The 70,577-nt window shown below is 48.0% G+C and overlaps 2 protein-coding genes and 2 non-coding genes across 5 annotated transcripts; 1 reads left to right on the forward strand and 3 right to left on the reverse strand.

Annotated features, from left to right (window-relative positions):
- The first annotated feature begins 36,968 nt into the window (after nt 1-36,968).
- Nucleotides 36,969-60,142, forward strand: SERPINH1 (serpin family H member 1). 2 transcript variants are annotated; one of them, XM_035115856.3, is made up of 6 exons: nt 36,969-37,026; nt 40,692-40,735; nt 52,948-53,600; nt 55,568-55,666; nt 56,646-56,878; nt 58,543-60,142. In XM_035115856.3, the coding sequence occupies exons 3-6, from the start codon at nt 52,970-52,972 to the stop codon at nt 58,843-58,845; spliced, it is 1,266 nt and encodes a 421-aa protein (XP_034971747.3). In that variant the 5' UTR covers nt 36,969-37,026; nt 40,692-40,735; nt 52,948-52,969; the 3' UTR covers nt 58,846-60,142. The 2 variants fall into 2 exon arrangements, with proteins under 2 accessions (XP_034971747.3, XP_034971748.3); XM_035115857.3 differs by lacking the exon at nt 40,692-40,735.
- A 3,526-nt stretch (nt 60,143-63,668) lies between these two features.
- Nucleotides 63,669-70,434, reverse strand: RPS3 (ribosomal protein S3). Its single transcript, XM_035116076.3, has 7 exons — nt 70,390-70,434; nt 68,804-68,934; nt 67,607-67,700; nt 66,253-66,347; nt 65,346-65,533; nt 64,069-64,265; nt 63,669-63,741 (listed from the first exon to the last, which is right to left on the reverse strand). The coding sequence occupies exons 1-6, from the start codon at nt 70,417-70,419 to the stop codon at nt 64,072-64,074; spliced, it is 732 nt and encodes a 243-aa protein (XP_034971967.1). The 5' UTR covers nt 70,420-70,434; the 3' UTR covers nt 63,669-63,741; nt 64,069-64,071.
- Nucleotides 65,684-65,833, reverse strand: LOC118085812 (small nucleolar RNA SNORD15). The gene has a single exon (XR_004692688.3). It is a non-coding gene; the product is annotated as a small nucleolar RNA SNORD15 (small nucleolar RNA).
- Nucleotides 67,408-67,555, reverse strand: LOC118085813 (small nucleolar RNA SNORD15). Its single transcript, XR_004692689.3, has one exon. It is a non-coding gene; the product is annotated as a small nucleolar RNA SNORD15 (small nucleolar RNA).
- Nucleotides 70,435-70,577: the final 143 nt, after the last annotated feature.

The following is a 70,577-nucleotide window of genomic DNA, read 5'->3' on the forward strand; positions in this document are numbered from 1 at the left end:
GTGCTTAATCTGAGGTACCACTTTAGCTAATGGGGCCTCCACCGCGTGATTTCTGTTCTCATCCTGGGGCAAAGTTCTTAACCCGAGGTACTATTTCTGGGTTAGCGGAGTCTGTAACCTGAAGCGTTTGTAACCTGAGGTACCACTGTACAGTCAAACCTCCATTTGCGACCGCTTCGGTTTCCGACCACCGCAGACCCGGAAGTCTTTACATCCAGGTTCCGCGGCGCTCAGATGCGCAGAAGCGCTCTATCGGCGCTTTGCGCACGCGCAGAAGCATGCCCTCGGCAAGCGACCGATTCAGGGAGCGACCGGCTCCGCGGAATGGATTGCGGTCGCAAACCGAGGTACCACTGTACTGAGAAAACCCTGGTTTTATTTTATTTCATCCTTTGGTAGATTTACAAAAAGAAAGAAAAAACACACACCAATAAATAAATTTTAGAAGGGGCAAGAATAGACACAGATGCACAAAGCAATTTTTATTTTAAAAAATCCAGACTCCTTACACTCTGCTCCCCTTATTTTCCCCGCCCAAGGCAGCCCTGCCCCTGCCTGCTCTTCAGAGCTGACGCATCAGGTGGAGCTGGGTCTTGGGTGGAAGAGGCCAGCAGCAGTGGCCGTGGAGAGGCAATGGGGCGCTCCTTCGCAGCCGCCACTGTTCAGCACAAGCACCAGCTCATCCTCCTCCCCAAGCTCACCTCAGGGTGGCGGTGGTGGGGAATGGGATATTCCAGGATCAAATCAGGAGCCGGGATGGTTTTTGTAATTCCGGGACTGTCCTTGGAAAAAGGATGGCTAACTCCAGTCAAAGGCGACTATGGGGTTGTGACTCTCATGCGCACCTGAGATAGTGTCTTAGAAATTCCTTCTCCACACACAGAGAGTTGCAAAAATTCAGGATGACCAGCCCTGGCTCAGCAATTTCCAATTACGGATTTCCTCGGTCACATAAACAGCGAGGCTTTCTGTAAACATCTCTCACTTGGAAAAAAATATATAATTTCACTTTGGAATTAAAGAGGGGGTTAAGCTCTTTCCTAGGGAAGTAAACATCCACTTTGATTCGGCCCTGCCAATTAAATCCGTCAAGCCCTCAGCAATTTCAAAGCAAATTCAGAGCAACAAAATATAAACGGCACAGGCTCTGTCTTCTAACTGATCTCAACCCTGTACGGGAGAAGGCGGCCGGGTTGCCTACCTTGGCAGGGCAGGGAGAAACTGCCCCATCTCCTTTCTAAATGTTTAATGGCATTTGCTTTGCCATCGAGTCGGGTTTCACCCCAGCCGCCTCAATCGGCAATTCCGGATCTTTGCAACACAAGCAGGGCTGTCCTGTCCTTGTGCCTATCTTCAGAAATCGGCAGAAGATTGGGTTGCCGGACGTCCTGAATACTGCAGCCGCAAGCAAAATGTCCGGGGAAATCCGTATGTATGGCAACTCATGTCTCCAGTGTTGTTTATGCCGATTTTCCATAAAAGACAACAGCTCTTTCTTCCACTACATGTGCACCGACAGTATCTTGGGCCAGGATTAGGACCCATCCAAATATCCATGTGTGGTTATGATTTGCACTCTTTTTCCAAAAACAAACAAACACAGATTTTATTGGAATTTAGAAATAGGTATGCAGAAATTATTATGAAATACCTTTTTTTAACAAAAGTAAGATGTTAATCTAGATAAAAGCACAGACTAGAAAAAGAGAGTTAGAAAGGAGGAGAGAAAGAGTGACAGGAAAGAGAAGAAAGAAAGCGAAGAACTAGAGTGAGAAAATAAAAGAAGGAAAATAAAGGCCTAATTCAATGTCTATCAGCTATTTATAAACGTTATTCAACTCATCCACTCCAATATTACACCTATCAAAACCACTTTCTATAAACCAGCATCATCTTCAAGCCCAAATGTCCTTAATTCATTTTCTTTTTCATGCAAAAAGTCGATAAGAGGTTTCCAATCTTTAGTAAGTGTTAACAATGACTTTTCTCTGCTTAATCATGTCCATTTCTCCATCTCGGCTAAATCCAATCATTTTAACAGTCATTCCTCCATTGTTGGTAAAGATGAGTCTTTTACACCTTTGTGTATATAAAAGTCTTTTTTATTGTGTGGTTATGATTTGCACTCTTGAGGGCGTTGGAGCGGTTATACACCAAAGATTCCATCAATGGTGTCTCCAAAAAAAAATTGCACATCACTTGGGAAGACAGGCGAACTAATGCCAGTGTACTGGAAGAAGCAAGGATCACCCGTGTTTCCGAGCACAGTTCAAAGTGTTGGTGCTGACCTTTAAAGCCCTAAATGGCCTCGGTCCAGTATACCTGAAGGAGCGTCTCCACCTCCATCATTTTGCCCGGACACTGAGGTCCAGCACCGAGGGCCTTCTGGCGGTTCCTTCGTTGCGAGAAGCCAAGTTGCAGGGAACTAGGCAGAGGGCCTTCTCGGTAGTGGCGCCCACCCTGTGGAACGCCCTCCCATCAGATGTCAAAGAGAAAAACAACTACCAGACTTTTAGAAGACATCTGAAGGCAGCCCTGTTTAGGGAGGCTTTTAATGTTTGATAGATTACTGTGTTTTATTTTTCTGTTGGAAGCCGCCCAGAGTGGCTGGGGAAACCCAGCCAGATGGGCGGGGTATAAATAATAAATTATTATTATTATTTATTATTGAAGCAATGATTCTTCAACATCAACTTCGTTGTACTGGTCATGTTTTGCAGATGCCTGATGATCGTCTTCCAAAGACACTATCCCAAACTTTAAAATGGAAAGCGTAATGCTGGTGGTCAACAAAGGAGGTTTAAAGACTCTCTCAAGGGAAATCTTTAAAAATGTTGTATAAATGCCAACAATTGGGAAACACTGGCCTGCAAGCGCTCCAACTGGAGAACAGACTTTACCAAAGGTTTCATGGGCTTTGAAGATGCTCAAACTCAGGGTGAAAGGGAGAAATGTGCTAAGAGGAAGGTATGCTTGGCAAACCTTCACCGTGATCAACTCCCCCTGCAAACCAATGTCCCCAGTGTGGAAGGACGTGTGGATCCAGAATTGGCCTCCACAGTCACTTGCATAGCTGCCAAGTTATCCCTTTTTTACAGGGATTTTCCCTTATGCTGAATAGGCTTCCTCGCGAGAAAAGCAAAAACTTGGCAGCTATGGTCACTTGCAGAGTCATTTTAAAACCATGTTTATGGAAGACAATCTTACTCGGCTACGAGGGATCGCCAAAGGAGAAGACTATGACTGCCTCGATGGCATGTTGCAGGAGATGCCCACAAAACACCCATCTGGAGGGACCCCACATTCCATCTCATTTGGAAAACAGAATGCAATATCCTGATGTGATCACTGGCTGCCATTATGTATCTAGCAGGCTTCCTGTCCTTTTAAGAAATGTATGACAGGCTGACGTTCAACTGATGAAGCTTTCTCCAGCGCTGAGATTTGGTGCAGGGGGATTCACACCTGTCGAAAATCTGCCGTCCTACCACCATCGAAAGCCACATAACAAATGCAAAGGGGAGGGAAAGTTTCAGCTACTGAAAATCTACTCACGCTAAAGACCCGGGAGAACTGTCAGTGGGGAGGAGTTAACCCAGGCATCCCCAAACTGCGGCCCTCCAGATGTTTTGGCCTACAACTCCCATGATCCCTAGGTAACAGGACCAGTGGTCAGGGATGACAGGAATTGTAGTCCAAAACATCTGGAGGGCCGAAGTTTGGGGATGCCTGAGTTAACCGTTCTTAGTATTTTTCAGTCGAAAAGTGTTTCACATGCAATATCCTCACAACGGCCCTGTAAGGTCAGTCTTCAATTGCTGTTTTCTCCATATTGCATTTTGAGCAGGAGCAGCTTATGTAAAGTCATGCCCTTGAAGGACCAGGTGCACAGCCTGGGAGTCATTTTAGACTCACAGCTGTCCATGGAGGCACAGGTCAATTCTGTGTCCAGGGCGGCTGTCTACCAGCTCCATCTGGTACGCAGGCTGAGACCCTACCTGCCCGCAGACTGTCTCTCCAGAGTGGTGCATGCTCTAGTTATCTCCCGCTTGGACTACTGCAATGCGCTCTACGTGGGGCTACCTTTGAAGGTGACCCGGAAACTGCAATTAATCCAGAATGCGGCAGCTAGACTGGTGACTGGGAGCGGCCACCGGGAGCACATAACACCAGTCCTAAGAGACCTACATTGGCTCCCAGTACGTTTCCGAGCACAATTCAAAGAGTTGGTGCTGACCTTTAAAGCCCTAAACGGCCTCGGTCCTATATACCTGAAGGAGCGTCTCCACCCCCATTGTTCAGCCCGGATACTGAGGTCCAGCGCCGAGGGCCTTCTGGCGGTTCCCTCACTGCGAGAAGCAAAGCTACAGGGAACCAGGCAGAGGGCCTTCTCGGTGGTGGCACCCGCCCTGTGGAACGCCCTTCCATCGCAGGTCAAGGAGATAAATAACTACCTGGCATTTAGAAAACACCTAAAGGCAGCCCTGTTTAGGGAAGTTTTTAATCTCTGATATTTTAATGTATTTTGGTATTTGTTGGAAGCCGCCCAGAGTGGCAGGGAAAACCCAGCCAGATGGGCAGGGTATAAATAATAAATAATAATGTACATGGCACAGTCTTCTGGGGAGCGGGTGTCATGTGATCAAATGCTCCCCCACGCTGAAAACTCCATTACGTCTTCTGGCGGTTCCGTCACTGCGAGAAGCAAAGCTACAGGGAACCAGGCAGAGGGCCTTCTCGGTGGTGGCGCCCGCCCTGTGGAACGCCCTTCCATCGCAGGTCAAGGAGATAAACAACTACCTGGCATTTAGAAAACACCTAGAATCATAGAATCGTAGAGTTGGAAGAGACCACAAGGGCCATCCAGTCCAACCCCCTGCCAAGCAGGAAACACCATCAAAGCATTCTTGACATATACCTGTCAAGCCTCTGCTTAAAGACCTAAAGGCAGCCCTGTTTAGGGAGTTTTTAATCTGTGATATTTTAATGTATTTTGGTATTTGTTGGAAGCTGCCCAGAGTGGCTGGGGAAACCCAGCCAGATGGGCGGGGTATAAATAATAAATATGGAAGTAGTAATAATAATAATAATAATAATAATCCCGTCAGTTGATTTTAGTGCCTCATGGCAGAGACAAGATCTGAAGGGCGGATTTTCTGATTCATCTGCCAATCTCTTGTTTACTCTGCTCCACTCTTGCCTGTGCATCCGATCCAAGCCCTACTTCCATGCTTCCTCTATTTACTTCCTCGTTGTTGTCATGCTTTTGCTCAGCGCAGTTTGCCAGCAGTTACTGGCTTTTGCACAAACAGCAGAAAGCATGTTGCAACTCCTAGGTTTCTGCTAGACATTAGCTCATGTTCAAAAAGCTCTGTCCCTTTTGCAATCCCTACCCTGTGACCAAATACCAGGGAACACCCTCACATGGGTGACATAAATTTGGCCTCAACGGGTGGCATGAACTTTCTTGGATATGCTGGTTTTTAAGGGCTGCAAGCCGTTCCCACAAGGAATCCACTAGCTCATTAATTGCAGGTGTTTTTTGTTTTTTTAAAGGCACATTAACCCGTCAGTGGTGTATTTTGCCCTCTCCAAGAAAATAAAATAGGATGATAATTACAGTAGCAAAACTAGATGGTGCACGGATAAAAGAAATGCGCCGCCGGGTCCGCCCTTCCGGCGTGTCAAATATTAAAATAGTTCTGACTTGCAGTTGTACTTGCGGCGTCTCAGGAAAGCCCGCCACTCAGTTGCAGAACACTTGCTTGGAATGCAGAAGTCTCCGCGTTCGAATCCCGGCATCTCCAGGGACGCAGGACGCTGCCTTGGACCAAGTCAGACCACTGGTCCATCTAACTCAGTACTGCCAACACCAGAGCTGTGGTACCCATGGATCTCCAGGACTACAACTCCCATCGTCCCTTAGCATGGACCCTGCTGGCTGGGAATGATGGGAGTTGTAGTCCAACGACATCAGCCTGGGGAAGACTGCATTACACCAAGACAGTCCATCTTCCCAAAAAGTTTAATTGGCCTGTAAGGTGGCCAAGATTACAAAAGCTGTGATGGAAGGAAACCTAAACAGCATGTTTTGTCTTGCCTGCTTCACAGACCCGTTCTGTTTTTTGCTCTAATGGTCCGGCGGGCAGACAAAAGATGCTATTTGCAAAGCAGGCTTGGAGACGTATCATGTAATATGTGTTCTGAGTGCTCTGTTGCATGAATGAGATTTCCCTGTGCTTTTTTTCTAGCTGGGAACCTTTAATAATAGGGCATTCTCCCATTGTTACCTCCGTATGCTGGGAACGAGTAGACCCTTTGAAGTTATCCTAATTGAACAGGTATTAAAAAGGAGCATGAGAAAGAAAAGGAAAGAAAAAAGGAAAGGAAAGGCAACAATAGTAATAATATGAATAAAACAGCACTTGTGAAGAACAAAGCATCACACACAATCTCTGGAAAAGACAGTTGCATTTGTATGTCGTCTAAATTTTTGTAAGTTTTGGTATTAATAATAATAATGGATATATTTTAATAATAATAATAATAATAATAATAATAATAATTTTGTACCCTGGCCATTTGGCTGAGTCTCCCCAGCCACTCTGGGCGGCTCCCAATCGAATATCAAAACAACACAGCAATAGCACAATTACAAAAGTCACAAACAATACATAAACCACATCAAAAAAATACACAACTGAATGGAAAACAATTTCCACATAAATCAAAATCTAAAACTAAGAATACAGTCTTAATACAATTTAAAATAACATAGGTAAAAAATAACAGGAATTTGAACAAAAAACAAAACAAAACAGAGCCCTCTCTGCCCAGCAGCAGGGGCAGCAACAGCCCTGGGCCAGGTGGTGAGTGGCAGGACTGGGGCCTTCAGGCGCTGAGCAGGTGAGTCCTCCTGGCTGGTAGCAGCAGTCATGCCTCATGTTACGTCCGCTGCGGGTCTTTTCAAGTTACGGACGTGCCGCACCTGGAAGTCCCGGAACGGGTTACTTCCGGGTTCAGCGGGTGCACGTTCTCAGAAGCGCTAGATCGCGCTTTGCGCATGAGCGCCGAATTGTGTCACGCGCGCGTGCAGACTTGGTGCTTCAGGATGCGGCCTTTTCATGTTGCGAATGGGCCTCCGGAACGGATCCCGTTCGCAACCAGAGAGTTTGGATTGGAGGTTCCGGTTTCCGCCTGCAGGAATGGCGGACCTGTTTTCCATCCCTCTGACCTTCGTAAGGAATTTGGCGGTTGCTAGGGGAGTAAATGGCAACCCCCTACCCTCTCCGGGGGTTACGGAGAGGGGCCGCTGGCCCGCGATGCCCCCAGACCCACTCCGACTGTTTATGGAGTGGGGGGAGCTTGGGCTGAAGCACTTACGAGGGCCAGGACTCCCGGACGCTAATCTGCATGGCGGGGATTTCCATGATTAAAGAAGATAATTAGGCTTAAATCTATGGACATACTTCAGAAGGAGGGGCAGAAGCGCTGTTTACTGCCGAGAAATCTATGCTGCTGAGGGTGAGGAGTTAAAGGCTGTATTTCATCTGGAAGAAGGATTGATGGGGACGGAGCGATAAGGGAAGCGAGTCTTTCTTTTTTATTTTTTTTCATATGAGTTACTTCGTACCTTCCCAGACGTGATGTCCTGGCTTGTTTGGAGTGAAAGAGAAGTAAAAGACTGTGTGAGTTGAACTTTATAAACTGTTGTTATTGAGTATATTTTTTGAAGATGAGGAGTTGCTGACGAGAAAAGCCCCCCTCTAGTTGGATGGGAGGAGTGCCTGGACGCGTTCGGAGGATTTATGAGTTGTGACGCACTTTGAATTGGAGCAGCGACCTGAAGCTAAGTTCAGCTATAGGGCAAGGAGATCCATTAATTTACCAAGAGTCTATGCATGTGTGAGGTCTGGTTCTTCTGCCTGGAAAAGCTGTAAATTTTATAAAGATCGTTAATCTATGAGAGAAAACGAAAGTGATTTGAGTTTTTTTAAGATGGCGCTGCTCCGTGTTGAGAGTCGACGCAATAGGGACGCTCCAGACCAAGAAGATTTATGGGGAGGCTCGACTGATTAACTCACACAGGAGAAAGAACATTTGTGAAACTTTGTTTGACATTTATCTCAGCAGCTGGGAAATAATCGGTTGAAAGAGGAAAACATCTATGTGACTGTAAGGGAAAGATCTGGATTATTATGAACTCGGAGAGACGATTTGAACTTTAGAAAAAAGACGGCAGTGGACGGTTGCGAGGAATCCCCAATTTCTTGAAGCATGGGAACCCAAAAAAATTTTCTAGATGATTTGGCATAACATTCGGTTTGATTGATATATATGTGTATAATTTGAAATAATGAATGTGATATAATTGGTTTTAATTGGAAAATTAATAAAAATATATTTTTTTTAAAAAAAAAAGAGAGAGTTTGGATTGGATTTGGATTTGATATCCCGCTTTATCACTACCCGAACGAGTCTCAAAGCAGCTAACATTCTCCTTTCCCTTCCTCCCCCACAACAAACACTCTGTGAGATGAGTGGGGCTGAGAGACTTCAGAGAAAAGTGACTAGCCCAAGGTCACCCAGCAGCTGCATGTGGAGGAGCGGGGAAGCGAACCCGGTTCCCCAGATTATGAGTCTACCGCTCTTAACCACTACACCACATTGGCTCTCCACCAGAGGTACCACTGTGATCATCATCATCATCATCATCATAATAATGTATGCCTGTTTATTAATGAAATTGAACTCAGAAACTCATCCATGCAAAGCACAGCTTTGCCGTTGAGCTGGCGCCTCTTCCCTTCTGGGCTTGAAACTGTTTGATCTTGAACGGACCTGAAGAGTGTCAAGCCACAAGTTCTCTCTCGCATTTGCTAATTGCATTTTCGCAATCTGCCGTGCCAGTTTAATTCTGAAACATCAAAAATGAAGCCGAGAGGTCAGAAGCCTCTGGGAGTCAAAGTGAGGAATTTGCTGGTGTCGCGTGTGTGACTCAACCGTCACCCCAGAGTCCCCACGACTTTAAAAGAAGCCGTCCTCAACCAGGCACCCTCCAGATATTTTTCGACTACAGCTTCCATCAGCCCCAGGAAAGCAGAGCTGGGGGTTGTGAAGAAAGGTTGCGCTGCAGTATTGGGGACTTCGTAGTCTAGAGAAAAGGCAAGGAAGAGGTGACATGATAAAAGGAATGGGCATGTTGCTAGCCTAATGATGTCCCTTTGTCAATGTTGTGACACACATCACTTGGGAAGACAGGCAAACTAATGCCAGTGTACTGGAAGAAGCAAAGATCACCCGTGTTGAAGCGATGATTCTTCAACATCAACTTCGTTGGACTGGTGCGGATGCCTGATGATCATCTACCAAAGCAACTACTCTATTCCGAACTTAAAAATGGAAAGCGTAATGCTGGTGGTCAACAAAAGAAGTTTAAAGACTGTCTCAAGGCAAATCTAAAAAATGTAGTATAAACTCTGACAACTGAGAAACACTGGCCTTCGAGCGCTCCAATTGGAGAACAGCCTTTACCAAAGGTGTCATGGGCTTTGAAGACACTCGAACTCAGGACGAAAGGGAGAAACGTGCTAAGAGGAAGGCATGCTTGGCAAATCCACACCATGATCAGCTCCCCCCGGAAACTAATGTCCCCACTGTGGAAGAACGTGTGGATCCAGAATGGGCCTCCACAGTCACTTACGGACTCCCTGTTAAAACCGTGTTTATGGAAGACAATCTTACTCGGCTATGAGGGATCGCCAAGGAAGAGGAAGACAACTGAATTGCCTCCATCCATCCGTGGTTGCCTTGGCCATCTGTCCTGGATGCTTTAGTTGAGATTCATCTGCAGGTAGTTGGACTAGATGAATCTGGATCCCTCCTTCCAACTCTACAATTCTAGGATTCTGTGAAAGATTTCAATTCCCTTTTCCTTTTTCCGACCTGGACCCCTTTACCAAGCATTTTAAAAAGCAAGCTTGCCTTGGCTTTGCTGGCACGAACATGTCAAATTCATCGGCGATAGCCCTTGCCGGTTCTCTCCTGGCTGTCAGGAGGCGGGCAGCGGATCTGTCAAGCGATGGCCTTGGTGTCGCTGTGCTGCTTGCTCAGAACTGACACCCGCTTCCAGGGCGTCGAAAGCCAGCCATGTGGAATGAAGCGGCAGTCCTCCCCAGGGCAGCTTTCCTGGGCTCAATGCCGGATTTGGGAAAGTGTGGGCGGTTCCCCCCCCCCACACACACACAGAGGGCAGCGAGGCAAGGGAGCACAAAATTGAGAAGATCAATTTGGGGGTGCTGAATTTGGGGCTCATCAGAGCACACAAGATTACCAAAGTCCGCCCTGAGTGCGTTGGCTGGTGGGAGTTGGGATACTGAAGGCTGGCTGGTGGTTGGAGGAGAGAGCAGGGGGGAGGGCAGAGGAAGGGAGAGCGTGCCCCACAGGGGCTCCTGTCGGGTGTTGCAGAATCAGCTCAGCTTCTTGGCTCCCTCAACCTGAAATGTTGCAAAAGGTGTGTGATGAGTTTCACTCCTGGCAAGATGAGTGTTATGTACTGAGCTGAATCATAGAACAATAGGATCCAGAATCAGCAGTCTGATTGGTCCGCAGGAGCCACCCAATCCAACTTCAGGTGGAAGTGAATCCGCAACCTGATTGGCCTGCAGGAGCAGCCAATCAGGCTGCTGGCAGAAGAGCATGAAATTCACTCTCGACTCTGAGCATATTTCACTGGTGATGAAGGTGGGATCCTGTTGACCGCCACCACGCACTGCACCGCAGCACTGCCACCTGCCGCACCGCTGCATCGCACCGTGCATCCAGGCTTCAGCTCCAGGACCCAAGGAACCCAGAATTTAGTGAAATATACTCGGAGTCGAGAGTGAATTTCATGCTCTTTATTCAGCTCATAGTCATCAAGGAGAAGAAGAGAAGAATGCCCTTTCCCCAAAACCATCTGCTTATATACATTATTTACACAATGGGCTTTGCGTGATTGGCTACTTTGCGTGATTGGCTACACCTGTGGGTCAATCAGTTTGTGGATTGACTTCTGCCAGCAGCCTAATTGGCTGCTCCTGCAGGCCAATCAGGTTGCGGATTGACTTCTGCCAGCAGCCTGATTGGTTGCTCCTGCAGGCAAATCAGGTTGCGGATTCACTTCCACCTGGAGTTGGATTGGGTGGCTCCTGCAGACCAATCAGACTGCTGATTGTGGATCCTATTGTTCTATGATTCAGCTCAGTACATAACAATGAGCATGTGTTATGTTGACAGGAGAGAAACAGAAAATGGGCCTTATGATAGAGTTGCCATACAGTGGTACCTCGCTAGATGAATGCCTCACAAGACGAAAAACTCACTAAACGAAAGCGTTTTGCGATTTCAATGGAGACTCGCAAGACGAAGTTTCCTATGGCGCGCTTCGCAAGACGGGTTTTTTCGTCCCATAGGGTGCCTCACAAGACAATTTTTTCCCCTCGTCTTGCGAGGCACCTTATGGGAAACCGCACTTCAATTTTTTCGCTATACGCAGCGACTCAATTAAATTAAATTAAATTCGTCTAGCGAGGCACCACTGTATTTCAAAAAATACAAACCAGGACACCCCAAATTAGTTGAGCTTTTTTCCCCCTACAAAAACGCCCCAAAGTTAGTTTTTCGATTGACTTGCCTAAGATCCAGGACAAAGCACCGTCTTTCGCTCCCAAGACATCAATTCTGCCTTTAAAATCCCGGTAATGCCTGGGGAAATCCAGACATATGGCAGCCCTACCTTATGAGGAACAGTTGAGGGAGTTCGGGAGTATGTTTAGCTGGGAGAAGAGAAGACAGAGAGGTGATTTTAAAGCCACCAACTTGGATGGCTTTAAAAAAGAATAGGACAAATTAAAGGAGGAGAGGTGTCCCTGAATGCCAGTTCAATACATCTCTGAAATAAGTACCTTTATTCGGCCAAGGAAAATGTCACCAAATAGTGTGGAAGCCAGTGGACTCTGGTGCATTAGGATAAATGGGGTGTTCCCCCCCCCCAAAAAAAAACCCTCAGCTGGCCGCTGCCTCTCTGTGGTCATTATCCAGAATCACTGTTCAGCAGCAGTGTTGGACATTATATTTGCTGACTACACAAAACTTTACAGCTGGTTTCTCACTGGATGACAGTCTGACAGTCTCACACTTCAAAATGACCTTAACAGATTAGTCAACTGGGCCAAAGCAAACAAGATGAATTTTAACAAGGAGAAATGTAAAGTACTACACATGGGCAAAAGAAATGAAAGGCACAAATACAGGATGGGAGACACCTGGCTTGAGAGCAGTACATGTGAAAAGGATCTAGCAGTCTTGGTAGACCACAAACTTGACATGAGTCAACAGTGTGATGCAGCAGCTAAAAAAGCCAATGCAATTCTGGGCTGCATCAATAGGAGTATAGCATCTAGATCAAGGGAAGTAATAGTACCACTGTATTCTGCTCTGGTCAGACCTCACCTGGAGTACTGTGTCCAGTTCTGGCCACCACAGTTCAAGAAGGATACTGACAAGCTGGAACGTGTCCAGAAGAGGGCAACCAAAATGGTCAAAGGCCTGGAAACGATGCCTTAGGAGGAACAGCTTAGGGAGCTGGGTATGTTTAGCCTGGAGAAGAGAAGGTTAAGGGGTGATATGATAGCCATGTTCAAATATATAAAAGGATGTCATGTAGAGGAGGGAGAAAGGTTGTTTTCTGCTGCTCCAGAGAAGCGGACACGGAGCAATGGATTCAAGCTACAATAAAGAAGATTCCACCTAAACATTAGGAAGAACTTCCTGACAGTAAGAGCTGTTCGGCAGTGGAATTTGCTACCAAGGCGTGTGGTGGAGTCTCCTTCTTTGGAGGTCTTTAAGCAGAGGCTTGAGAGTCATATGTCAAGAATGCTTTGATGGTGATTCCTGCTCGTCAGGGGGTTGGACTGGATGGCCCTTGTGGTCTCTTCCAACTCTACGATTCTATGATTCTATGACATCTTGCTTCATTTAAAGGCTTACAAAGACTTGCAGAGATTTCCAAATATTTCTGTTTAATTTGTTTGATGTTCTGAAGAAATTCCATAAAGGTTTTTCATATTTCACATGGCATATTGTACACAGTCACCGTGTTGCCTTTTCATATTGCTGACAATAAATAGGTCGGGCAGAGCAGGGCTTCAGGGGCATCGCTGCAGAGTCTGCCACAAAGAACAGCCACCATTTCCCACTACACCCCTGTGCATGTCTAGCAGATAAAAACACGTGGATCGAAGACATCATCACTTAATAGCGGTGCGGAGTCAACTACCTTAAATTTTGAAAAAGGGAACCAAAAAACCATCCAGGGATTTAAACTCCGCTTCGTTCGGGATCAGACCACCAGGTAAACAGGAAACATGCGAGGAATGTCTATCCTTTCTGTGCTCTCTGAAAAACCATTTTTAATTCCTGCTTACATAAAACCAATCCTGCTGTTTCCACTGCCTCTCTGAATTCCCCATTCTCATTCTCTCTCTCTTTTTTTACAGCCACCGACTGAATGTCAGCAGAAAATAATTCCTTTAATGAGTGCACAGAGATACATCAGCTGACTGGGGTTTACCTCGGCAGAGTCTGGCAGGTCACAGGGGGTCAAAATCTGCAGCAGGCGGGTGTATAATCCCAGCCTTTTATAGGACACGAGACTCACTCAGCAGCCCAAGAGTGTGTGTGTGTGTGTGTGTGTGTGTGTGTGTGTGTGTGTGTGTGCATCCCAAGGGGAATTGGCTCTTCTTTCCAGGAAAGGACTTCTGCAATGAATAAGGGAGGGGCAAAGATAGTCTGGGGTCTCCAGGCGAGTTTGGCAGCGGGGGTTAAAGGGCATATGCGGAATTTGGTTTTACACATTTCGAGTGGGTTAAAGAGCTCTGTGCCTCTAGCAAAACCAATCCATGGGCTTTTGGCTTGTTTGGGAAGTGATAAGGAAAGGCACTGAAATGTGGGGTTCGAATGAATGGCCAACAGGAAGGTGTGCAGACGACCCAAAAGCAAATCAGGATGAATGTGGAATAAAAGTCTGTTGCCCTTTGACATGTGCCCCTAAACAAATTAGAAGGAACGATCAGTAGAGAGGGGAGGCGGTTGGAGGATGGATGGCGGCTAACAGATTGAGATTGAATCCTGACAAGACAGAAGTACTGTTCGTGGGGGACAGGAGGCGGGCAGGTGTGGAGGTTTCCCTGGTTCTGAATGGGGTAACTGTGCCCTTGAAAGACCAGGTGCGCAGCCTGGGAGTCATTCTGGACTCACAGCTGTCGATGGAGGCGCAGGTCAATTCTGTGTCCAGGACAGCTGTCTATCAGCTCCATCTGGTATGCAGGCTGAGACCCTCCCTGCCTGCAGACTGTCTCGCCAGAGTGGTGCATGCTCTAGTTATCTCCCGCTTGGACTACTGCAATGCGCCTCTACGTGGAGCTACCTTTGAAGGTGACCCGGAAACTACAACTAATCCAGAATGCGGCAGCTAGACTAGTGAGTGGGAGCGGCCGCCGAGACCGCATAACACCGGAACTAAAAGACCTACATTGGCTCCCAGTACGTTTCCGAGCACAATTCAAAGTGTTGGTGCTGACCTTTAAAGCCCTAAATGGCCTTGGTCCAGTATACCTGAAGGAGCATCTCCACCTCCATCATTCTGCCCGGACACTGAGGTCCAGCGCCGAGGGCCTTTTGGCGGTTCCCTCGTTGCGAGAAGCCAAGTTGCAGGGAACCAGGCAGAGGGCCTTCTCAGTGGTGGCGCCCTCCCAACAGATGTCAAAAAGGAAAACAACTACCAGACTTTTAGAAGACATCTGAAGGCAGCCCTGTTCAGGGAGGCTTTTAATGTTTAATAGATTATTGTGTTTTATTCTTCTGTTGGAAGCCGCCCAGAGTGGCTGGGGAAACCCAGCCAGATGGGCGGGGTATAAATAATAAATTATTATTATTATTATTATTATTATTATTATTATTATTATTATTATATAGATGAACGCAGTGCTTCCCAAACTTTTTGGGGGACCCTCTTGGTTCCATAAACCCAGCAGCTCTATAAAAAGAATCGTTCAGACTAGCGGTTTGCACAACCAACCAGCTCTGGAGTCTGTGTGTGTGTGTCCAGGCCCACAAGGCAGACAGCTAATTTGACTCATCTGCTTATCTGTGTGTAATTGCCAGCCTTGTTCAGCGTGTACCTAATTAGAAAGCTGGTTTGCTGTTCTAGGGTGGAAGCTGGAGCACATGCAACTGTAAAAGATTGAACGCCCTTGTCACAGTGGCCGGAGTGGACTACTTCAGAGTAACGACGCTACGCAGCTCTGCATTTTATTCTTTTATTGGTGCTGCGTATTTACAGTGCTCAAGTCATTGCTATTTACACGGAGCGATGTTGTCAGTCGGTTTCAGAACCTCCTAATGGCTTTTGGCGCGTCTTTCTCCAACACAAAAGCTTTGGCAGACCCATCCTCTTGCCCCTCCTCTTCCTGCGTAATTCTGGAGTTGGGGGGATGGGTCTTCCCCCCTTACTTGCCCCTTCCTGTCCCACCTGGGACCCTGGCTCCTCTACCTTGCCTGAGCCTCGGACACGACTTCCTGCTTCCCCACTGGAATCGGAACTCTCCCTGCTTTCCCCTTTGCTCGGGGACGGGCTTGAACTCAGGAGGGGAGGGACTTCGCGATATCCCCTGTCCCTCACATCCACCCCCCTCCCAAGCTCTCCTTCACCCCTCCCCAGGCAACCCCAAGTAAAACGCCGCTTGCATTGGGGCAGACTCCAGATCCCACCCCAATCTGTGCACCAGCATGGTGAATTTCGCCCAATACGCGCGAACTGTCATATTTCCTTGGCGTAAATTATGAAGTTCCTCCTTAGTCTGGTCCATATGACTATCGGACGAATACATCGTTTTCAAACCTTCTAGAAATAGTTTGACATTCTTCATGCAAGGATTCCTTGTTGCAATTAACGGTCTTAGCCACTCCCTGGCCGCCCCTGTAAGGTGCTCCACAATAAACGCTACTCTGTGCTCATCATCAGGGAACTCATCGTGGTGCAGCTCAAGAGCATACACAATCTCAGTCTCAAAGCCCTGAAACTCCTTCGGGTCTCCATTGAACTTGCTTACTAGGGTCCCGGCTCTCCTTCCTGGCAGCACTTGGACTTGGGGTGCCCCTCCCGCCTTGTTTTTCTCTGCATCCAGCTTGTTTTGGAGGTCTACCGCCACCGCCCTTAAATGCTGCTCTTTTTCCTGGAGCTCTCTCACCTGTTCCGCAAGTTGTAGCCGGTCGTCCTGGACCTTCTTAGTCTCCTCTTTAGCTGCCTTCAATTCTCCCTGCGCCTGCAGCGACAGCTGTTGCAGTTCTAGCTGGGCTTGCTCAGCGATCTGCCGCCACTTCTCCGCCTCTGACACGCTCATCCCGGCAACTCCAAAGTAGCCCAAAAATGATTAGGAGGTTGCTGTCACAGTGGCCGGAGTGGACTACTTCAGAGTAACGACGCTACGCAGCTCTGCATTTTATTCTTTTATTGGTGCTGCGTATTTACAGTGCTCAAGTCATTGCTATTTACACGGAGCGATGTTGTCAGTCGGTTTCAGAACCTCCTAATGGCTTTTGGCGCGTCTTTCTCCAACACAAAAGCTTTGGCAGACCCATCCTCTTGCCCCTCCTCTTCCTGCGTAATTCTGGAGTTGGGGGGATGGGTCTTCCCCCCTTACTTGCCCCTTCCTGTCCCACCTGGGACCCTGGCTCCTCTACCTTGCCTGAGCCTCGGACACGACTTCCTGCTTCCCCACTGGAATCGGAACTCTCCCTGCTTTCCCCTTTGCTCGGGGACGGGCTTGAACTCAGGAGGGGAGGGACTTCGCGATATCCCCTGTCCCTCACATCCCTGAACAGTTATGTAAGCTGAGAGAGAGAGAGAGAGAGGGAGACCGAGCCTGGATTAGTCTCTATTTGCAAAATGCAGCTCTTCCCAGCAGGTAGAAACGCTGAAAAATAACCACTCCTGACTGGCAGGGACAGGCAAATCTTAAAGCGTTTCAGTTCCTCTCGGTATCTTTTGAAGTCTGAAACTTTAGCAGCTCTCCTGGATTTTGCTCTGATTCCACAAAGCTCTGATTTTGAGGATCACACAAAGGCTCTGTTTCAGGACCTGGGAAAAACAAAAAAAGGGATAAAAATAGATGCAAAATTATCAGTCCAGCCCACAAAAAAAGCAAAAGCAAAGCAGATGCGTCCCAAAATTGCCTTATTATGCTCTAAATAGGGACCCAGGTGGCGCTGTGGTTAAACCACTGGGCCTAGGGCTTGCTGAGCAGAAGGTCGGCGGTTCGAATCTCTGTGACGGGGTGAGCTCCCGTTGCTCGGTCCCAGCTCCTGCCAACCTAGCAGTTCGAAAGCACGTCAAAATGCAAGTAGATAAATAGGAACCGCTACAGCGGGAAGGTAAACGGCGTTTCCATGTGCTGCTCTGGTTTGCCAGAAGCGGCTTTGTCATGCTGGCCACATGACCTGGAAGCTGTACGCCGGCTCCCTCGGCCAATAATGCGAGATGAGAACGCAACCCCAGAGTCGGTCACGACTGGACCTAATGGTCAGGGGTCCCTTTACCCCTTTATGCCCTATATAGAAGAGTATATAACCGCCTTAATTCAAGTTCCTCTTTCCTCTGTTTGGCTACTTGGTTGCCTTATGTCCTCTTTCTCCGGGACATGTCCTCTTTTTCATGTGTAGTTAAAATGAGAGTCGTCATAGCGATCCATAGTTAAAAGCAGAAGACTTTTTTGCTCTCCGAAATATGACACTGCGAGGGCCGGAATTAGGTTTGATGAGGCCCCAAGCTACTGAAGGTAATGGGGTCCTTTATATGTCCAGCTGTCCTTTGTCAACCACAAATGGTTGCTGTTTTTGGGGTGGAATATATGCTATGTGGTCATTTATGGACCTAATAGGTATCTCAAGCCATTTGCACATGTTGCCATGGAACCACTCCATGCAGAATGTAGGCACCCTATATATAGAAAGGAGCAAACCAGTGATATTTGAGGGAGCAGGCGAGCAGGCAGGGCCCATGACTTACACCATAGGAATCTACACAACACAAAACACGGTTGCTGTATGTAGGTTTTATTTTATTTGTTTTTATCTTATATTTTGGAAATGTACATCCAATTTTTTTCCTTCAGTGTACATTCCCTTCAGTGAAATGTACATCCAATTTCTGTGGGGCCCCCAAGAGAGTGGGGCCCTGAGCTATAGCTTAGAATCATAGAATCATAGAGTTGGAAGAGTCCACAAGGGCCATCCAGTCCAACCCCCTGCCAAGCAGGAAACACCATCAAAGCATTCTTGACAGATGGCTATCAAGCCTCTGCTTAAAGACCTCCAAAGAAGGAGACTCCACCACACTCCTTGGTAGCAAATTCCACTGCCGAACAGCTCTTACTGTCAGGAAGTTCTTCCTAATGTTTAGGTGGGATCTTCTTTCTTGTAGTTTGAATCCATTGCTCCGTGTCTGCTTCTCTGGAGCAGCAGAAAACAACCTTTCTCCCTCCTCTATATGACATCCTTTTATATATTTGAACATGGCTATCATATCAGCCCTTAACCTTCTCTTCTCCAGGCTAAACATACGCAGCTCCATAAGCCGTTCCTCATAAGGCATCGTTTCCAGGCCTTTGACCATTTTGGTTACCCTCCTCTGGACACGTTCCAGCTTGTCAGTATCTTTCTTGAACTGTGGTGCCCAGAACTGGACACAGTACTCCAGGTGAGGTCTGACCAGAGCAGAATACAGTGGAATTTGCTGCCAAGGAGTGTGGTGGAGTCTCCTTCTTTGGAGGTCTTTAAGCAGAGGCTTGACAGGCATATGTCAAGAATGCTTTGATGGTGTTTCCTGCTTGGCAGGGGGTTGGACTGGATGGCCCTTGTGGTCTCTTCCAACTCTATGATTCTATGATTCTATCTGCATTCACGGCCAGATAATTTTTGATGAGGCCGTAAACTACTGAAGGTAATGGGGCCCTTTATATGTCCAGCTGTCCTTTGTCAACAACAAATCGCCACTGGTTTTTTTTTTGGTGTTGAATATATGCTGTATAGTAATTTATGGACCTAATAGGTAAGAAATGCAGATAAGGAATTTTTTTAATTTAATTTTTTTTATCATCTACAATACTGTTTTATTCATTTTATAGTAGAGTGCATTGATTATTGCTTTCATTTTATGGATCAATGGTCTGGTTAGATAGTAAAATTCATGTCGAATTTTAGGGGTTGTTTTTTAAAAGTCTGGAATGGATTAATCCGTTTTGCACTACCTTCTATGGGAAAGTGCGCCTTGGTTTTGGAACGGATTTCCGGAACAGATTACGTTTGAGAACCAAGGCACCATTGTATATTTGTTGTTGTTTAGTCGTTTAGTCGTGTCCGACTCTTTGTGACCCCATGGACCAGAGCACGCCAGGCACTCCTGTCTTCCACTGCCTCCCGCAGTTTAGTCAGACTCATGTTGGTGGCTTCGAGAACACTGTTCAGCCATCTCGTCCTTTGTCGTCCCCTTCTCGTTGGGCCCTCCATCTTTCCCAACATCAGGGTCTTTTCCAGGGAGTCTTCTCTTCTCATGAGGTGGCCAAAGTATCGGAGCCTCAGCTTCACGATCTGTCCTTCCAGTGAGCACTCAGGGCTGATTTCCTTCAGAATGGAGAGGTTTGATCTTCTTGCAGTCCATGGGATTCTCAAGAGTCTCCTCCAGCACCATTGTATATAGAAATGAGCAAACCAGTGATATTTGAGGGAGCAGGCTAGCAGGCGGGGCCCATGACTTACACCATAGGAGCCTACACAACACAGAACACTGTTGCTGTATGTAGGTTTTATTTTATTTGTTTATTATCTTATATTTTGGAAATGTACATCCAGGTGTTTTTTTTCTTTACATTTTTGTGGGGGGCCCAAGAGAGTGGGGCCCTAAGCTATAGCTTGTTTAGCTTATACGTAAATCCGTCACTGTTTCCTGCAACCTATTTTGGGGGCATGTGTGCATTGCTTTTCTACCGTGTTTCTCCGAAAATAAGACACCGTCTTATATTTATTTTTCCTCAAAAAATACACTCATGGCTTATTTTCAGAGGATGTCTTATTTTTTAATTAAGTATGGTACAATTTAACCCACCCACCTACAAGGTTAAACTGCCTATCACTATGTCTATTTTTGGGGGTGTGGCTTATATTCCTTGAATGCTTAAAAATCCTGCTATGGCTTATTTTATTTGTCATCCCTAATTACTATCACCTGTGAACCAACCTTTTGTATATAAGTGTGCTCCAAACACAGGATTTTTGCTTAGTCAATACATGCTCAAACTAAGAAAACTCTGAACATAAGAAATGTAAGTATTTCTTTATATGTACATGTATTTTAGAAATTGTACTACTGTATTAGTTTAAATGATAATTAGAATTTGATTTATATTACCAGTGAATATGTAAATGTCTCAAAGCTGCATGAGAGAACCTTTCGAAATAAGAACTTGAGCATTGTGGCCTAAGCCAAGATAAGTGGTTTCATACGAATTGTAAGTACTGCCTTTGATACTTGTTTGTTTAGTTGTATATTAGTAATTTAGTTCGAATACTAATAAGACCTGGTTTATACCACCAGTGAATGTATTAAACATAACAGAAAGCAAAATAAAAAAATTCCTTCACTGTATCTGAAGAAGTGTGCATGCACACGAAAGCTCATACCAAAATAAAAACTTAGTTGGTCTTAAGGTGCTACTGAAGGAATTTTATTATTTTACTTCGACCCAGACCAACACGGCTACCTACCTGTGACCATAACAGAAAGCAGAAAGAGAAACTACTGAACAGCTCTACTGAAGAAGCCCGTCATATGGGCGAAACAGGTGAAAAACGCCGGCAGCCTGTCTATCATTGACACTTCGTTCGACCTGCTGCCACTTTGCTGACCGCTACATAGCCTCAAAGACCATAACCACTGGTTTGCCTTTCGGTATTTATCTGTATATGCTATCTGCTTGACGTTTGGTTTTGGCTTCTGTGTCAGCATTTGTATATGGTTCTCTTATTGTTTTCTTTTTGTACTAATAATACTTGATTGAAACTTGATTGAATCTTGTGCCCTTGTGTGCTGCTTGCATTGTATTGGACTTTTGGAGAAATTGGCAGCATTAGCCCATTATTTCAGTTATGGCTTATTTTATGGCTACGTCTTATTTTCGGAGAAAAGGTATCTGCTACCCATGCAGGCAATGTGTTTGCAGCAACCCTCATTTGCAAGAAAGTGTTTTAAGAACGGTGACATTTCGCCACCTGCTGGCAGACACACATCGCTGCCTTGGGAGCAATTTAACACTCGTTATGTTGTTGGTTGTTTTTTTTTAAAGGAAGTCTCTTATTAGGTCAGCTTTATTAATAGAATGACTGGATGAAGGATTATGTTGCACTCTGAGCACTCCCCCCCCCCCAGAAATACTCTCTGTTCCTGATGTGGGCAGCTGAATTTCAAGGCTGTCAGTGATGACCATGGTACTATTCTGCACAGGCAGGGGGAATGGAAGGGCCATGGCTCGGTGGAAAAAGCATCTGTTTGCAGTCCAAAGGCAGTGCCGGATTTACGTATGAGCTAAATAAGCTATAGCTTAGGGCCCCACTCTCTTGGGAGCCCCCCAAAAAAATTAAAGAAAAAAATAAACTGGAGGTACATTTCCAAAATATAAGATCAAAAACAAATAAAATGAAACCTACATACAGCAACAGTGTTTCGTGTTGTGTGGGCTCCTATGCTGTAAGTCATGGGCCCTGCCTGCTAGCCTGCTCCCTAAAATATCACTGGTTTGCTCCTTTCTATATATAGGGTGCCTACATCAACCTGCCAACAAAGGTCCGTCTAGTTAAAGCTATGGTTTTCCCAGTAGTGATGTATGGAAGTGAGAGCTGGACCATGAAGAAGGCTGATTGCCGAAGAATTGATGCTTTTGAATTCTGGTGCTGGAGGAGACTCTTGAGAGTCCCATGGACTGCAAGAAGATCAAACCGATCCATTCTGAAGGAAATCAGCCCTGAGTGCTCACTAGAAGGACAGATCCTGAAGCTGAGGCTCCAATACTCCCTGGAAAAGACCCGGGTGTTGGGAAAGATGGAGGGTACAAGGAGAAGGGGACGACAGAGGATGAGATGGTTGGACAGTGTTCTCGAAGCTACCAACATGAGTCTGACCAAACTGCGGGAGGCAGTGGAAGACAGGAGTGCCTGGCGTGCTCTGGTCCATGGGGTCACGAAGAGTCGGACACAACTAAACGACTCAACAACAACATTCTGCATGTGCAAATGGCTTTAGATACCTATTAGGTCCATAAATTACCATATAGCATATAGGTAAAGGTAAAGGGACCCCTGACCATTAGGCCCAGTCATGGACGACTTTGGGGTTGCAGCGCTCATCTCGCTTTACTATCCGAGGGAGCCGGCGTACAGCTTCTGAGTCATGTGGCCAGCATGACTAAGCCGCTTCTGGTGAACCAGAGCAGCGCACAGAAATGATGTTTACCTTCTCCGTGGAGCGGTACCTATTTATCTACTTGCACTTTGATGTGCTTTCGAACGGCTAGGTTGGCAGGAGCTGGGACCGAGCAACGGGAGCTCACCCTGTTGCAGGGATTCAAACCGCCGACCTTCTGATCGGCAAGCCCTAGGCTCTGTGGTTTAACCCACAGTGCCACCCGCGTCCCATATATAGCATATATTCAACACATACAAAAACAGCAACCATTTGTTGTTGACAAAGGACAGCTGGACATATAAAGGGCCCCATTACTTTCAGTAGCTTAGGCCCTCATCAAACCTAAATCCAGCCCTCTCCGAAGATCTCGTGTTCAATTCCTGACAACTCCAAGTAGGACTGGGAGAGATTGCGTCTAAAATCCTGGAGACCCACTGTGAATCTGCTCAGATGCGTGTTTCCTGCAGTAACAGTTTATGATTCATTCATCTGTCCTCAGGACTCAAACCTGAAACCAGGGACGAAACAGGAGCTCCAGAAGTCTATAATTCCCAACTGGGCACCCAAGCGTGAAGGGATGAAATGAACGGAACCAAGCATATTTTTTTTAGGGGGACGGGGAGAACGGGGAAAGGATGGGAGTTGTAGCGCCGCTGGGTGCCTGGGGGGAGAACTGTAGCAGCCATGATAGCATCTAGATCAAGGGAAGTAATAGTACCACTGTATTCTGGTCAGACCTCACCTGGAGTACTGTGTCCAGTTCTGGACACCACAGTTCAAGAAGGATACTGACAAGCTGGAACGTGTCCAGAGGAGGGCAACCAAAATGGTCAAAGGCCTGGAAACGATGCCTTATGAGGAACGGCTTAGGGAGCTGGGCATGTTTAGCTTGGAGAAGAGAAGGTTAAAACTAAGTTTGTCATTGGTATGAGCTTTCGTGTGCATGCACACTTCTTCAGATACGAAGATTCTTGTGCATGCACACAAAAGCTCATACCAATGACAAACTTAGTTGATCTCTAAGGTGCTACTGGAAGGAATTTTTCTATTTTATTTTTATTTTGTTTCAACGGCAGACCAACACGGCTACCTACCTACCTGTAACTAAACATTACCTGACATTTTCCAAAGGTAAGATTAAAATTCTTTGATTTTTCCAAAAGCAGTTTATGGGCTACTTCATCAGACGTAGACTCACCAAGCTAAATGTTGCCCAGCCTACTAAAATAATAGCAGATCTGATCTCCTCACACCCCAAAACGTGTTTTTAAGACCCCTGACTGAAGAAATTTGCAAAAATTAAGTTTCGCCGCCTAAAACGACACACCTTATGCCTTATTCCTGTCTGGGGTGGAGAAGACGCTTGACCTATACTACTGCAAAAGCAGGACAAAATATAAACTGGATCGTTTGAGACATGAAATAGGTGGGTTTCCGACTGGAAACAAAGCAACATGTTCACCCCAAAGGTTTTGCAGAAGCAAAAAGGACTGAATACCTTCATGAACACAAATCATGGATGCACAATAAGAAGGACGTTTGCAGAAGTCCATAGGCAATATCTAGTTTTTTAAGTGGATTTGGACCAGAGGGTGCCATAAAATTGAGGACTGTCTTCTACGCAGTAGGTCACCTAGCCACTCTCTCTTACTCGTTTTTTGTCAATAATAATAATAATAATTTTATACAGTCCTATGATTCTGTGATTCTATGACTTCCAAGAGGCTCCCAGAAAGCCTGGCATTGGTGCTGGTTGCAGCAAATTGCTAATCCCCGAAAAAGTGCTAACATTTCCCCTCTCTACTGAGCCTGCTTGGCCTGGCTAACCTGAAAGAATGGTCTTGCTATGGTAACTGAAGACAGAGGGACAAATTAGAGGAGCCATTTGTCAGACTCACTGTCTAGGCGTACATCCCAAATCAGCGCTAATGTCCCCTTATCTTGCCTTCCTGCCTCTTCTGCTTCCACAAAGCAAGATGTATTTATTTGGGCTAAATCTGTCTCGACCTGCATGTTCCGCATTGCCTTGCAGACCGTTGGGTAAGTGGGCTACTGTAGGGAGGTGTTATGTACTGAGCTGAATCATAGAACAATAGGATCCAGAATCAGCAGTCTGATTTGTCCGCAGGAGCCACCCAATCCAACTCCAGGTGGAAGTGAATCCGCAACCTGATTGGCCTGCAGGAGCAGCCAATCAGGCGGCTGACAGAAGTGAATCCGCAACCTGATTGGCCCACAGGTGTAGCCCTGAAGTAGCCAATCACGCAAAGCCCATTGTGTAAATAATGTATATAAGCAGATGGTTTTGGGGGAAGGGCATTCTTCTTCTCTTCTTCTCCTTGATGACTACGAGCTGAATAAAGAGCATGAAATTCACTCTCGACTCCGAGTATATTTCAGGAGGTCTTCTCCAGCCAGATGTTTTGGACTACAAAGCCCATCAGCCACAGCCAGCTCTGCACTATGGTGGCCTGACTATTCGTGTCCAGGGATTAGATGGGGGATCCCGTCCAGTGAAATAGCAAAGTGCATCACCTCAGGCCCTGAGGAGAAAGCGTAACCGAACCGAACTTGAGACTCGGCCAAACTGAGAGCGTTTCCAATGGCAATTTAAAGCCGCAACGCTTTTCGTTTTGCTGACCCAGGGAGGGCTGGGAAACTCTACCTCGGTTTGACAGCAGAGTGTGAAATGCTTTGCTGAGCTGAGTCACACAGAGCCGAGTGTCTCCAGGCAAGATGTTTCCTTCTAAAGGCAGCTTGATCCTTCATGTCCAGGCACGGCAAGGAGGAGGAGACCCGGTTTGAAGCATTTCAAGCAGATGACAAAAGGCTGCCCTCTGGGAACGCTTTTTTTTGGGGGGGGAACCATTCAGCAGCTTAGAAACTGAATCACAGTCTGAAAATGGTGTGCCCTGCAAACTGTGGTTCAGAAAGTGTGCGTCTCTATGTTGTGATGCCCTGCTAGAAAACAAAATGCACACTTAGATAACATGATAGCAGCCGGCTAGATCAGGCTAGTGGCCCACCTAGGCACAAAACTTTGTTTGGAGTCAATCGGAGAAGGCTGGGTTTTTTGGCATTAACTTGTGACCGGGGGAGGGGGGAGGAAGGGGGTGCAGTGGGGGCGAACCACCCGGGTGCCCTCACTGAGCGGGGTGACATTCGGCACGACGCCCACCCGCCCGTGATTCCCAAGCCTAACCCTTGCCGTCGGAGGAAGGGGGGAGCTGCGCTGTTTTGCCAGTGGCTAACCCCCCTTCCCCCTTTGTTTTGACAGCTGGGGGAGGCTTGGGAGTTGTGGGCGCGCGGCACACCGAATGTCCGCCATCGGCGGCTCACTCTGCCCCTATGCTCCGCCACTGCTTGTGACCCCGATTTGCTGTGTCAGTGACTCAGTTTGTGAGTGGCACGAAACACAGGGTTCGCAACACAAGACTAGCACTCAACTTTGGCATGAGATTTGGGGGGGGGGCAGATCTGAAATTTTGGAGCCGCATGTTAATGCAGCTGTCCAGCCCCCTGTTTTCACAGTGGCCAGCCAGATGCCAATGGAAAGCCTGCTCGCAAAATTTTGGGAATAGCTATTTCCCCTCCTGTGCTTTCCAGCAACTACAGTGGTACCTCGACTTACGAATGACTCGACTTAAGAATGTTTCAAGTTACAAACAGAGTTCCATCCGCCATTTTGGATGCGGTTTAGATAGGATTTTTTTCGACTTATGAATTTTTAGATAGGATTTTTTTCGAGTTACGAATTTTTTTACTCCCCCCCCATTGGCTTCGACTTATGAATTTTTAGATAGGATTTTTTTTGAGTTACGAATTTTTTTACTCCCCCCCCCAATGGCTTACAAATTTTTCGACTTACGAATTTTTCGACTTACGAAGGTCCGTTCGGAACGGATTAAATTCGTAAGTCGAGGTACCACTGTACTTTGGAGGCAGCTGTGGAGGCAGAGCCTGGCTATCAGCCATCGAAGACCCCTGAATTTGTCCAATCCTCTTTAAAACCACCCAGGTTGACAGCTGTCACAGCCTCCAACTTTGGGATTCAGCTCCACAGATAAACTGTGCACAGTCTGGAGCAACCCTATCTTTTCTCTGCCCCGAATCTTCCAACACTCAGCTTCTTGTCCATGAGTTCGGCTGTTGTGACAGAGGGAGGAAAACCTCCCTCTATCCAATTTCTCCAAGTCATGAGTAATTTTCATAAATTTCTGTTATATCACCTCTCATTTGCCGTTTCTCTAAACGTAAAAGTCCCAAGCGCGGCAAACATTCTTCGTAGAGGAGCCGCTGTGTCCCCTTGATCATTACCGGGGGGGGGGGGAGAGTGTAGCTGAATCTTTAACCCCAGAATGAACAGAGTGTTCTGCCTGACTCTTAAATGCGGCATTGAGACGACATATGCCCCAAACTCACAGCATTCCCAGCTTGGAAGCACGAATCCTAAGGAGGGAGGGAAGAGGGAGGGGAGTTGTGGAGGAGATCCTCCCAGAGCTGGCCGGGACTCCTGACATCTGTGTTTCTTTTAGCAGACATCGCTTGGCAATACTTTTCCAGAGTTGCATCATGCTGACTCCCAGAATTTTCTAGACAATCATCCCTCTGCTTCTGTGGGTGCTTGAAGTCTAAATAGTAGATCTATACAAAACAGGAGCATTACATAAATGTGCAAAGGAAACAGGCAATTTTCTCAACAGGAAGAATTTGTGTTTGGCTAAATTAAACACTGTGTGCAGTTCCGGGTAGCCATCCCTGTGATTCCCCCACCCCCAGCCCAGAAAAAGATCAATGCCATCCAAAGAATACTGGCAAAATGCTCAGGACTGGCCTCTGGAATGTAGCTCTGGATTTATATAATTTTGGCCAACCAGTTCCTCAATTCTGACCCAGTTGTCATCAGTTAGTCTGACTTTTTTTCTCCTGGAAGTTCAGCCTGAAAGTGGTTTCATGCTCCTCAGCACTGGATTAAAACTCGCACCAACATTCTTAACAACTGGGTAGATTTGTCTAAACAACAATGTTTTTAGCAGGTGCCGAAAATAAAGGCACCAGCCTGCCATCAATAGGCAGGGAGTTCCGAAGTTGCCGCACTAAAAGATTGAGTTGTTACAAATGCAGAACAGGTGGTGTGCGAACCTGTAACAGTGCCAGTTCCCACGACCAAAGGGATTGTGGGAATTGTAGTCCAACATCTGGAGGGTCACCTAAAGCATGCGTCCGCTTTGTGGCCTTCCATTTCTGCAGCATGTGGGCGGTGAGAATTGGGAACCCTTCCTGTTCTCACGGGCCGGGCGCCAAGATGCAGAGATTGCAATGAGCATGCGGAGAGTAACTGAGCTTAGCTGGGTGGCAGGCGGATGAGGCCACAGCCTGATGTTCAAGCCCACAATTTGGATGCACACGTGTCGCTTGGCTCAGGCCCCAGGTCAGCCTTGCCCAGCCCAGTTTTGAAAGGCAGCAGCCTTCAGCCTCAGACAGCATGGCCGATGGTCAGGGATGAGGACAGGTGTAAAGGTGAGGTAAATGTAAAGGACCCCTGGATGGTTAAGTCCAGTCAAAGGCGGCTATGGGGTTGCGGCGCTCATCTCAATTTTCAGGCCGAGGAAGTTGGCATTTGCCACAAACAGCTTTCTGGGTCATGTGGCCAGCAGGACTAAACTGCTTCTGGTGCAACGGTACACCTGGACGGAAACCAGAGTACAGGGAAACACCGTTTACCTTCCCGCCGCAGTGGTACCTGTTTATCTACTTGCACTGGCGTGCTTTCAAACTGCTTGGTTGGCAGGAGCTGAGGCAGAGCAGCGGGAGCTCACTCCGTCGTGGGGATTTGAACCACCGACCTTCCAAACAGCTGTAGACCTGTATTTCTGAAGTCACTTCAGCAGCAACCACCTCACCCTGCTCCGCCCTTTATTTTGCCAGAACAAAGATTCCTCTTTTTAAGGTTCTACTTACAGGTATATGAAGAAGTGTGCATGCATGCACACAAAAGCTCATACCAATGACAAACTTAGTTGGTCTCTAAGGTGCTACTAGAAGGATTTTTTTTTATTTTGTTTCTTTTTGAGGTGACATTGTCATCTCCCGCTTTAAATGAAACTAGACGTAAATCGAGCGTTTTATACGCAAGCTGTGTTCCAAGGAGGGATCTGAAGGAAGCCAAGAATATGCTCCCTGGGGGGGGGGGAGTTCTGGGCGCCTAGTGAGAATGGGTGGCACTCTGAAAACCATTTGGTTTCTGTTGTTTGGAGGAAGCAATAAAAAGGTAAAGGGACCCCTGACCATTAGGTCCAGTCGTGACCGACTCTGGGGTTGCGCGCTCATCTCGCATTATTGGCCGAGGGAGCCGGCGTACAGCTTCCAGGTCATGTGGCCAGAATGACTAAGCCACTTCTGGCGTACCAGAGCAGCGCAAGGAAACGGCGTTTACCTTCCCGCTGGAGTGGTACCTATTTATCTACTTGCACTTTGACGTGCTTTTGAACTGCTAGGTTGGCAGGAGCTGGGACTGAGCAACAGGAGTTCACCCCGTCACAGGGATTCAAACCGCCGACCTTCTGATCGGTAAGCCCTAGGCTCTGTGGTTTAACTCACAGCGCCAAAAATATGCTCGGGGGGGGGGCATCTGGGCGCCTAGTGAGAATGGGTGGCACTCTGAAAACCATTTGGTTTCTGTTGTTTGGAGGAAGCAATAGTAAGGACCAAACAGCAACCCAGGATAATGGAGCCCACCAAGAAGCTCTTGATGTCCAAGGAAGGTACATCTGGACCCGAGGAAGCCTTTTTATACCCCTTCCGTCCAGGGACATCCAATGATAAGCCTCAGTGGGTGGAGTCAGTTCAAGACCGGAAGCTTCTTCCCTGAGAAAGTCCCGCCCCCTGCAGTTCAGCAGTTCACCACATGGGGCAGCTGCACACTGAACCCTGAAGCTTTTACACCCTTGGAGTTGAATTAAGCATCACCCTTTGCAAATGGATTGGGGGAATTTGCCTAACCAGCGTTACCCAAGCTGGAGTCTGCTGCACAGAATAACAGCATTCTGTTTTCATTTGGGAGCACAGGAGGAATTTCCTCTGGGGCGCATTGGCAAGAGACTACGAATTGCCTTCTGCGATGCCAGACGGTGAGAATCATGCAGGGAGTAAGTAGTCAGTTACAGAGGCTCTATTGAGTCAAAATGATAGAGAGCTTTGCGGTACCCTAAAGACGAGTCCCATGGCCTGCAAGAAGATCAACCCTATCCATTCTGAAGGAAATCAGCCCTGAGTGCTCACTGGAAGGACAGATCGTGAAGCTGAGGCTCCAATACTTTGGCCACCTCATGAGAAGAGAAGACTCCCTGGAAAAGACCCTGATGTTGGGAAAGATGGAGGGCACAAGGAGAAGGGGATGACAGAGGACGAGGTGGTTGGACAGTGTTCTCGAAGCTACCAACATGAGTTTGACCAAACTGCGGGAGGCAGTGGAAGACAGGAGTGCCTGGCGTGCTCTGGTCCATGGGGTCACGAAGAGTCGGACACGACTAAACATCATCAACAACAAAAGATGATCGAATTCATGGCGGCATGAAGCATGGCCCTCCATTGCAGACAGCGGTGCCATTTGGGGGAACACAAATTCAAAAAGTACAGATAGCGACCATTAAATTAGATTCCGACTGTATGCAATGTAAACACAGCGCAGCGGCACACACAGGGGATAAAATAATCAGGCTGGCCACCCCAGCACCAACCCCAACCCCCTAGCACTAGCACAACCACATCCTAGAATTCCTGGAGCTTTTGTTGCTGATCCAGAAGCAGAACAGGGCAAAGAGGGCAATGGCAAAAAATAAGAGTAAGCGCTGCAGATTATCCAGGGAGCTGCTTCGTTGCAAGATGGAGCGGTGTGTGCAGCAGGAATTCGCTTATTTACGTCTCTTGGCATGTGCTATAGGAGGAGGTGGGTCCTTTGGCAGCTGAGGCCTGTCATTAGAGAAAGAGACTTCTCCTTCCATGCTTACACAAATGTATGCTGCCCCCCCACTCCCCCAGCTCCATTTCCCCCCTTGGCTTGCGGCAGACTGTCCAGCGTGGCAGTGGGTGGGGATGGAGGCTGGAAGATGCATAGCTGCAACGCCACACCCCTTCAGATTTCTCAGGTTTCAGGCAATTGCACCAGAAATTTGCAGAGCAAAGGTTTTTTTAAAAAGAGAGAGGAGAAGAAGAAGAAGAAGCACTTGGGGGTGGGGGGAGCTCTAGTCGGTTGCGTCAAAATTCCTATTCCAGATTTTTTTTTATATAATGTATTTATTAAATATTTTTTCCAACAACCAAAACATACAAAAATACAAAACACAAAAAGAAAATACAAAACACAAAATACAAAAAATACAAAAAAGAAAAAATGCAAAAACAAAAATTCTTACTTATAAACCTTATTTCTAATCTATTGACTTCCTCTCCCACCTCCTGCTGCGCTTCTTTATATTTCATATTTAGTAAATTCTGAATCTTATATAAATTCTAAATTCATTTATATATTATCATTTTACTACATCTATTTTTTCTTATCCTTTAAACACACAATCTATATCTTACTTCTTAATTAAAATATCCTTATCTTCTAACAATACATATTTTCAAACCCTAGTATTATCTACAACCTCCTTGTATCTCCCTCACTATCATTAAATCAATCTATTACATGCTTATTTTTCAAATAGATTTTAAATTTCTTCCAATCTTCTTCCAGATTTATTAAGAAGGCAACCAAATATAGATGGTACCCAACTGGAAACATATCAGCTTAAATTATTTCTAAGAATTACACATAAAAGTAAAACACGTTACCTGTACAACAAGCAAACCATAGTTTAGAAACAGACTCTTAAATCTCGGGGAGGGGGAATGCACACGACAGAATTGTAGAGTTGGAAGGGACCCAGAGAGTAATCCAGTCCAGCCCCTTGCAATGCAGGAAGCTCGCCCAATTTGCAAACCGTACCAGGCCCTGCTTAGCTTTCCAAAAGGTGCTAGCAGGTTCATTGCTGCCCTCCCCTGGGGAAACCCGATCGTTAGCGCTGAATTGGAACGAAAAGGCAATTGGGTTTCCAGTGGATTGTGGTTGGTTCCGATTTAGCCCTGTTGAAACCAAGACAACGGATATTGCATCTCAGCCACATCACTGAGTCTAGCAACCACCATTAAAAAGGATTCTCGATATGAATGCCTAGCTGTTTCACATAGTTTACACAGAATAGCATACAATGCCTGGCTTCCTCTACCCAGGGGCTGCCTCATACACAAAAGCACCAGCCTCGGAAAATTTGATTCCATTGTCTGCGAGTATTTTGCAGAGAAAAGGTGGATTTAAGCTCAGGTCGGTATTTCTCTTCCCTGTTTTCGAAGCAGAGGAAAGCACTGGAGAAACTACTGGTATCCATGTCTGGTTCTGCAGGCAGAGCTTGGAGTTGCACTTATCAAAAATAGCTCGGAAAGAGAAAGAGATCTGCACCACAGCATACCCATTCCTCCCAAACAAACTAAGGAAGATTCCCACAACACTAAATAGGTACACACAAACCATGTTCAAAGTATGGAAAGACTGGTGACTGGGAGCGGCCGCCGAGAGCATATAACATCGGTCCTAAGAGACCTACATTGGCTCCCAGTACGTTTCCGAGCACAATTCAAAGTGTTGGTGCTGACCTTTAAAGCCCTAAATGGCCTCGGTCCAGTATACCTGAAGGAGCGTCTCCTCCCCCATTGTTCAGCCCAGATGCTGAGATCCAGCACTGAGGGCCTCCTGGTGGCTCCCTCACTGTGAGAAGCAAAACTACAGGGAACCAGGCAGAGGGCCTTCTCGGTAGTGGCGCCCGCCCTGTGGAATGCCCTTCCATCGGAGGTCAAGGAGATAAACAACTACCTGACATTTAGAAAACACCTAAAGGCAGCCCTGTTTAGGGAAGTTTTTAATCTGTGATGTTGTTGTTTAGTTGTTTAGTCGTGTCCGACTCTTCGTGACCCCATGGACCAGAGCACGCCAGGCACTCCTGTCTTCCACTGCCTCCCGCAGTTTGGTCAAACTCATGTTCGTAGCTTCGAGAACACTGTCCAACCATCTTGTCCTCTGTTGTCCCCTTCCCCTAGTGCCCTCAATCTTTCCCATCATCAGGGTCTTTTCCAGGGAGTCTTCTCTTCTCATGAGGTGGTCAAAGTATTGGAGCCTCAGCTTCAGGATCTGTCCTTCCAGGGAGCACTCAGGGCTGATTTCCTTCAGAATGGTTAGGTTTGATCTTCTTGCAGTCCATGGGACTCTCAAGAGTCTCCTCCAGCACCATAATTCAAAAGCATCAATTCTTCGGCGATCAGCCTTCTTTATGGTCCAGCTCTCACTTCCATACATCACTACTGGGAAAACCATAGCTTTAACTATACGGACCTTTGTAGGCAAGGTGGTGTCTCTGCTTTTTAAGATGCTGTCTAGGTTTGTCATTGCTTTTCTCCCAAGAAGCAGGCGTCTTTTAATTTCGTGACTGCTGTCACCATCTGCAGTGATCAAGGAGCCCAAGGTGATATTTTAATGTATTTTGGTATTTGTTGGAAGCTGCCCAGAGTGGCGGGGGAAACCCAGCCAGATGGGCGGGGTATAAATAAATAAATAAATAAATAAATAAATAAATAAATAATGTACATGGCACAGTCTTCTGGGGAGCGGGTGTCATGTGATCAAATGCTCCCCCACGCTGAAAACTCCATTACGTTGGGAAACCTGGCAAGCCAGGGAGAAGCCAAACCAGAGATACAGAACTCATGCGCCAGGCAGGAACTTTTCCCCATGAGGTTCTCTCCCAGTGCGCAAAAGGAAACCCCTGACAAATCCCAGTGTTGCTATTGTTGTTTTGCGGCATGAACAGCTTGGGGTGGGTTGTGGGGTTTTTTTTTAATCAGGAACACGGTCCTCTTCCTCCGCATGACCTCACTATCCTGTCTACCTTCTGGAGTTTTGTTGTGCTGCTTCCAGATGACATTTTTGTTGCACTGCATGGGATGTAATAAACGGTTATTATGGGGAACAGATGAAACAAGCTATTTCGCTCACAGCTGGACACAAAAGATGGGCAATAGGAGGGGGGAGGGAGGGAGGCATTGCTGTCTCTCATCTGCCGTAATGCCCATTAGCAAAGGCTGGTTGGAGACGAGATGAGGGAGATATAAGGAGATTTTGCTCTCAGTTCATCTGAGGGCAGATTAATTTTATTCGTTGGCTTCAAGTATCCATGCACCAGTTTCCACCGAGAAAGAAGAACGAATGCAATGCTGTTTACAAAAGAAATTGAACCCTATGAAACGATAGTTTATAACACAGATCCCTTCCCAGTGTCTTCAGTTGGCATTCAGCAAATTCAGGCTGCCACAATTAGAGGGGATTGGGAGGTCCTGCACAACAAACCCATGTCCCAAAACAATAGTTTTGCACTAAAGAATGGGACATGGGACGTGGGTGGCGCTGTGGTCTAAACCACAGAGTCTAGGGCTTGCTGATCAGAAGGTCGGCGGTTCGAATCCCTGTGACGGGGTGAGCTCCCATTGCTCGGTCCCAGCTCCTGCCAACCTAGCAGTTCGAAAGCACACCCAAAAGTGCAAGTAGATAAATAGGGACTGCTCCAGCAGGAAGGTAAACGGCGTTTCCGTGTGCTGCTCTGGTTCGCCAGAAGCGGCTTAGTCATGCTGGACACATGACCCAGAAGCTGTCTGCGGACAAACGCCGGCTCCCTCTTTTTTTCCCATATTGATTTTTTTTATTTTCCCGTATACATAGACAGCTATAACAAAAAAATAACCAAATAGACAACTTCTTCTATTTACATACACCTGTTATACCTCGGTTCTATTCATACCGATCATACATCTATTATCTTAATAATACAGTCTTCTAATATATGTTAATGTTCTGCCGAACCCGACTTCCATTCTTCCTCTCATTTGGTTTTCAATTTCCTTCTCTTATTTTTTTGCGCTTTCCCCATTTTGTCCCTATCTTTCTCTTAAGTAAATCTCATTTTGTTCAAAGACAGGGATATCGATTCTTTATGTTGCCGTTTTTATGTTAGTCGTACCAGTGTCTTCACATTTTTGCAATATTCCTTTAAATAATCCACAAATTTACTCCACTCCTTTTGAAACCTCTGGTCTTTTTGCTCTCTTATTCTTCCCGCCATCCTTGCCAACTCTGAGTATTCCATCAACTTAGCCCGCCACTCATCCACTGTTGGAATTTCTGCTGTTTCCCACCTTTGAGCTAATACCATTCTTGCAGCTGTGGTGGCATACATGAATAGTTTTTGGCCATTCTTATTAATTTCACTTCCCATTAGCCCTAGCAGGAAGGCTTCCGGTTTCTTAGGGAAGGTATATTTTAACATCCTTTTTATCTCATTATATATTTGTTCCTATAATATTTTTCACACAGCCACCACATATGATATACTTCTCCATCCTTTTGATTATATTTACAGCATTTTTTTGTTTTTTAATTTGTAAATCTTTGCCAATTTGACTGGTGTTAGGTACCAACGGTACATCATTTTCATGATGTTTTCTTTTAGTACCGTGCATGCCGTAAATTTCATGTACTGATTCCATAATTTAAGCCACAGATCGTATTCAATATTGTAACCGAAATCAATCGCCCATTTTATCATGACTTCCTTTGTCTCCTCATCTTTACTATTCCACTCCAAAAGGAAGTTATATATTCTTGTCAGCAGTTTGTTTTCCCCCTCCACCAGTTCAATTTGGAACTTAGATCTAATGCTCTCAATCCATTATTCTTTTTGTCTTCTCTAAACAAATCATTTATCTGGTGGTACTGTAACCACCTTGTTACTCTCCCTTGCAATTGCCAGGGCCGGCTCTACAATTGCGCCCTGCAAGGGCGGGGCGAGCGGCGGGGCGAGCGGCGGGGCGAGCGGCGGGGCGAGCGGCGGGGCGAGCGGCGGGGCGAGCGGCGGGGCGAGCGGCGGGGCGAGCGGCGGGGCGATCTCCGCCCCTCAGCACCAGGGCGCGCGATCTGCTCAAGACGGCCCTGGCAATTGCTCAAATGGTTTTAGTTTCCAACCCTCATCTGTTTCCAGTATCATCTCACCATAAGTTAACCAGTTAGACTCCATATTCTTTTTTATATACTGTATAGTCAAAGCCTCTGTGGGCGACAACCACCTGGGTGTTTTTCTCTCTGAGTCAAAAAACCTTTGTGGACTTTTACTTTGTTATACCACAAACGCCGGCTCCCTCAGCCAGTAAAGCGAGACGAGTGCCACAACCCCAGAGTCGTTCGCAACTGGACTTAACTGGCAGGGGTACCTTTAAGGAATGTGGACCTGAAGGAGTGTCTCCACCCCCATTGTCCAGCCCAGACACACAGGTCCAGCTCCGAGGGCCTTCTGGCAGTTCCCTCTCTGGAACCAGGCAGAGGGCCTTCTCAGTAGTGGCGCCCACGCTGTGGAACACCCTCCCATTAGATGTCAAAGAGTAGGGCTCTAGGGGTAGTCTGGGTGGTGCGGGGCGCCGGCCCAGTAGTGGAAACCATGCTGCGCACTGCGCCCGCCCACCAGCTGTGGCAAGAAACGGAGCGGGGCAGGGGCGCCAGAGCGATCTCCGCACCACGGCGCCAGGGTGCCGCCGTGCTTGAGACGGCCCTGTCAAAGAGATCTGGAAGACATCTGAAGGCAGCCCTGTATTGGGAAGTTTTTAATGGTTGGTGTTGTATTGTGTTTTTAATATTTTCTTGGGGGCCACCGAGAGTGGCTGGGGCAACCCAGTCAGGTGGGTGCCATATTATATTATTATTATTATTATTATTATTATTATTATTATTATTATTATTATTCCACGTTGGTTGGGCAAAAAGATTCCTGCATTGCAGGAGGCTGGATTTGGTGACCCAGCTCTACAATCCCATGTTTCTATAACTATAAAGACAGTTTAAAGCAGCACCGTGACCAGCACATGCATAAAATCAATTCCTTTCTCCTGCCTTGCCTTTCCACTTAGGACTGGGGGTGAGGTGGTGCGTGGGGGGGGGGAGAACAAGTCACGTTTGCAATTGCAGCGTTTCAAGAAACCCTTCGCTTCTCGTACCGAACTGCAGAGAGAGCTTGAAGGACGTGGGAGGGAAAAGAAGACAGAGCGACGTCTGTGCGCCCGGGAGCTGATTCCCTGGAACGGGACTCTCTATAGGACCCTGCAGGGCCGGGAGGGAGCAGCAGGAGGTGGAGAGAGAAGAGCGCTGCTCGGGGCGGGGGGGCCCAGCCTTTTCTGCAAAGACGCAGCTGGAGAGCACTTTTTCCTCTCCCCCCCCCCTTTACAACTTTCCAGAAGTTTCTCTCGCGGGGTTATATAGCCCCCTCCTCCGGGCCGCCGCGTCGCAGAAAGCGCAAAGAGAAGCCCGGCTTTCCTTTCGCCGCCCGAGCGCCATCTCCGAGGTGAGCGGGGGCCCCTTTTGGAGACTTTTTGCGCAACTCTCGGGGAACCCAGCGCGGCTTGCGCGCGTCGCGCCGCTTATGGCTCCGAGTGCCCGCTCACTCGGCAGTAAGCCCCTTGACCTTCAGCGGGACTTCTTTCCATGGAAGCGCGAAGCTTCCTTTAAGGCCGGTTTGGGAGCTTTCCTTTTTTGGAAAGCCTGCGTAACTTGGGAAAGTGATTTTCCCTCTCCCTGCGGGCGGTTCTCCTGCGCAAGCCCCGCTGGGAGAGGCTTTGGCAGGAGAACGGCCCGCGCCCGGTTAGCCTCCTTAACCCCCGCTTGCCCCAGGCGTGAATTCGGATTAAGGCTTAGGATGGAGTTTGTCTTAGATTTGAACTGCGCTGGGGCGTAGTGCGGGGACAGTTTCCTCTCCTTTTTGCAAAGCTGGATTCCTTTTGTAGCTGATTCATTTGACTCTGCTGTCTTTTTGGGGGTGCGCGGGACCTTTGAGACGCGTCGGTGAGCCGTCGAGCTCTCCTTATTTGGGGAAGGTGGCCTTTTCATGCAACGCCTCCGGGCTCCCCATCCAGGATCACAGAATGATAGAGTTGGAGGGAACCCTGGGGGTCATCTAGTGGAACCCCCTGAAAATACCAATATGCAGCTGTCCCGATCAGGGATCGAACCTGCAACCTTGGCACTATCAGCCCCAGGCTCTAACCACCCTGAGTTATCCAGGCTATACTGTACAATTAAATGCTTTGGGCGGGGGCTGCTGAGAGTGATGCAGCCAGAGGGCAAGCTTGGTCGACATAGCTGCCAAGTTATCCCCTTTTTTAAGGAAATTCCCTTATGCTGAATAGGCTTCCTCGTGAGAAAAGGGAAAACTTGGCAGCTATGTTGGTCTCTAGAGTCCAACACCACTCCCCACTTTCGACGACGCTCAAGTGGGGCGCATCTTGCACTCTAGGATGCGCCTCGCCGTGCGCTCTGCAGGGCGCGCGTAATGCCTGCGCGCCCGCTCGCTTTAGGACCCGGCTTCGGAGATCGGATGCCGAGAGGGACCCCGGGGGTCTCCTGGAGAACAGGCGGAGCAGGGAGGATCGCGAGGTCGCACTTTTCGGTGGGGGGAGCAGCAGCAGCCGCAGCCGCCGCCTCCCCGTCTCTCTTCCTCCCCCAGCGCTATTCCTGGGCCTTGCGAGCTGTTTGGCTGCAACTTTTGCCGGCAGTATTAAGCCTGCTCCGGTTTCCTCCCGGCTGCTGCTGACTGCATGGAAAGATTTTTGGAGGAAATGTACCCCCGCCCCTCGCGCAGGGGGAAAAAAAAGTAGCAAGGGCTTCCGATTATACAAGCCTGGCCTCATAGAAGGGATGGGGGTTTTTGTGGTAGCGATGTGGTACTAAACTCTGCGTTCAATGGCTAGATTGGGGGAGGGTGCTAAATGTCGGGTTATTCCCCCCCCACCCGCGATGCCCAAAGGTCTCAAATGTGGGGTGGAGTGGCAGGCACCCACTAAACATTTGAGGATGGCAGAAGAAGTGGGAAGAGGGAGAGGGGGCACAGTCTCGCCAATGCTAAACACATCCCATGAGAGAAGTTTTAAGTGCCTTAAAAGGTAGGAATAGACCTGCTTTTGGATGAGACCCAAAGTCCTTTGGAGTCCAATATCTTGCTTCCCGCAGAAATCAGCAAGATGCGCCCAGAAACCAGGACAAGGAGGCAGCAGCTCCTTTAACTTAACGTGCCCTTAATATCTATATATTTCAAAATCTGTTGTCATGGGACCAAAACAGCTAAAAGCTGCAAGCCCCACTAACTGGGGGGGGGAGTATAAGTCCCTCCCAAAAGAGAGCAGAATGGGCATCTTGGTCAGTGTGAAGTGTTTGTGGTTTGGAATCTCCAAAAATAATTCCATGCGGTTCATCCCTTCTTTGTCTGGATGAATAATTACAAAATGTAGAATCATAGCGGACAGACTTATTTCAGGTCCAATGTGGTGTAGTGCATCTACAATAGGAAACGAGAAGTGTAACCCCAGCCTCCCTTTTTGCCGTGGGAACCCAGAGTTCCCCCTGATAAGCAAAGCTTAGAAAGGTAAAAGAAGCCAAGGTCAAAAGGGTGCATTGTGCTCTCATGTACAACTAACAAAATGTTACCTCTTTGCTAAAATGCAGCCGCAGAGACATAACGGTTTCTTTGTCTGCAAACCCATAATCTGTGTTTGTTTTTTTAATTTTTGAGGGTCGGATCTTTTGGTAACCCGAGAAATACTGTTAATGTTTCACGTGCAAACCCTGATATCCAAAGCAGAATGCCAAAATGGTTATCTTTAAAATTAAGGGATGTGTCCAGCCCTTGTGGAAAAGTCTAAACAACATAGCGAGGACATTTAGGATAATGGCTTCTATTTTGACGGGTGTGTTTTGTGCAGCTCAGCATCTCCCCCCATCCCCGGTCACTCCTTTTAAAACGTTTTGCCGGTTTGCCAAAATAAACCAAGTTCCACGAATGCCCAAATTTTGCGATGCGTACGAATAAACAATGGGCCATATTTGTCTGAAATGCTTTTTTGCAGAGGGGTAATTTCTGCAGACTGCACCCGGCTTTGTTTTAGATACGGCATACCATTGCTAACTCTCCCAGTGTCTGGTCTTGCCTCGGCTTGCTTACGTGGCATGTGGGGGCAGCCGGGGACAAAGGAGGGGCTCGATTATGTGCTGAGCGCTGAGAGAACGCTGCAAAGGATGCAGTGTTTGACTGTATGAGCTGCCAGAGGTCGATTTGTGCATTTTCCAGCTTGCCCATTCGGCTGGGGAAAGTTTTAGCGCACTTCTGGAACATGCTACATATTTATTTCATTTCTGCCACACCTTTTTATATGCTCCAAGGGACCTTTTTATGACTGAGTGGGGATTCGAACCCTGGTCTCCCAGGTAACCGCTGCAACAGCTCAGTAGAGGAAAAGCACCAGCATTTTAAGATTCAAGTGCATAACAAACACCACAAGATCTACCCATATTTTGCATTCCGCAGCTGGTAGCTAACCGGTTTCCTAAAAGGTGGATTTAAAATGCTTATAATTGCATATTTAACATTCCCAATGCTGGTAGCTAACTAATTTCCTAAAGGGTGGATTTAAAAAAAGTTTAAATCCCAGGACTCCCAACTCCAAATCTCACAAATTGCTCTCAAAGCACCATCAGTTTGGTTGAGAAAAGGAGGAGGGTTACTCAGTTAGGGCACCCAAATTCTTTTCCCCACATATCTATGGTCCCAGGGAGTTCCACAGCTGCTGGCCCCACCCACCTGGCCCTGAGGCCCCACCCTCTTTCTTGGAAGCCCTATCCACATTAGAAGTGGGAGGGGCTATGCAAAACAGGGAGGAGGCCCGCACAGGCATTGGCTCGCAGGCAGGGATTTCAGAGGGGCGGCCGCGTCACTCTGTGATTGGTTCCCTTCCGATTTCAAAGTCCGCTTGGAACGGTGAGGTCTAGAAAGTTGGTTTCCTGCAATTAAAGGAACTGCTCCAAACCTCCTACCTAGCAGCGCTCTCTGATTCCTTCCTCCTTCCTGGCCCGCTGACATGTAAACTGTAATTTCTAAAACATCCTGTTGATCTGTTCTGTGCAAATGTTCTCGGCTTGGATCCTTGAGGGAACTGCCTGATTTGTCTTGTTTTTTTTCAGAATGAAAAAGCCAAACGTTGACCACACTAAGAGAAAGTTCCAAGGTATCTTTAGAAGAACAACAAAAACCCTCTACACTTGTCACACCACACATCCAAAATGAAATAACACTTAAAAGCTAGCCTGTAGCTTTTAACGAACCTGGGTTAGAATGATAGGTTTGAAGACTTAAGTCTTCTGTCTTGCCCTGAGCCATGGTAACCTGGTCCAGGAAAAGCATCCAAAATAGCTAGCTTGGCCCAGCTGTTCATATAGAATCATAGAGTTGGAAGAGACCACAAGGGCCATCCAGTCCAACCCCCTGCCAAGCAGGAAACACCATCAAAGCATTCCTGACAGATGGCTGTCAAGCCTCTGTTTAAAGACCTCCAAAGAAGGAGACTCCACCACACTCCTTGGTAGCAAATTCCACTGCCGAACAGCTCTTACTGTCAGGAAGTTCTTCCTAATGTTTGGGGTTGCCATATTTCAAAAAGTAAAAACCAGAATACCCCAAAAGTTGTAAAACTTTTTGGGGGGGAGGTTGCGGGGGAAACCACCTAAACTTGTTTTTTCAATGAAAAACATAATAATAATAATAATAATAATAATAATAATAATAATAATAATTTATTTATACCCCGCCCATCTGGCTGGGTTTCCCCAGCCACTCTGGGCGGCTTCCAACAGAAATATTAGAATACACTAATTTCTTAAAGATTAAAGGCTTCCCTAAACAGGGCTGCCTTCAGATGTCCTCTAAAAGTCTGGTAGTTATTTTTCTTTTTGACATCTGGTGGGAGGGCGTTCCACAGGGTGGGTGCCACGCACACACAAAAATGCTTTTTCGATTGAAAGAGCGCTGCCTATGCAAAAAGAAAAAAGAAAAGTTTCAACCACCTCCTTGAGTTGCACCTAATGCTTATTTCCCTGTTCAATGTAAAATCACCTTCTCGAGAGTTAAAACGCTTTTCTTTGCTGGGAACCTAATGTAGAGCCTCGACATTGCCTCCTTTCTGAAAACCTTGTGGGTGGTGGAGCGGCAGGTCTGTAAATAATTGGGTTGTCGGTTCACAACCCGGAGAACGTCTTAACAGCTCTGCAGACACAGGAGGGAGATTCAGGTGAAGAATAAGCGTAGATCCATAGAATCATAGAGTTGGAAGAGACCACAAGGGCCATCCAGTCCAACCCCCTGCCAAGCAGGAAACACCATCAAAGCATTCCTGACATATGCCTGTCAAGCCTCTGCTTAAAGACCTCCAAAGAAGGAGACTCCACCACACTCCTTGGCAGCAAATTCCACTGCCGAACAGCTCTTACTGTCAGGAAGTTCTTCCTAATGTTTAGGTGGAATCTTCTTTCTTGAAGTTTGAATCCCCTTCCTGGATCTTCGTCCTTCTTTGCTGCAGAGCTATTGGAGACTGAGAGTTCTGCAGTCTGGCAACTCCAGGCGAGCTCACTCTTAACATTCTCAAGAACAAGCAGTTTAACCCCAGCCGTAAATTACTTTGCTTCTGTAGCAAAACCTTTTGCCCTCCAATGTTTTTGGACTACATATCCCATCTTCCTTGACCGTTGGCCATGCTGGGAGATGGAGTCTGGAGGGTGTCAAAAATCCCTGCTCTGAGCCAGCCTTCCCCAATCTGGCGCCCTGCTCCAGATGTTTCAAATTACAACTCCTCACCATCATATTTGGCTCAATCATATAGAGGGCCCGAGGTTCCCCTGTTCCTGTCTGTCGTGTCCAAACCACTAACGCTGTTTGCTTAGCTGCTGAAGTCCAGTTTTTGCTGCAGTTTGAGAGTGTTAGCTGTGCGGACAACAGAGGAGTAAATCTTTGCTACAGCCGTCTTAGGGGATTTGTTACTGCTGAGTGTGCAGCTGGAGTGTCTGCCCCCGTTGCCTTGAGCATAGCTGCAAAGGCACCAGCTGCTCAGACACATTGGGAAAGACGATGAAACTCTTAAGCTCGGGGTCGTTAGTTTGATCCCAATGTTGGGCAAAAAAATAAAATCCCAGCTCTATGAGATCCAAAGTGACTCTCCAGACTTTTGCAAAGTGGACATTGCAGATCCTAGTTACAGGTAGGTAGCCGTGTAGGTCTGAGTCGAAGGAAAATAAAAAAATTCATTCAGTAGCACCTTAAAGACCAACTAAGTTTTTATTTTGGTATGAGCTTTCGTGTGCATGCACACTTGATTGCAGATCCTGTTCTACCAGATCTAAACAGGGACTGGTTTCAGCCAGATCAGAATATAAGCCTTTTTCATCTCCATCCCTGCTCCCTCCCAACCACCGCCACCGAAAGACCTTTTTAACTATCCGCATTGCTCGGAACTATAATTTGACCCCCCACGTGGAAAGCTGTGCTATTTCCAGGAGTTAATTGCAGAGGGCCTTTTGCTTCTGTTTTGCCTGCCTGCGTGGCTCTTCTCCCCCCCCCCGCCCCCTTTCTGCATGGAATGTCCGGGGGGGGGGAGGCGGGGGAAATGGCTTCTTCCACTTCCTTCGCTTTGGTTTATTCTGCTGCATGCAGAGTACATAGCTCAGACCCCACCCTTGGCTACCTTCCAGATGGGATCAGGGAAGAAAAAGGCAGAACTGGGAGCAGACGGGAAACTCAGAAACAGTTTTGTCTGAACTGGCCCTTGCCAATCTGGTGGCTTCCAGGTGTTTTGGAACATCTGGATGTTTTGGACTCTCCTTCCTGGGAGGTTTTAAAGCAGAGGTTGGGTACCCATCTGTTATGGATGCTTGACCTGAGATTCCTGCATTGCAGAAGGTTGGACTAGATTATGCCTGGGTCCCTTCCAGCTCTAAGATTCCATGGAGAGCACCAGATTGCTGAAAGGCGGAATAATAATATTTAATAATAATAATAATAGATAAAGGTAAAGGACCCCTGACAGTTAAGTCCAGTCGCAGATGACTCTGGGGTTGCGGCGCTCATCCCGCTTTACAGGCCGAGGGAGCTGGCGTTTGTCTACAGACAGTTCTTCTGGGTCATGTGGCCAGCATGACTAAGCCGCTTCTGGTGAACCAGAGCAGCGCACGGAAATGCCGCTTACCTTCCCGCTGGAGTGGTACCTATTTATCTACTTGCACTTTGATGTGCTTTCGAACTGCTAGGTTGGCAGGAGCAGGGACTGAGCAACGGGAGCTCACCCTGTCGCAGGGATTCGAACCGCTGACCTTCTGATCGGCAAGCCCAAGAGGCTCAGTGGTTTAGACCACAGCGCCACCCGCGTCCCTGTAATAATAATAATAATAATAATAATAATAATAATAATAGATAAATAGTATTATTTAGGGCACTTTTTGAAATCCAAAGAGAAACACTGAATGAAGCTGAACACTGGAATATTTGCAACAGGTGGAAGAAAGTGCTTCTTCACACAGTGCAAAGTTTAGCTATAGAATTTGCTCCAGCCGGATGTCATGATGGCCACCAACTCGGAGGGCTTTAAAAGAGGGTTAGACAGAGATGGAAAGAAGATAAAGTCCTGACCAGAGAAGAATGGCAGATCGAGTCGATGGGTTATGTCAAAATGGCAAAAATGACCGGAAGAATCAGGAATCAGGAAGACCAAAATTTTAATAAGGAATGGGGAGAAATTTATATTTTATCTTAAAAACCATTGTAAACAGTTAAAATCATTAGTAGGATTGGAATAACACTTGTAGTTTAATGGTGAATTTTGGACACAATGGAGAGGTAAAAGATTTGGATTATCATAAAAGATGCAGGATGAAATGATTAACAAACAACAGGACCCAAAAAGGGGACAAGTCCAGGAGATTCTTTGGAATCTTGTTTTTAATGTGTTTGTAAAACTGTAATTTGAAAAACCAAATAAATAAAATAAAATATAGGGTCAGGCAAATTCACAGAGGGTCTCAATGGCTACTGGCCATGAAGGCTGTGCCTTGCCTTCGCAGTTTGAGGCAGCAATACTTATGAATCCCAGTTGCCAGAAACCACAGGAGAAGAGAGGGCTTTTGTGCTTGAATCCTGCTTGCTGGCTTCCCACAGATGAGTCCCTGGCCTGATCCAGCAGGCTCTTTTTAAGCTCTTTTGGCTTTGTTCTTCCATTTCGGCAACTACTTTTTAACCTCCCTTGAATCAAGAAAAGGGACAACGTCGCGTTTGGCAAAAGGACACTTTCCTCCCCAGTGGGAATATCTGCATTCAGGGTTCTTCAACAGGCAGTTCAGTTGCTGCTATTAATCCTGCGCCATTGAGGCACTTAGCCAATTCGGACAAATCCGAATTTGTGTTTCACAACCTGTTCCAACCTTCCTTAAAGCTGGTGTCCTCATGTCGCTGGACTCCAAGTCCCATCGGCCTCACCGGGTGTCACGAGCGGTCGTTGATGATGGGATGTAGCCGGAGATTGGATTTGGGACAGATGTGCTGCAGATGTTCTATTATTGCAACATCCAGTTAGCCCTGATGCAGTCACAAGAGAATCTCCTCCTCCTCTAGGAGAGGTTGCCTGTTGCCTTACTGCCTGAGTCTGTGCTCTGGGATTTAAATAAATAATCAACACCATTCAGCCAGAAGTATTTCCCAAAACGACGGCTGATGCAGAAACACGGGGGTGGCTAATTCTTAATTTTTTTGCATGCTGAAATGAAGCCTTTTCAGGTGCGGAGAGAGTAGTGGATACATCACATTTTTAATTAAAGGGAGGAAGAAGATTGCGATACGATTTTTTTTTTGGGGGGGGAGGAGGGAACCATTTCTCAGAATTGAAAAGCTCCCTCCCATGGCCCTACAAGGAAGTGCAAATAGCTGCATGTTGACATTCGGAGATTGCAACAAATTTCTGTCCTTTTTCTCCGCAGCGTGCAGAACTCTGCAAACCTCCATCATATTCCTCCTTTCCTCACCTTTTCTCTAACCCGATGGCCCTAAATACTTGCGGGGATGGTGAACCATTGGCCGTCTAGATATGGTTGGACTACAACTCCCATCACCCCTGGCCATTAGACATGCCTGATGGGAACTGGAGTTCAACTCCGTTCCTTTGTAAGGATGTGTCCTCGTTTTGCACCTCTTACTATTTATTGGCCAAAGGTGACTTGCAGCAACTTGCAACCAACCAAACAAAAACCCACATTGGAACAATAAAAGCCCCCTTGAAACAGTACATTAAAAACACCCCAGCCACTTTTCCATCACCGTTTTGAGACGAGGAGACCAGAACCACATACTGCATTCCAGAAACGGCTTTACACTGAGCTGAGCTGTTGATTCATGGACCTCTATATTGTCAACTCTGACTGGCAGCAGCAGCAGCTCTCCAGGATGTCAGGCGGGACATTCCCATCCCTAGCTGGAGATGCCGGGGATGGAACCGGGGACCTTCTGCATCCATCAGTCCATGCACAAGCTTCTCAGAACTATGCAGGATGGATTTGATTCAAATCAAATCAATTTAAACCACGATTTAAATCATTAGTCAGTAAGACTTGATTTAAATCATTATTATTATTATTTTACAGAAAGACTCATTCTTGCTGGTATAATTTTAATATTTACAACCAGATGAAGGTTTCGTTTTGGAATAATAAATTTTCAGAGTAGTTTTTACAGTTCTATCCAAAATGACTGACTTTGTTATACTATTAGAAATAATTGGACATAATTATGAAATTTGGACAACTTCTGTCCTTTATTGGAAGGAGAAAAATAATCATTTCTAAACAATGTAAACAATTTATTTAACAAAAACAATAACATTATAGCATATGTGTCACAGTGGCCGGAGTGGACTACTTCAGAGTAACGACGCTACGCAGCTCTGCATTTTATTCTTTTATTGGTGCTGCGTATTTACAGTGCTCAAGTCATTGCTATTTACACGGAGCGATGTTGTCAGTCGGTTTCAGAACCTCCTAATGGCTTTTGGCGCGTCTTTCTCCAACACAAAAGCTTTGGCAGACCCATCCTCTTGCCCCTCCTCTTCCTGCGTAATTCTGGAGTTGGGGGGATGGGTCTTCCCCCCTTACTTGCCCCTTCCTGTCCCACCTGGGACCCTGGCTCCTCTACCTTGCCTGAGCCTCGGACACGACTTCCTGCTTCCCCACTGGAATCGGAACTCTCCCTGCTTTCCCCTTTGCTCGGGGACGGGCTTGAACTCAGGAGGGGAGGGACTTCGCGATATCCCCTGTCCCTCACATCCACCCCCCTCCCAAGCTCTCCTTCACCCCTCCCCAGGCCCCCCCCATGTGTCGGCGACGACTGGAAGCCTAAAAACTCGGTGCTCTCCGAGCCCGTTGGTGTGAACACCTCCCCCCAGTCCTGCGAGCCCCCCCCTTCCGCCTGGGAGGACGGGAATCCCAAAAAGTCCGTGGCGTCAGAGCTGGTGGGGGTAAAAATGTTTTGCCAATCTGCTCCTTCCTCTGACTGGGTGGATCTTGGCGACACCCATACCTCATCCTCTGGTTCCTCAAACTCCGCTTCCCAGCGCCATGGTGAGCTGTTCTCCCGTGCCTCCTCCTCCTCCCCCTCCCTTTCCATGTGCCAGGGCTTGGGTCTGTGGGGAAAGAGGGCGTGAAATTCTTCCACCAAGAATTCCTCCTGTATCTGAGTGGCGGGAACCCATTCATTCTGGGACGGTGGAGCATCCTCCCATGCCATGAGGTACTCCAGGCCCCCCACCCCCCACCTTGAATCCAGGATGGCCGTGGCCTCATTGAGTTGCTCCCTGCTTTCCCTCTCCCCCCCTCCCTCGGGGGTTTGTTCGCTGTCTCGGAGCCTGCTGCTTTCCCTGTACGGCGACAGCAGCGATCTATGAAACACTGGATGCACCCTCATGTCCTCTGGCAGTGCCAGCCTGTATGCCACCGGGTTGACCTGTTGCGTGACCGTGAAGGGGCCCAGCCATTTGGGTGCCAGCTTTTTGCACCTCCCTCTGGTGGGAAGGCCCTCCGAGGACAACCACACCTTGTCCCCCACCCTGATGACCTCCCCTTGTCGCCTGTGGCGATCTGCCCCCTTTTTGTACGCTTCCTTGGCCCTCTCCAAGTGTTCTCTGAGCTGCTGGTGCACCGTCTCCAGTTCCTCTGCCCAATCCTCAGCCTGTGGGCCCTCCTCCTCCTCCTCCCTCTCCCTCTCTGGGAAAGATCTGAGGTCGCGCCCGTAATTGGCCTTAAAGGGCGACACCCCTGTGGAGACGTGCACTGCATTGTTGTAGGCAAATTCTGCTAGTGGCAAGCGATCCACCCAGTCCGTTTGCCGCTGGCTGACGTAGCATCTCAGGTACTGCTGCAGAATGGCGTTGACCCTCTCCGCTTGTCCGTTGGTCTGCGGGTGTCTAGCCGTCGACAAGCTGACCTCCACCTGCAGGAGGTTCATGAGCCGCCGCCAGAACCTGGAAACAAATTGGCGGCCACGATCCGAAATAACCCTTAAAGGTAATCCATGCAGTCTGAAAATGTGATCAACAAACAGTTTGGCTGTCTCTTCTGCCGAGACTGCCCTGGCACACGGTATAAAGTGACACATTTTGGACATGAGGTCCACCACCACCAACACTGCAGTCTTACCCCTGGACGAAGGCAGATCTGTGATGAAGTCCATGGACACCACTTCCCACGGCCTGTGTGGTGTGGCTAAGGGCTCCAGCAACCCTGGTGGCGCTGCTCTGACCACCTTCGCCCGCTGGCAGGTGGTACAGCCCCTTACATAGTCTCGAACATCTTCCCTCACCCCTGGCCACCAGAAGTGTCTCATGACTAGGTGAGTGGTCTTGTCCCTTCCAAAATGCCCCGCTGTAGGGTTGTCGTGCATCTGCTTGAGGACCGTACGTCGAAGCTGGGTGGTGGGTAGGTACAGCGCACCCTTGTAGAAAAGCAGCCCTCTGCGTTCTGCAAAGTCTTTTGCCTGCTCCCTCCCCCCTCTCAGTTCTCTGAAGATGCGGTTGGCAAATTCATCCGCTGCCGTCAGTGCTGTGAGTTCTGCCTCGCTCACCACTGCTGCTCCGCAGGACCATGCCGACGGGGGGAAAATGTGCCTTGGGGCTGGTGGCGCCTCCTCCTCCATGTACTCTGGCTTGCGGGAGAGGGCATCCGCCCTGACATTCTGCTCTCCTGGGATGTAGTGTATGGAGAAGTTGAAGTTCGAGAAGAACTCCGCCCACCGTATCTGCCGCTGGTTGAGCACCCTGGCAGTTCTCCAGAACTCCAGGTTCTTGTGGTCTGTGCACACCTGGATGGGGTGCTTGGCGCCCACCAGGAAGTGTCGCCAGTGCTGGAACGCCGCGTGGATCGCAAGAAGTTCCCGATCAAAAACTGTGTAGTTTCGCTCGGGCTGGGTCAACTTCCTGGAGAAGAAGGCACAGGGTCTCCACTCTCTGTTGGCGTCCAGTTGCAACAAAATGGCGCCCACAGCCTTATCAGAAGCATCTGTTTCAATGCGTAGGGGCGCGTCCTGAACCACGTGGAACAGGTTCTGGTCTGAGGCGAACACCCTCTTGAGGCTTTCGAACGCTGCTTGCGCCTCTGGTGTCCACCTGAACTTCTGCTTGCCTCTCAGGCAGTCAGTGATGGGAGCCGTAACTCGAGAGAAGTTCTTGATGAACTTCCTGTAGAAGTTGGCAAAGCCTAGTAGGCGTTGGGCATCTTTGCGCGTCCTGGGGCTGTGCCAGTCCAGGATGGTCTGCACCTTGTCCTTGTCCATTGCCAGCCCCTTGTCTGACAGCTTGTAGCCCAGGAAGTCCACCTCCTTGGTGTGAAACTTGCACTTCTCCAGCTTCACATACAGGTGGTTCTCCTTCAGGCGCTGTAACACCTCCCTGACGTCCTTCACGTGCTGCACTGGGTCGTTGGAGTAAATAAGGATGTCATCCAGAAAGACCAAGCATTTCCTGAAGAGTAGGGACCCCAGGACGTGGTGCATGAAGGCCTGGAAGCATGCTGAGCCCCCTTGCAACCCGAAGGGCATCACCAGATATTCAAAAGAGCCCAGAGGCGTGAACATCGTGGTTTTCCACTCATCGCCTTCCCGGATCCTGATCAAGTTGTACGCCCCCCTCAGGTCTAGCTTGGTGAAAATCTTGCCCCTGCGTGCCGCTGTCAGGAGATCATCCACTCTGGGCATGGGGAAAGCCACTGGCTCCGTCACCGAATTCAGCCGTCTAAAATCCACCACAAGACGGCGCTGTTGCGTGTCTTTCTTGTCCACCCAGAAGACCGGGCTGCCCCCTGCTGCCTTGCTTTCTCTGATGAACCCCCGCTTGAGGTTCTTGTCGATAAAAGCGCGCAGATCCTCCAGTTCCTGGTCTGACATGGCGTACAGCTTGGCTGGGGGTATAGTTGCCCCAGGCACCAGGTTGATCTGGCAGTCAAAAGGCCTGTGTGGGGGCAGGTGGTCGGACTCCGCTTCACTGAAGACCTCCTGCAGGTCCCAGTATGGTTTGGGTATCGCCTCACCCCCTTTGACGTGCATGGTGGCCACCGTGGCTATCGGAGGCCCCTCCCCTGGTTGGTGCTGCATGCAATGTTCCAGGCAAAAGTCCGATCCAAAAGTGATGCATCTCTGATGCCAACTTATGGAGGGGTCGTGGCGCGCCAGCCAGCTCATGCCCAAAACGATTGGGGGGTCTGAGATGGTGGTGACGTTGAATGCCAGTGTCTCTGAGTGCCTTCCAACCGTCATTCTCATGGGGGGGGGTTTGATGAGTGATGGCCCCTCCCAGCAGCTCTCTGCCGTCAATGGTTGCCACGTGCAGAGGAAAATCCAGCTGCAGAAGCTGGATCTGGTGCTCTTCTGCAAAGTTCCTCGAGAAGAAGTTCGCTGACGCCCCACTGTCAATTAAGGCGAGGACTGTCAGGGGATAGCCATTAGGGAGCGTGAGCGTCACTTCTAGAACCACTCCTGCTCTGGGAGGGGTGGGCTGGCTCTGCTCCTCTCTGTGCGGGTGGGTGGGCTGGGGCTGTTGTCTGCTGACTGTGCCTGGCTGCCGCCCCTTGTCTCCTGCAGCCAGGCTTTCCCGTTTCCCTGCTGTGGTGCTGCGTCAGTGGGGGAGGGCACAACCGTTCCCGCCTTTCCTTGCCACTCCCTGCGATGTGGGCAGTCTCTGACGAGATGCTGGGGGGAGTTGCAGAGAAAGCAATTCCCACCCCTTCCCTCCTTGCGTCTTGGCGCCGCTGGGGTTTGAAAAGCCCGCGCGCGCGCGCTATCAATCTGCATGGGTTCCTGGTCCTGACTGGCCCCAGGCGTGGCTTGAAAGGGTTGTTGAGGGAGTGGCTTCTCCTGCGACCGTGGGAACCAAGCCCGCTTTGCGCGCGTTGCTTGCTTGTCGCTCCATCTGGATTCCTGCCTCACCCCCACCGCCAGAGCCGCTTTGCTCAGTTGATCCATATTACTGGGCTTTGGACCTCTCGAGAGCTCATCCTTCACCTCCTCATGCAACCCCAAGTAAAACGCCGCTTGCATTGGGGCAGACTCCAGATCCCACCCCAATCTGTGCACCAGCATGGTGAATTTCGCCCAATACGCGCGAACTGTCATATTTCCTTGGCGTAAATTATGAAGTTCCTCCTTAGTCTGGTCCATATGACTATCGGACGAATACATCGTTTTCAAACCTTCTAGAAAGAGTTTGACATTCTTCATGCAAGGATTCCTTGTTGCAATTAACGGTCTTAGCCACTCCCTGGCCGCCCCTGTAAGGTGCTCCACAATAAACGCTACTCTGTGCTCATCATCAGGGAACTCATCGTGGTGCAGCTCAAGAGCATACACAATCTCAGTCTCAAAGCCCTGAAACTCCTTCGGGTCTCCATTGAACTTGCTTACTAGGGTCCCAGCTCTCCTTCCTGGCCGCACTTGGACTTGGGGTGCCCCTCCCGCCTTGTTTTTCTCTGCATCCAGCTTGTTTTGGAGGTCTACCGCCACCGCCCTTAAATGCTGCTCTTTTTCCTGGAGCTCTCTCACCTGTTCCGCAAGTTGTAGCCGGTCGTCCTGGACCTTCTTAGTCTCCTCTTTAGCTGCCTTCAATTCTCCCTGCGCCTGCAGCGACAGCTGTTGCAGTTCTAGCTGGGCTTGCTCAGCGATCTGCCGCCACTTCTCCGCCTCTGACACGCTCATCCCGGCAACTCCAAAGTAGCCCAAAAATGATTAGGAGGTTGCTGTCACAGTGGCCGGAGTGGACTACTTCAGAGTAACGACGCTACGCAGCTCTGCATTTTATTCTTTTATTGGTGCTGCGTATTTACAGTGCTCAAGTCATTGCTATTTACACGGAGCGATGTTGTCAGTCGGTTTCAGAACCTCCTAATGGCTTTTGGCGCGTCTTTCTCCAACAAAAAAGCTTTGGCAGACCCATCCTCTTGCCCCTCCTCTTCCTGCGTAATTCTGGAGTTGGGGGGATGGGTCTTCCCCCCTTACTTGCCCCTTCCTGTCCCACCTGGGACCCTGGCTCCTCTACCTTGCCTGAGCCTCGGACACGACTTCCTGCTTCCCCACTGGAATCGGAACTCTCCCTGCTTTCCCCTTTGCTCGGGGACGGGCTTGAACTCAGGAGGGGAGGGACTTCGCGATATCCCCTGTCCCTCACAATATGTATCCATGTTTCTTAACTGATGTGGTTAAGTGGTTTTTTTAATTTTTTAAAAAACCTTAGTTTTAGCACACCATGAAAAACTTTAAACAAATCCTTATTTCCTGATGAAAAGCCTTTGGACTATAATGTAACTTAAATAGAAAACTATATTTAGAAAGATTTTTTCCCCCTCCAAACGCATTTTATTTTAAAAATCTGATTTAAATAATAATAATAATCCAATTTTTTTAAAACAATATTTTTTAAAATCATTGATTTTTATCCACCCTGGAACTATGTCCCAAAACCATCTGATTTATAGATTATTGATAGCTAGCTTTTATGGCTTTTAATGGCTGCAGGTCATTCAATAGTCACCCTCTTCCCAATGCTTCTACATCAAAGAAGTTACCCAACATTATTGCTTCTTCCTTCTACCAGATTACACATTAAAGGCTACTTTCGGCCATCAAAGAGCAGAACAAGAGCTAGAGGGGAAGCAAACAGAGTCAGGAAGAAAAGACCATGTCAGATCACTAAACTCCTCAAAATACAATTGTCTTCCAGATAGATTGCCCCTACACCTGCTACTAAGCCACACCCCTACCCTACGTAGGCCCTTCCAGCGCTGGCGGTTTCCTTCACCCATAGAATACGTCTCCTGGTTGGAGGGAAACAGGACGGCTCAGCCTCACTGACCCTCGCCTTCTGCTTCCTTGCAGGCTCAGTTGGGTCCCAGCGTCCATGGCAGCCACCATGTGGATGATCCGACTCCTTGCGCTCTGCGCCTTGGTCCTTGCCGTTCCCCCGGAGGACAAGAAGAAGAGCGAGAAGAAGGCTTCCTCCGGAGACAAGAAGCTGAGCGACAGGGTGGCCGCCCTGGCCGACCGCAGCGCCACCCTGGCCTTCAACCTCTACCACGCCATGGCCAAGGAGAAGAACATGGAGAACATCTTGGTGTCTCCGGTGGTGGTGGCCTCTTCTCTCGGGCTGGTGTCCCTGGGCGGCAAGGCCGCCACGGCCTCGCAGGCCAAGGCGCTGCTCAGCGCCGACAAGCTGAACGACGACTACGTCCACAGCGGCCTCTCGGAGCTCCTGAACGAGGTCAGCAACTCCACGGCCCGCAACGTCACCTGGAAGATGGGCAGCCGCCTGTACGGCCCCAGCTCCATCAGCTTCACCGACGACTTCGTCAAGAGCAGCAAGAAGCACTACAACTACGAACACTCCAAGATCAACTTCCGGGACAAGCGCAGCGCCCTCAAGTCCATCAACGAGTGGGCCTCCCAGACCACCGACGGCAAGCTGCCCGAGGTCACCAAGGATGTGGAGAAGACAGACGGGGCCCTCATCGTCAACACCATGTTCTTCAAACGTAAGTGGAAGCCGGCAGGGAGGGTGGGTCCGGGTGCAAGTCCTGAGCTCTTGCTGAGCATGTGGGATCCAGATAGGAGTGGTGGAATTGTTCAGCCAGTAGGAAGAGCCCTACTGGATGAAACCAAGGGTTTCTTAAATGGAAAACGAGCGAGGTCCCAACCAAAGAAGAATGGCCACTTAAGTTGACAAGAAAATGCGCAGCTTGCAGACTTAATGTATAGAGTGAGAGAACAAGAACATGGGTTTAGAGAAGGTTGGGAAATGTTTATTGAATACAATCATACCTCATGTTACGTCCGCTGCGGGTTACGTTCTTTCCGGTTGCGTCCCGCGCCGAACCCGGAAGTCCCGGAACGGGTTACTTCCAGGTTCGGCGTGTGCGCATGCGCAGAATCGCTAAACCGCACTTTGCACATGCACAGAAGCTGTAAGTCGCGCTTTGCGCATGCACAGAAAGCACTGAATTGCGTCACGCGCGGGCGCAGATTCAGCGCTTCAGGATGCGGCCTTTTCATGTTGCGAACGTGCCTCCGGAACGGATCCCGTTTGCAACCAGAGGTACCACTGTATATGGGAAAAGTAATGGTGTACAGCTGAAAACGCTGGCAGCGTTAAGATAAATTCAACAAGGTGTATAAGTTTTGATGGATGCTATAATGGACTACTGAATGGTATAGTTTTTGTAAAATATGCAGGGATTTTGCAAAATGAACCATGGAAAGAGAAGAAGGGAAGTCTTTGATATCTTAAGAATGTAAAAATGAATACAGTCGTACCCTGGATCTCGAACACCTTGCGACTCAAATGTTTTGGCTCCCTGAAACCGGAAGTGAGTGTTCTGGTTTGCAAACTTTCTTTGGAAGCCAGGTGTCTTCTGAGGCTTCCAATTGAGTGCAGCCAATCAGAAGCCGCACCTTGGTTGTCGAATGTTTTCGGAAATTGAACGAATACTACTACTAATAATAATAATATTTATTATTTGTACCCCTCCCATCTGACTGAGTTCCCCCAACCACTCTGGGCAGCTCCCAATCGAGTGTTAAAAACAATACAGCATTAAATATTAAAAACTTCCCTAAACAGGGCTGCCTTCAGATGTCTTTTAAAAATAGGATAGCTGCTTATTTCCTTGACATCTGATGGGAGGGTGTTCCACAGGGCGGGTGCCACTACCGAAAAGGCCCTCTGCCTGGTTCCCTGTAACCTCACTTCTTGCAATGAGGGAACTGCCAGAAGGCCCTCGGTGCTGAATCTCAGTGTCCGGGCTGAACGATGGGGGTGGAGACGCTCCTTCAGGTATACAGGACCTGTAGTTAAGATCTGCATTTAAAAGTCCCATTAAAAAAGAGGAAAACCCTTAAAATGTTCCCAAAGGTTTTGACACAACAACCGAAATAATATAAATAAAATGGAAGATATAGTGAATCAGCAACAGAGGTAGATCAATCAATTGGTAAAGGGCTATAACGAGAGATTGGCAACACTCTCAATGTGGGCTTTGGGCACATGCAAGAACGAGACATCAACACTGTGGTAGCATTTGCTTCCTTTTAGGGGAAGGGAGTTGCATTGCTGCGGTGCCACTACAGAGAAGGCCCTGTTTTGAGTCGCCATTCAATAAGCAACACCTATTGCTGGAAGAGCATCTATTCAGGGTGCAAGCTGGCTGGCCCGGAGAGAGGCACTCAGATAAATACCTCAATCTCAAGCTTCTAAGGGCTTTGTGTATTAATATCAGCACCCTGGATTTGGCCTGCTAATGTAAAGGCCAGTGAAACACCCACATAATAAATAGTGTTAAATAGCATTGCCTGCAAGTGCCAGTCAAAATGCCAGCAGCTGTGTTTTGTGCAAGTTCCTTGGTTCTGGGTTCCTTGGTTCTGGGTTCGAATCAGATGCACGAGATACAACAAACTGGTCCGTCCTGCTATTAACCGGCCTTCCTTCATCTCTTTGATTCTGCAGCTCACTGGGACGAGAGGTTCCATCACAAGATGGTGGACAATCGTGGCTTTATGGTGACACGTTCCTACACCGTTGGCATTCCCATGATGCACCGCACCGGTAAGAGAACCTGGAAAAGGAGGCCGGCCTCATTCTTGGCTGGAAAAGCATCAGTTTTAGACCGCTAGCACTTGCCAGGACATTACCCCGTTCGCCTCTGCATGGCTCCATCCTTATTTCAGACATGGTGATATATCAGTATCTTGGCGATCAGGCCGAGTAAGATTGTCTTCCATAAACACTGTTTTAAAAGTGAGTCCGTAAGTGACTGTGGAGGCCAATTCTGGATCCACACGTCCTTCCACAGTGGGGACATAGGTTTCCAGACGGGAGTTGATCACGGTGAGGGTTTGCCAAGCGTGTCCTCCTCTTAGCACGTTTCTCCCTTGCGTCCTGAGTTTGAGCGTCTTCAAAGTCCACGACACCTTTAGCAAAGGCTGTTCTCCAACTGGAGCGCTCGCAGGCCAGTGTTTCCCGGTTGTCGGTGTTTATACTACATTTTTTTAGATTTGCCTTGAGAGAGTCTTTAAACCTCTTTTGTTGACCACCAGCATTATGCTTTCCATTTTTAAGTTCGGAATAGAGTAGTTGCTTTGGGAGACGATCATCAGGCATCCGCACAACACGACCAGTCCAACGAAGTTGATGTTGAAGAATCATTGCTTCAACACTAGCGGTCTTTGCTTCTTCCAGTACACTGGTATTAGTTCGCCTGTCTTCTCAGGTGATGTGTAAATTTTTTAGGAGACACCATTGACGGAATCTTTCGAGGAGTTGGAGATGGCGTTTATAAGTGGTTTATATTGTGATGTTTAGCTGGTGATCGATCACAATGTTGAAAAACAGACACCGGTCAGCCCTCATCCTGAACCTAAGTGGCATGACTGCTCTTTAGTTGCTTAATTTTTTCCCCTCCTTCTTGGTACTGTTTTGCCTTGCCTCCATAAAAACCCCAATAAAAAATCTTGCTAGCACTTGCCTGCTTCGCCCCTCGCCTGTCTCCCTGCAGCCGCTGAGTCATTCCCCTTTGTTTCCGAAGGGCTGTACAACTATTTCAATGACGAGGCGGAGAACCTGCAGATGGTGGAGATGCCTCTGGCGCACAAGCTGTCTAGCATGATCTTCATCATGCCGCACCATGTGGAGCCCCTGGAGAGGCTGGAGAAGCTGTTGACCCAGGAGCAGCTAAAGGTCTGGCTGGGGAAGATGAAGCAGCGAGCCGTAGCCATCTCCCTGCCCAAAGTCAGCCTGGAAGTCAGCCACGATCTGCATGTGAGTACCACCATTGCGTTGCATTTCGCTTTTCATTTGTACGCCGCTAGAATGAAAGCAATGGGACGCGGGTGGTGGTGTGGTCTAAACCACTGAGCCTCTTGGGCGTGCCGATCAGAAGGTCGGCAGTTCGAATCCCTGCAATGGGGTGAGCTCCCATTGCTCGGTCCCAGCTCCTGCCAACCTAGCAGTTCAAAAGCACAAAGTGCAAGTAGATAAAAAGGTACAGCTCCAGCGGGAAGGTAAATGGCGTTTCCGTGCGCTGCTCTGATTCGCCAGAAGTGGCTTTGTCATGCTGGCCACATGACCTGGAAGCTGTACACCAGTAAAGCGAGATGAGCACGCAACCCAAGAGTCGTCTGCGACTGGACCTAATGGTCAGGGGTCCCTTAACCTTTACCTAGAATGAAAGGAATCTCTTCCTGTATGCGGCTACTGCCGCGAGAGTACTATATAAAGGTAAAATGGTAAAGGATCCCTGGACGGCGACTATGGGGTTGCGGCGCTCATCTCGCTTTCAGGCCAAGGGAGCCGGCATTTGTCCACAGACAGCTTTCAGGGTCACGTGACCAGCAGGATTAAACCGCTTCTGGTGCAACGGAACACCGTGACGGAAGCCAGAAGCGCACAGAAATGCCATTTAGCTTCCTGCCAGAGCAGTACCTATTTATCTGCTTGCACTTTCTGGCATGCTTTCAAACTTTTAGGTTGGCAGGAGCTGGGACAGAGCAACAGGAGCTCACCCTGTCATGGGAATTCGAACCCGCCGACCTTCCGATCGGCAAGCCCAAGAGGCTCAGTGGTTTAGACCACAGCGCCACCCGCGCCCCTTAATACTATATGCCCCAAAATGGCATACGAAAGAGGAGCGGCAGTTGAAATGGATGGAATATGAGTTGAATTTGCAACTCATAAAATTGGAGAACAAGACAAGACAGCCTTCAGGGATTGAAAAATGTTTATAAATTATTTTTTTAAAACATAAAATATTGTAAGCATGTTAAAAAGGCTAGCAGGTTCGGAGTCAGCTCAGCAGTAAAGGTTATTTTGAGAATATGGTGGAGGAAAGAAGGTTTTGAATAATTATAATATCCAGCAGTGATAGATAATTTGAGGAAACCATGCAAGGGTGGAAGGGAAGTTGATTATCCAGGGAATGTCTATTGGAAAATGTTCGCCAAATTGTATTTTATTTTTAGGGGGGGAAATTATATATACACAGTGATACCTCGACTTACGAAGACAATCCGTTCCATTGCCGTCTTCATAAGTCGAAGTCTTTGGTTGTCGAAGCGCCCATTCTGCGCATGCACGAAGCGCAATTTCGCGTTTCTGCGCAGGTGCAGAATGCGCGCATGCGTGGCGAAAATACTTCCAGGGCTGTCGACTTCGGAAGTCGAAACCTTCGGAAGTCGAGTCGTTCGGATGTCAAGGTACCGCTGTATATACCGGTATACCTATACTGTACTGGCCTTCCTATATTACTATGCACAAGGTGGTTTATAAGCTGAAGAAACAATTAAACAGACAGCAAAGATCACAAATATAACAACAGTCCGATCCAATACAAAAAAAGTCACAGGAACTTTGAAATAACAGATCAGATAAAGCAATATGCAATAATTCATTAGACTATAATATATATATATGCCCTCATTTTCCAGAAACACTTAGCTGATCTTGGCCTAACAGAAGCCGTTGACAAAAACAAGGCCGACCTGTCCAAGATTTCGGGCAAGAAGGATCTCTACCTCTCCAACGTCTTCCACGCTGCGGCCCTCGAGTGGGACACGGAGGGGAACCCCTTTGAAGGGGACATCTACGCCCGGGAAGAGATGAAAAATCCAAAGCTCTTCTACGCCGATCACCCGTTCATCTTCCTGATCAAAGACAATAAGACCAACTCCATCCTTTTCATTGGCCGACTAGTGAAACCCAAAGGAGACAAGATGCGTGATGAATTGTAGTGTGTGAGCACAAATATGCCATTTGTGTTGGGTTGCGGTTTATTTTTTTAAAATGGGGGAATATGGTTTATCTTCTACAAGCACCTCGCTAAAAAATATTGGAGGTCGTAAAACAGTGGGGAGTTTGGGTCAGGGAGAAGCACAGCTCCCAAATTTCGTTGTTCATGAGCTCATCCCTAAAAGGGTGGCGTTCACTGCCCGGTGAGAGATCCTTTTAATTTGTAGGTGTTTTTGCTGCTGTTAAATGTGAAACGGGGGTACAACCAGCTACACGCAATATTTGATCACTAATAGGTGAAATTCTGAGTTTGTACCTGTTACTTCTAAGACCAAGGAGTCATTGGGGGATGAATTAAAAGGATTTCTCATTAGTGCATTTTTTTGTCAGCTGAAAAGTCCACTTTGTTTTTAGTGGGGACATTTTCTGAAGTGGAAAAAGGATTCCAGTTCTTTGTGATGGGTTACATAAAAAAACCACTCTGGTCCCCCGTTGCGTTTCCAGACAAACACTAGGATTCCCAACTCCTGTAATGTCCCCTTAGTAACTACCCTGTTTCTCCAAAAATAAGACGTAGCCATAAAATAAGCTGTAGCAGGATTTTTAGGCATTCAAGGAATAAAAGCCATACCCCGAAAATAAGGTGATAGTGATAGGCACAGCAGCAATGCCGGCCACGGCAGGAGAAGGAGGGAAAAAATAAGACATCCCCTGAAAATAAGCCAGTGTTTTTTTAAGGAAAAATAAATATAAGACTGTGTCTTATTTTTGGAGAAACACGGTAACTCTGGTGCTTTTCTTCCTAAGAGGCTACGTCCATCATTGAAGGAACGAGCAGCTGAAGATTGCATTGGCGATGGGTGCCTTGTTTTAGCTTTTTAACTTAACCTTCCCGTTCCTTTTCTCCCTTTGTGTCGAGACTCCCCACTGTTGACATCCCCTTTTACCGGAGTTAACATTGGCACCTCCTGGCCCTTACTAGCAGCATTCGTGTAGTAAGGCAAGGAAGCGTTTGGGATACCGAGAGAGAGAGAATGCCAAGAATAAACGCAGAGGGGGGAGGGCGCAGGGCATTGGGACACAAAACATGGGCCTTACAGTGAACAATTCACACACTGAATCCTGGTGCTATTATACACTTTGGGAAGAGGGTCTGGGTGGGGAAGAGAACAGGGCAAAGCCCAATTGTGAGATGACTGAGTTGTGTTATGTGAATGCAAGTATCAGATGCCTTTATTTTCTACGGTCGCACAAAACCTTTGTCGTACGATTTTTTTGCAATAAAATATTTTTCGGTGACTCGTCCTAAAGCCCTTGAATTTAGCAGGAGGGTGGCTCAGGCATCCGTGCTTGCCCTATGCAGAAGTCACCTAACTCTCGAGGCTGTGCAGGTCCCTATGGGATTTCCAACACAGGCCACAGCACTCCCTTGCCCATAATTCTTACAGATCTATGAATACTGTGTGTTGATGCAGTACAGCGGAATGGATATAGGAAGATGCTTCCGACTTGGGCCGGTGGTCCAGCTAGCTCAGTATGCCCACACGGATTGGCAGTAGCTCCCCAGCATTCTCCACTGGCCTTACCTGAAGCCGTCTATGTGCAAAGCTGCTGCTTTGTCCCTCCATAAACTGATGCACTAAACATCCATTGTTCTTCGCCATGTGTCGTGGTGGCTGGGGCTGATGAGTTTTGAGTCCAGCGTCAACAGAGCAGGCCCGTCCTCAACCCCCTTTTGTAGGATCTGCCAAGGGCAGCTGCTGCCACCACCTACTTCCTCATCACCCACCACTCCAGAGATGACCCAGTACAGTTGTACCTTGGTTCACGAACACCTTGGCACACGTATGTTTTAGCTCCTGAACACCGAACACCTGGAAGTGTTCCAGTTTACGGACTTTCTTTGGAAGCTGAACGTCCAACGCGGCTTCAAATCAAGCGCAGGAAGGTCCTGCTGCCAATCGGAAGCTGCGCCTTGGTTTTTCGAATGGACTCGCGGAACGGTTTAAGTTTGACAACCAAGGTACCACTGTATGCTTCTTGGGAGACACCATTGGCAGCTGGGATCTAAACTAGGCAATCATTTGCTCCAAGCCAGCCAGGCTCTTCTGTTCCCGATTCTAGTTGAGATTTTTAATTGCCGCTTCCCTTAAAAGTTTAGTCCCACACCTTTTTAAAAATCTGAAGCTTGGATCTCGGCTCTCGCATGCATTATCCAGAACACACCAACTCTTTCTTTACAGCACAGGTGGGACAACCTTAAAGAACCTAAGGACACTTAGGGTCTTCGTCCAACCGCCTGCAATGCAGGGAATCCTTGGGCTCAATGTGAGGCTCAAACCCACAACCCTGTGATTATAAGTCTCCTGCTCTACCAGCTAAGCTACATAAGTGTTCCAGCATCCTATTATGGGAAACTCAGGATTCGAGAGCAAGAGCACAACTGGCTTCTAGCTAGTGGTGTTCAGAAGCATTGATGCTTCCCCGGCATCTTCATCCAGATGCAGGGGTCAGCAAACTTTTTCAGCAGGGGGCCGTTCCACTGTCTTTCAGAACTTGTGGGGGGCCGGACTCTATTTTGAAAAAAAACCATGAATTGCTATGCCCCACAAATAACCCAGAGGTGCATATTAAATAAAAGGACACATGCTACTCATGTAAAAACACGCTGATTCCTGGACCATCTGCAGGCTGGATTTCGAAGGTGTGATTGGGCCAGATCCAGCCTCCGGGCTTTAGTTTGCCTACCCATGATCCAGAGGGACACTTGACATCAAGGGAAACTGTGGGCCGCATGCCAGTTTGAGTGAAGCAGCAGGTCTAGCTTTCACAGAAAAACAAAAAAGCATTTCTGTATACAGCAACACACACACACACACACACACACACACACACACACACACACACACACACACAGAGGGCCCAATCCATCCAAATGTCTTGCCACAATTCAAGGACACAGTTTAGCCAAGTGGGAAAAAGCACACAAGGAGCTGGTATTGAGGCTTTTGTGTTTTTTTTTTGACAGGAGGCATAACCTTATACACTTTGCTTTTTTCTTAAATCCCCTTTTAAAGCACGTTGGCGGCAATCTTATTTCCCATGGGACTGAATTGCATACCATACACAGTTCATGTGCTGAACACTGCCCCCCTCCCCACTTGTGCACAAAGACCTGACCAAACTGGTCACCACAAACCGGCTGATCAATCGATCAGGGGGGCTCCTGCCTGGAAAGCAAGCAAGGGAAAGTGTGCCGGATTACTGCCCTATTGAGGGAAGGCATGCAAGGCAGCTGTCTCCGATCGAGGGAAGACTTGGGACAGGGCTGGGCAGCAGCTCTATAGAGACCTCCAGGCAGCAGCTCCAGCACACACGAAAGCAATCTGCAGAGTGCGCTTGGCTTCGATCTCGCCTCACCTGCTAGCCTTAAGCAAGTCAGGGGGTTCTCAGCCAGTCTCAGGATTTGGATAGCGATGGCCCAACCTTGCCTGAGTGGGGTGTGAAAATAGCACACCTCCTCCTCTGCCCGAGCAGATCCTTCCATAGCCAAATAGTACTATCCACCCACAATAAGGGAGGTGTCAGCAGGCTTGGGGGATCCCTCAAAATTTACAGAAATACAAAAATGAATGAATTAAAAGCGAAACCCTCTAAACACCCCAATGAGAACAGAGCATGCTCAGTGGTCACACAATGCAGACTAAAAATTAAAAAAATCTGAAAATTAGGCAGGATGTTCAGCCAGGCCCGCGTGAACCAAGGCATGACCGGCTACTTGGCACCCTGAACAAGCATACAGTGGTGCCTCACTAGACGAATTTAATTCGTTCCACGGGGCTTTTCTTATAACGAAAAATTCGTCTAGTGAATCCCATAGGAATGCATTGGATTTTTTTTTGCCCATAGGAACGCATTAATTGAATTTCAATGCATTCCTATGGGAAACCGCGATTCGCTAGACGAATTTTTCATAAAACGAATTCGTCTAGCGAGGCAACCTCCGCTCGAAAAAACCTTTCATTAAGCGGAAATTTCGTTAAGCAGGGCATTCGTTAAGCGAGGCACCACTGTATTCCACATGAAGACATTTTGCTGCAAGAGAATCAGTGACAAGTCAAAATGGCAGCAGGTCTTTCGCTAAGAAGTCAGACTAATTCAAGTTTCCCACCCCTTCTCTACTTCTATCGGTTTTACAGGGATCCCTGGCAAAAGGATTAAGAAATTGCTTTGATTCGTACATTGATCTCAATGAGCTAGGATTGCTCATGTTGCTAACATCTAGGACAGGCATCCCCAAACTGCGGCCCTCCAGATGTTTTGGCCTACAACTCCCATGATCCCTAGCTAACAGGACCAGTGGTCGGGGAAGATGGGATTTGTAGTCCAAAACATCTGGAGGGCCGAAGTTTGGGGGTGCCTGATCTAGGAAGTATTCCCTCCAATGGACTTTGCTTGAGCTAGTGACATCAGCACATAAATTTGATTTGGCAAAGTCCTGGGACACGGCTAGAATGCGATTTCTGGTTGGTTGGAATTTCAAAGAGTTACAGAAAAAGGGGCCGCAACTAAACAGCAGCTGTAACCAATGGGAGAGAGCAAAATGACTATCCCTTCAGCTTGAAGAAGATCGAGGTCGGTGCTAATGGAAGAATGTTCATGGGACCTTTTGAAGACATGGGTGACTCGAGGGTGAAATCTTGAGTTGGGGGTATCAAAAAGGAACAAAACTAGAAAGTTTCAGATATCGGTTGGCCAGGATTTAGGTCCCAGAGCAGGCAAAAAAAAGTAAGGTGAGCAGGTAACAGAAACAACCTCCAGCATGTTGTCTTTTTCTGATTTTATTAAAGAGATATTTGTACAAGACACCCAACTCTTTGTTCCAGATCTTTTTAAACCTGCAACAGAAACAGAAGAATTAGTGAGTGGGGAGCCAATACCCGTACCATGAACACAATCGCTGGGGCAACAGCCTGTGTTGTCTTATCCCTGTAAAGCAGGTACAGGGAACCTGTAGCTCTCCAGAGGTTGATGGACTCCTACTCCCATGAGTTGTAGTCCTGCAACATCTGGTGGGCTGAGCGTTATAAAGCATTAAATAAACTGATTGCCCTCTACGAAACACTAGCAGCAACATGCAGCCAAGAAGCGCTATAATTTACACTGCAGCTCACACCCAACATTTTCTCCCGACAACCCGTGAGGAATAAAGCAAAGCGACTCACCCCTTATGCCGTGGGGACGGGCTGCGGCATGGGGGGCTGTTCTGGCTTCGTGCCTTTCTGCTCCGAGATGGGGGTGGTGGGCAAGATCTCATCCTTGGGCTCCACGATGCTGACGTGGTCTGGCAAGGGCTTCTTGGGGCCAATCTTCCCGCTTGGGTCCCAGGGAAGCATGATTTTCACTTTAATGCCCAGCACACCTGGGGGTTAACAAGGAGACACTGTCAAGAAAAGCAGCCTGGGCAGAGAGACTCCTCTGTCACCCACAGCCTAGGACAGGCACCCCCAAACTCGGCCCTCCAGCAGTTTTGGAACTACAATTCCCATCATCCCTGACCACTGGTCCTGTTAGCGAGGGATGATGGGAGTTGTAGTCCCAAAACATCTGGAAGGCCGAGTTTGGGGATGCCTGGCCTAGGGCTTCATTCTAAGTCTTGGCTGTCCTTGTAGAGAGAGAGAGAGAGACCAAGCAGGCAATTCCCCTCGTGCAGTATTTGGGGTGGGGTGGGGTGTTGGTGTTTCAGAACATTGTCCTTGCGCACCTCTCACACCTCTGCACCAATGTATGAAAAATAAAGAAACAAACCAGAAAGGTCCCTTGAGACACTTCTGTAGGTTGGTTCAGAGGCCATGAAACTGAGCTTTCAAGGAGTTAAAGGTTCAGTGTTCCCCCCTCAACACATGGCGATTCCTTCCCTTGGTTTGAGGCAAACCAGAGGGTACAATTTTGTCCCAACCAGCAACTATTGTATAATAACAACAACTTTATTATTTATACCAAGCTAGGATAAGAAATGAGGCTTTTAAGCACTGTTGCCAAGAAAGTAGGGGTACCAATGCCCAATGGTCCTTGAAGGCAGGAGCCTGAAACCTTAGCTCAAAATGCTCTCCTCTGTATCTGGCCCCTGGGATTTCTTTCCCCAGACCACACCCTTCACTAGCCCTGGCTGTGAACTCTTGTTCCCCTGGATTCAGGGTAGAAAGGGATATGTTGAGAGTACACAGAAGGTCCCACACTGTGCAGAGTTAACAACATCCGTTGTTCTTCCTGCTTTTGCCTCTGGCCCCCTACTCTACTGGCACGTGGCTCTCCGGAAGGGAACACTCAAGGAGGCTGGGAAGAGCCAAAGAAGGTTCCCCGCTTCTGACCTGCCAAACCATGGCTTGACACAACATGGGAACCAGTCTGGCTAGACTACGAAGCAGCGGGGGGTTACAGAAGGCCCAGAATCTTTTTAGGAACAAGGCTGCCTGAGAGATTGCCTGCCCTTCCCACTCACCCTGCCTGAGGAGGACGTGGCGGACAGCCGTGTCGACGTAGTAGTTGACGGGGTCTCCGCTGTGGATCATCAGGCCATCCACGAATTTCATGGACTTGGCTCGCTGGCCACGGAGCTTTCCCGACACCACCACTTCGCAGCCCTTGGCTCCACTCTCCATGATGAAGCGGAGGACACCGTAACACGCCCTAGAAGGGAGGGAAAACTCTCTGTTGAACTGTGCCAGGCATTCTGATCTACTGCTCTGGGTCAGTAGTTAAGCAGTAGTTAAGTTAAGCAGGACAACCCCCCCCCCAAATTCCCCAGACTTCCAACATTGGACTTCATCCCCAACATTCCCTTCTCAGACAAATGCCTCAAGATCATCCAATGAACAGGACGCCTCTGTTGGGAGTACCCAAGCACAGCGCCACAGAACGTGGCACTGAGCGGTTTACTCCAAGCAGGATGGCGGCCGTTTCTGACTCGTCATCGTATCATCACTGAAGGGATTTTTTCTTTCTTTCTTACAAGGGCTGCCATTCAGCAACGCTCAAGGAAGAGGCCGCCAAGGCAAGGCAAGTCAGCTTGAGTAGAAACAAGAATCTCGCAAATTCACTGTGGCATAAACTTGCCCGGGTCAGGGTCTCCCCACTCTGCTCTCCCTTTCCCTATATTGAACATCAGATTGCAAGCTCCGCAGGGCAATGACTTGTCCTCTTCACCTCTGAAACATCATGCTACATAAATAATTTTGCCCATTACGCAGAAGATAAAGGAACAACTGCACCAGTGCAGAGATGAGGGGAGTTTTAAGGTGGGATTTATTCAGCCCAATGTGTTGATTATAAACTTCTGCAGAGGCACAATTAAAACTCCACTGTGTTCTAAACGCTATTGCAAAATGATTAGACTGTGGCTTGCTTACCTACGGACGGCAAGGCCCCCCAGAAGCTTGTAACGCAGTGACTCTGCTTGAGCAATAGCGCACAGCCCTCTCGTGGCCACCTTCTCAGCATACAGCTGGAAAAGAAAGCAGGAACATTTTATCCATTTTTTATCTTTGCAAAGTTTAGGCTTGCAGGCACCTCTGTTGCTTTACAGGCTCATCTTCACTTTGCACACACTAACTCTCTGAAAATACTTACATGACCTTAAGGGTTGTAGGGGTTCTCCTCCACTCCACAGGCTGAGCCAAGGCATCCCATAAACACACCAGTTTTCAATGCAGGGCCCTCTTATGCTGTGCCTTGTGCAGTATCATGAAGATGCATTTTAAAAGCCAGTTTGGTTCCAGAACAGTTGGCCAACTTGGAGATGCCACCGTTGAGACGCTTCCAAGGGTGGAAAGTGTCTACGGATAGCTCAACCAGGTGACTCAAACTGTTTGGCCAATACTGGGCAAAAGCATCTTTCTGGACATGCCAAGCACAGAAGGGGCAAAGGGGCTAAAAACTTAAAAGGAAATTAATAGTAAGAGAGATACACAAGAGATGGAAACACAGCACTAGCTGGGAAGCTAACAGCTGAGAACTTCTCTTAACACAGCCCAGCAGCTTCCAAATGTTTTGAACTACAATTCCCAGCATCCCCAGCTAGCATGCTTGTGGCATAAAAGTAGATTCTTACAGCTTTGTACAGCTCACTAATGGTTAACATAGGTGTCTGGCAAGTCCAGCAGCTAAATGAAACCTGAAGGGTAATTAAGTTTGCAAATTTGTTTTAGATTTGCAATATTGATCATGGTTAGGGGGCTTTGCTAATTTTAACCTTCATCCACCTAGAAAATTTGAAGCCTCTGACCTTTGCAGCCAATGCTCCAACCTAGCCTCCTGCAACCCTCCAGAAGTTTTGGGTTCCAGCTTCCATCAAACACAACCTCTGGCCATACTGGACTGATAGAAATTGCGGACCACTGACAACCAGAGGGAGGGTAGCTGGCTAGACAAGGCTGCTCTTGTCTCTGAAAAACAAACCCCGTTCTCGTAGCGTTAAAAGGTGAAAGCAATCGCTAAAAATCAGATCAGCCTAGATCAAAACATCGAAACCAGTTTGAGGAAATACTCCCCAAACCTTGACTCGCCCTTCTCAGACAAATGCCTCAAGATCATCCAATGAACAGGACACCTTTGCCCAAGCACCCACACACAGCACCACAGAACGTGGCGCTGTGCTGTTTACTCTGAGCAGGGGGTGGCCATTTCTGACTCGTCATCAGATCATCACCGAAGGGGGAACTTTGCACACAATAAGCAGAGAGTGAAAACTGGGGCAGCCGTTACCTCAACGCTTCCCTCGGGAAAGCCAAACCGCTTCTGGACAACAGCAGTCAGCTCACGAATACGGCGCCCTTTCTCGCCCAGAACATTCTGAGTTCTGAAAGAAGAAACAGCGGCAAGGCATTAAGTCCTCACTTAAGATGTTCAGATATTTCAGTCTACATTTTGAAATCGCTGAAATAACATGGGGTATTCTAGGAGTTATCAGCACTGAGAATGTAGGAGGCAGGTTGCTGGATCCAGTAGGTTTTCCCCCTTTTAGAAACAGTGTGTAAAAGCAATTATTTGTCCCTTCCTGACTAATTCTGACACTGCCAGAGTTTAACATATTAAGAGATGTTAAACTGAAGGAGCTGATCATGTGAGTGTAGGCTGATATGGAGGAAGGGGTGAGTTGTTCCCAGTTACATTAGGCTGTGCATTTACAACTGGCCATGACTCTTTCTTAGCAAAAAGCAGCCCTTGGGTCACCACGCAGGTGGAAGGGTCTGCCATTGTTTTTCCACACCAAATCATTTACAGCAGACATAATGGAGGCCCAGCTCTTAATTAAATCAATTTAATTATACAGTCCCTGACTCATTAACAGGAAGGATAATAGAATTTCCAACATAAAATGAATTAAAACTACAAAAAACATACATTTTGAAAAAGGAACTAAGCTACACCTAAAACTGATGAATCCCTCATTATTAATTTTTGCTGCGAAAAATCCTGAAAAGGCTAGAAACATGTTGTTTGACCCAACATGGATTAGATTTCCAGGTACAGTGGCACTTAGGCCACCCCTACCCTCAAGGATCACAACTCCCATCAGCTTCACCCAGCATGACAGAATGTCAGGGACGAGGAAAACAGTAGCCTACAACAATCAGCGCCAGCAAGTGTAGACGATTCAGGGTTAGACGATTCAATGGCTGGCTTGTTAAAAGGCAACTTCCTATATTCCACCCCAAACTTCGCATGTGCAGGAGACTGAGGATATGGTGGTTTACAAATACAGTACAGGAGTCCAACATTTACAGACCCAACCAATCTTTCTGCAGTGTATACGTGTCTGTAGTAGGTACTGGCTTCAAAATTTCAACTGCCTCCTGGATTCAGTCAAGCCACCCTATATGAACACACCGCCAGACTTTTGAGTTATCGCAGCGGCAGAGTTGTTCGCCCACCACCACCAGACACATAGATGCAAATCACCTGGTTGCGAGGATGATGATTTCTGTCCTGGTTGGGGTAACTCTGACCTCCACACCAGAGTAGCCATCTTCAGCCAGCTCCCGAGTCAGGAATTCATTCAGTTCAGCTTTGAAGATACCATCAGCCACAAACTATAAAGAGCAAAACAGAACATGAGAAGCCAGCACCAGTTTAACCCTACAAACCCCAGGGGGAAAGTCTCGTTTAAAAAAGTAATAATTGACAAGCAGTTACTATCTGCTGGGCCTGGTGTGCACCAATCCTGCTCAGTGCATGTGCAGCATAACCGAAAGGATCAAAATTTCACTCAGTATGGAGATGAACTGGATTAAGAGCCACCCAGGTTTCTGCCGTGACTCTTGGAAGAACCTTAACTAGGTGATATACTTTACACTTCCTAAAGCAGTTTAACAATCAATCCCTCTTCCCAGGAAGAAACTCTGGGAACTGTAGTTTTCTAGGGGGGAATAGGGGTGTCCTGACAACTCTCGGAACCCGTGACGAATTAATTCCAGGATGCTTTGGGGGAAGCTCTGCCTGTTTTAAGTGGAATGTTCCTGCTTTCAATGTAAAATGTAGATGGGGGCACACACACACCAAAAATTTTCTTGATCCTTCTGTCTATAAAACCGGGCTGCCACTTTTTAAGAGAAACCTTTCAGTAGAAACCTTATACTTTTGTCTACCGTGCAACGAAGGCAATGTACTACCCTGTCAGAGCACATTCGGGAGCACTGCCTGCTAGGCAACTGCGCGCAACAGGAAAATAATGCATTAGTGACACCAAAACAGGATGCGCCCCTGCAATAAGTCCCTTCCTCCTGCAAAAACTCCTGGTAGTCCAGGACTTCATTTAGTTTCCCAGGGACACCTCGAGGACAAACCTAGCAATTGCCCTTAGCCCTGACAGCGCCACAGAACCTCCACGTGGAAAATCCAAAAGTGCCAGTCACCAAGATACACTTCTATTCTCCCCAAAGGGCATCTAGCCGAGACTACACAGGCCCTTCTTATTTATTTGGGAATACGAATTTGGCACCAGATTGCCTCTTCTTAAACTTTTTCCATTTAAAAAAGCCATTTTTCCAGCACTTGGGGCGTATCTCTACAGCGAGAGCACTTGCGTTGCGTGCAGAAGGCCCCAGGCTCAACCCCCCCCCGTGGCCCCTCCAGGAGCTTTTTTTGAGGGTCCCCTTCCCCAAAACCTGGAGAGCTGCTGCCAGCCAGTGCAGGCAATATAGACCCAGGCGGACCAATGGCCTAAGTGGGGCATGGGGCAGCTTCCTGTGTTCTATAAATACTCCCGGGCAAACCTTTGGGGGCCTCGAGGGCCCTTCTCTTCTCCCCCAGCGCGGCCTGTCCAGGGCCCACCCGGTTTCTACCTTGCCGCCATGTTCTTCAAACCAGGCCCGGCCGGGAGAGGGGGGGGGAGACCGGCCTCAATCCACGTCCATCCGCCGGTCTCGCCCCGCCGCCGGCCCCTCCGGAGACCTCAAACACCGAGGCTCGGCCCTCTGCTCCTCATCCCAGCGTCATTTCCAGCCTCCCGTCCCCGCGGCTCCCCACCGGCCCCCGGGCTCCCTCACCTTTCGCTTCTTGGAGATCTGCACCGCCATCTTGAGCAGAGTAGCCCGGGCGGAAAAGAGGCCGTTTCCGCCGCCGCGGAGGATTATAGGGCAGGCAGGCTGCTCTCCGTTGGCTCGCGGGTGTCACGTGCGGGGGAGCCGCTCTGCATGCTGGGAAACGTAGTTGACTTCCCTTCGCAGCGCGGCTC

Source organism: Zootoca vivipara, chromosome 4, assembly GCF_965207765.1.
Source record: "Zootoca vivipara chromosome 4, rZooViv2.hap1.1, whole genome shotgun sequence".
Classification (NCBI taxonomy): Eukaryota; Metazoa; Chordata; class Lepidosauria; order Squamata; family Lacertidae; genus Zootoca; species Zootoca vivipara.

What these genes read in the sequence shown, in the direction of transcription:
- SERPINH1 (XM_035115856.3), top strand. Translation starts at nt 52,970, where the DNA reads ATGGCAGCCACCATGTGGATGATCCGACTCCTTGCGCTCTGCGCCTTG. An exon ending in CAACACCATGTTCTTCAAAC is followed by an intron (nt 53,601 to 55,567) that starts GTAAGTGGAAGC and finishes TTGATTCTGCAG; the next exon opens with CTCACTGGGACGAGAGGTTC. An exon ending in AAGTCAGCCACGATCTGCAT is followed by an intron (nt 56,879 to 58,542) that starts GTGAGTACCACC and finishes CTCATTTTCCAG; the next exon opens with AAACACTTAGCTGATCTTGG.
- RPS3 (XM_035116076.3), bottom strand. Translation starts at nt 70,419, where the DNA reads ATGGCGGTGCAGATCTCCAAGAAGCGAAAG. An exon ending in AGATCTCCAAGAAGCGAAAG is followed by an intron (nt 68,935 to 70,389) that starts GTGAGGGAGCCC and finishes TGCTCTTTATAG; the next exon opens with TTTGTGGCTGATGGTATCTT. An exon ending in ATCATCATCCTCGCAACCAG is followed by an intron (nt 67,701 to 68,803) that starts GTGATTTGCATC and finishes TTCTTCTTTCAG; the next exon opens with AACTCAGAATGTTCTGGGCG.